Below are 72,089 nucleotides of genomic sequence, written 5' to 3' on the forward strand. Positions count from 1 at the left end.
TCTCTGAGTCACTCAGCATTTCGTCTTCTCTCCACACCGTCACGTGTCTTTCCTTTTCTCCCGTCCGTGGCTCCGAGACGTGCTGACGTTCAGGTCTGGCAGGATGTTCCATGATTGACACCTCCAGGGGAGTCAGGCTGATCGAGTACAAAGTGTTTATATGTGCTAAAGGAAAGAGATCTGGTGGAAAGTCAGAGTTATAGAGTTATAGTGCTGAGAAAAGTTTGTAAAGAAAAAACAAATGTGTTTTTATAAGGTTTTCATTTCTTTGATTCACCCTCGTATATAAATGCACTTGTTCTTATGTGTTATCGTTCCTATAGTAGCTGATAATCAAGGATGGGGTTGTGTGATGCGTTACCATGACCACCTGTTATTGTTATGCGTGTGTTCATAATACGGGAACGCTTTAAATGACCATTCCCATAACTTAACATTTTAAAAAATGGTATTATCTAATAACACCAAACCATAAATCTTAAACTTCCACGTAAATAAGCTATAAAAACTATCAACAAAGTCATTAAAAAGTTAGGACATGTTACACTAAATACAGCTGGGTTTCCTAATGTTTATACAATTCATTACTACAAATACATGACAGGAGCTAAACTGAAAACTGAAACTGGAACACACCTCTGAGCCTCATATATGAGTTTTACTATAAATGAATTAATGTTAGATTTTTTTTTCTTAGATCATATCCATTATTCGTTATGAATTCATTTGAATAACATTTCATTATTTGGATTAATTGGAGAGGGGCGTGATGGGTTAGTGGTTAGCATGTTGACCTCGCTTCTCTGGGGTTGGGGTCTGGGGTTCAAATCGAGATTTAGTGCTTCAGTGCTGTGGTTTGTGATAAAAGCCTAGTTTATGGTTTCTCATTGTGGTTGCATTATTATAATGTATTGCACTGGGGAGCTGTTTACCAAACACTTAGTAAACCCTGCTGGACGGGACCCCCCCCAAATCACTTTCTGTGCGAGGGTGGATTGAGTGTTTTCAGTCCCGTCTCGGGCTAAATCATCACATCTCTATTAAAATTCTGTCATCAAGTCTGAACATTAGAACCCAGCTTCCTTTTTTTCAAGAACACACTATATGGCCAAAAGTTTGTGGACACCTGACCGTCACACCCGTACAGTATACGCTTGTTGAACATCTCATTCCAGATGTATTTCCCCTTTGCTGTTACAATAGAGTCCACTCTTCTGGCCAGTAAAGTTCTTCTCCATCAACCTTAACACACTGTGTCTTCATGGAGCTGGGTTTGTGTACAGGGGCGTTGTGATGCTGGAACTGGTTTGGGTCTATTAGTTCCAGTGAAGGGAAATTGTAACGCTACAGCATACAGAGACGTTCTATACAGCTGTGTGATTTCAGCTGTGTGGCAACAGTTCAGGGAAGAAGCACATGTGGGTGTTATGGTCAGGCGTCCATATACTTTTGGTTACATGGTATATCATGTTTATGCTGTAATGAAGATTCAGTGAACTGCAGGCTGGTGACTGATTTCAGCACCAAGGACAGCACCAGCGGAGCCCTGAGTCACTATGAGAGCCTGAGAGAAACAAGTCTCTCTCTTTCTCTATTTCTTTATCTCTTTCTGTCTGTCTGTCTGACTGTCTTTCCATCTCTCTTGATCGGTCTCTGTCTCACTCTCTCAGTGTATGTGGGTCTCACTGTCATCTTTATCTCTGTCTCTCACTTTCTGTCTGTCTGTCTGTCTGTCATTCTCTCTCACTTTCTGTCTGTCTGTTTTTCTCCCTCTCTCTTTCTGTCTGACTGCCTTTCTGTCTCTATTGATCTGTTTCTGTCTTTCTTTCTTTCTCTCTCTTGCTCACTCTCTCTGTGTAAGTATGTCTGACTGTATTTGTCTGTCTCTTTCTCTCTCTTTCTGTCTGTCATCTGTCTTTCTGTCTCTCTCTCACTTGCTGTCTGTCTGTCTGACTCTCTTTCTGTCTCTCTTCATACGCCTCTCTCTCTCTCTGTGTATGTGTCTCACTGTCTTTGTCTCTATCTTTGTCTCTCACTTTCTGTGTCTGTCTGTCTGTCTCTCTCTCTTTCTCTCTGTCACTCTCACCTTTACTCTGTCAGTCTGTCTCTATCTCTGTCTCTCGCTCTCTGTATCTCTATTTATCTCTGTCCATATCTCTGCCCATCTCTGTCTCTGTCTGTCTCTCCTCTATTTCTGCATCACCCTCTCTTCCATTTTCTGTCTGTGTGTGTGTGTATGTGTGTGTGTGTGTGTGTGTGTGTGTGTGTGTGTGTGTGTGTGTGTGTGTGTGTGTGTGTGCGCTCACTCTGTGTGCCAGATTTCCACTGTAACTCAATCAGCAGCTCCACTGCCGTCTCTCAGATCCAGTTACTGCACCCCATGTCCAGGTCCAGAAACTTCCAGATCCTTGTGTGTTTTTGAGAGAGAGAGAGAGAGAGAGAGTTACTCAGTCATCTCGGTCATATTGAAACGGAGTGTGTGTGTGTGTGTGTGTGTGTGTGTGTGTGTGTATGTGTTTGTAAGAGGAAGGCGAAGCTTATTGCTTATTGTCGGGAGGTGAGAGAGGACTATGAGAGAGCTGACTCTCCAATACTGCTCCATATGTCTGTGGGAGAAGGTAAGAGAGAGATAGATAGGTTTATGGAGAGAGAGAGAGAGAGAGAGAGAGAGAGAGAGAGAGAGAATTGTATATGCATTCTGCATCAAAAAGTATTGAGTGTTTTTTTGCGTATTAGTGTTGAGAGATAGAGAATATAAACACTGCTGAAGGAACAACTGGTTTTTCCATAAGTGATGTTTCACAGCATTAAATGTAATTATAAATGGATAAAGAGTACATTCATTAAAAAAAAAAACTTGCCTGGTGTCACTGATATTTATCCAGATAACAAAATAGTGTTGTTATTTTGTTCTAAACTGTTCAGCATGTATATGAACACATATTTGAGTTAAAAATATGATGGATAAATATGTGAAAAAGCGATTTGTGAGAGTGTGTGTGTGTGTGTGTGTGTGTGTGTGTGTGTGGACACATAAGTAGTTAATGAAAACGGCATCTTGTAAAACCATTTTGTTTAAACATGTCTGTCTCTCCGGGAAAAATGAGAAGCTTTTATTGTTTTTATTCACTTCCTGCTTCTTATATAGTGTGACTGTTTATTTTTCCAGGGCTGGGCCTCGCTTCATACCTGATACCTGATTACCATCCGGTGCTGTTTTTTCAGAAGCTGCGAGGACGCGCTCACGCACGAGTTCCTCTTTTAGCTAGCACTAAGCTAATGTTTAGTTCATTAACGTTAAAGTCTTTAACATTCATGTCAAATCTGTCAGGGTCTTCTCTCGTTGGTTTCGGTTACTTTGGGCTTGCTCTGTCTCTTCACCATTTTATTACTCGTTTTGTAGGAATGATAGAAAATTACATTTTCATTCCTGGGGTCTCGTCTTTGAACCGTATCCATGTAGAGAACGTGCAGCAGGATTGCTGCATCATTGTCAGTGACGTTCATAGATAGTTCGTAGACCTTTGGACACGCCCCGTGTCGTGTGTAACGAGCAGTACGAAGAGCCCGTTGCTTGGTGTTTTAATGGGAGGTTGTTTGGCGTATACGGTGATTTGGAGGGCGTTTTTTATGCAATTGAGTGTCTCTGTGTACAAGCGCATCAGTTTAATGTGTGGGATTTATCAGTGGGCGTGGTGTTCAGCTCCTCTTACACATGTGTGATAAAATCCATTTGCTTGGAGGGTCTTTTGCATAAATTTACAACTTTGATCGCACGCTTTGATAAACCCGGATTTGTTCTTGGATACAAGAATGAATCCAAACCTCTCGTGTATCATGACAAATGAGTTTTTATGGTTATTTTTTGTCATTTGTACTGATGAAAATGTCATGGACCTATACATACAGAGAAGTTTCAGTGAAGTAGGTGTGGCCTCTCTGTCTCAGTGAAGTGGGTGTGGCCTCTGTCTGTCTCAGTGAAGTGGGTGTGGCCTCTCTGTCTGTCTCAGTGAAGTGGGTGTGGCCTCTGTCTGTCTCAGTGACGTGGGTGTGGCCTCTCTGTCTGTCTCAGTGAAGTAATTGTGGCATCTCTGTCTGTATCAGTACAGTGGGTGTGGCCTTTCTGTCTGATTTAGTGCAGTAGGTGTGGCATCTCGGTCTGTCTCAGTGACATGGGTGTGGCCTTTCTGTCTGTTTTAGTGATGTAGGTGTGGCCTTTCTGTCTGTATCAGTGCAGTGGGTGTGGCCTTTCTGTCTATCAGTGATGTAGGTGTGGCATCTCTGTCTGTCTCAGTGAAGTGGGTGTGGCCTTTCTGTCTGTTTTAGTGAAGTAGGTGTGGCCTTTCTGTCTGTTTTAGTGATGTAGGTGTGGCCTTTCTGTCTGTATCAGTGATGTAGGTGTGGCATCTCTGTCTGTTTCAGTGAAGTGGGTATGGCCTTTCTGTCTGTATCAGTGAAGTGGGTGTGGCATTTCTGTCTGTTTTAGTGAAGTGGGTGTGGCCTTTCTGTCTGTATCAGTCATGTAGGTGTGGCATCTCTGTCTGTCTCAGTGAAGTGGGTGTGGCCTCTCTGTCTATCAGTTACATGGGTGTGGCCTCTCTGTCTGCCTCAGTGAAGTGGGTGTGGCATCTCTGTCTGTCTCAGTGAAGTGGGTGTGGCATTTCTGTCTGTTTTAGTGAAGTAGGTATGGCCTTTCTGTCTGTATCAGTGATGTAGGTGTGGCATCTCTGTCTGTTTTAGAGAAGCAGGTGTGACCTCTCTGTCTGTCTCAGTGAAGTGGGTGTAGCCTCTTTGTCTGTCTGTGAAGTGTGTGTGGCATCTCTGTCTGTCTCAGTGAAGTAGGTGTGGCATCTATGTCTGTATCAGTGAAGTAGGTGTGGCCTCTGTCTGTTTCAGTGAAGTTGGTGTGGTCAGTTGCAGGATTAATAAGACTGTACTGCCACACTCTCTCTCTCTCTCTCTCTCTCTCTCTCTCTCTCTCTCTCTCTCTCTCTCTCTCTCTCTCTCCTTCTCTCTGTCTCTGATTGATAGTATTGATTGTATAGTTACATCAGGCGATGCTCTCTTTAAATGAACTGGATGAAATAGTGGAAGTCGTGTATTCAAATGTATAATGAATGAAAAATTGCAGCCACACCAGTGTCTCTTACTATATATACACTGTATGAGAGATGTAGCACGTTCATGTGAATCCGGCATCATACTACTATATGAATGTAATTCGGAGTGATTTATTGGTGTGACACAGCACAGTGTGCATTTGGTAAAACTTGAGTAAGTAAGTGATAATAACAGTAAAAAGAGACAGACAGACAGACCTATTGGTTTGTGCTCTTTTATTAATAAATTAGCATAACCCAATTTTTTATTGTTATTCCACTGAATTTCACTTCACACACACACACAGTGTGAGTGTGTGAGAGTGTATGTGTGAGTGTGTGAGTGAGTGTGTGTGTGTGTGAGTGTATGTGTGAGTGTATGTGTGTGAGTGAGTGTGTGTGTGAGAGTGTGTGTATGTGTGTGTGTGTGTGTATGTGTATGATTTAATTCTTGACCATCTCTTGCAGTGTTGTCATTTAATGATTTTCCCTTTTAAATAGCAATTATCAGTCCGTACACGATTTTGCAGAGTTCTTTATTTTTTTATTTTTTATTTTTTTATTTTTTTATTTATTTATTTATTTGCGTCTTTTTACAGAATTTGAGTTTTTTGTGCTTTTCTTTGCAGAAATCTACTTGCATTGGTGAAATTGCAATTGCACGAAATTGTTTTGTATGGTCTTTCGTAGTCATCTTTGTTTGTAAATGAGTCCCCTACAATTCCACTGTGTGTGTGTGTGTGTTTTTTTCAGGAGAACGAGAAACTCGGACACAAGAGTACATCCTGACCATTGGTACTGTGTACACATCAACATACACACACGTCTCCATGCTGGACATCTCAGGAGCTTTCACACACAGTGCTAGGAATATCCCGGGACAGAGAAACGCACCTTCTAAGTGAGCGAGTTTAGCGTCAACTGGTGAAATTTGCTGTAGCGTGAACACTTCGCCTCTGTGAGCTTCAATCTCTGTCAGGTTCACTGTAATTAGACATAAAATGTACATAATGTTTATTTTTCATACATTTAGGATTTAATGGGTTTTTTTTTTTACTCTTTGAGGAACAGAAATTATCTTTTGAGGCAGCTTCTTCATCACTACCTGCTCCGTTTGATTAAAACATAACGACCGGTTTCAAAAAGTCACGATGTCTTCAGTTCATGTGATTTTACTGTTGAATTTAAACAGGAAATGTGAAATATTTTTGTTCCTTTGTTTCCTCTACTGTCTTTTTGCTGTGATCTTGAACACAGTTGTAATTTTATTTTATTTTTTTAAAATAAATAAATGATTATTCTATTCTTTCTCACGTTCCTTGTCCTAATTGTCCTGTATCTGTTAAATCCGTTTCATCTTTTGTCTTTCTGTCTGTATGAACACTTGTAGAAATGACATGTAGTCCATATTTTTAAATATTTTTATTCATGATTTTGTCCTTATTTATTTAAATTCATTCTTTAATTCTTTATTTTGTTATTTAATTCTCATTAGAAATCAGAAGATCAGATTAAATCCACGGCTTCTTTACCTGCCGAAGCTGTAAAACTTTCAATAAACCAGTCAATAGATCAACTGAATAAATGTAGATTTTTAATTTACTGATTAGATGTATTGATGGTGTTGATAGATTATTTGAAGATTTTTATTGATCTGGGACAGAATCATTCAGTTAAATATTTTTTAAAACAACTTGATAAATAGTTGATTAAATAAATGTGGTGTAATGTACTGAGTCAAATATGAAAACTACAAATAAATAAAATATATTTATATCTGTGTATAGTTAAAAACCTCACTTAATACCAGAAATTGAATGCATGAATGCCTTTTATTGTCACTATACATATGTACAATGAAATTAAGAGCCACTCCTTTTTTGTTCCGTACAAACATGTACATTCAATAAACAAGAAGAATAAACAGATAAATACACAGATAAATAAACAAGATATGCAAGATAGATATGCAAGATAGATATTGGGGTGGATGGGGGAGGTACTATGAAATGCACAGTTTTGAGACACTATATACATAGGCTGTGGACTCAGTACATGTATTTGTTTATAATGGTAATAGCTTTCGGGAAGAAACTATTCTTAAATCTACTAGTACTTGTTTTGATGCACCTGTAACATTTCCCTGAGGGCAACAGATTGAACAGATCAAAGCCAGGGTGAGAACTGTCCTTAATGATGGTTTTTCCTCTGCTGAGGCAACGGGAAGTGTAAATATCCATCAGGGAGGGGAGAGGGCAGCCAATGATCTTCTGTGCTGCTCTTACTACTCTCTGAAGCCTCTCCCTGTCTGCTGCGGTGCAGCTACCATACCACATCGTGATACAGTATGTCAGCAGGCTCTCAACGGACGAGCGGTAGAAGATCAGCAGCAGATTGGAGTCCAGATTGTACTTCCTGAGAACCCTCAGGAAGTGTAACCGCGTTTGAGCCTTCTTGATAACCGCTGTGATGTTGTCCGTCCAGGAGATGTTTGCAGAGATAAGGACGCCAAGAAACCGGATGGTGTGGACCTTCTCCACACACTCACCATTAATGAAGAGGGGGGCCAGCTCAGTGTTGTGTTTTCTGAAGTCTACAATAATTTCCTTGGTTTTCTTGGTGTTTAGAGTCAGACTGTTCTTTGAACACCAGGCTGCCAAGTTTAGGACTTCCTCTTTGTAGGCTGCCTCCTCTCCTTTTGAGATAAGTCCAACCACTGTGGTGTCGTCAGCAAACTTGATGATAAGATTATTGTTGTAAACTGGTCTACAGTCGTATGTGTAGAGACAGTACAGGAGGGGGTTCAACACACAGCCCTGTGGAGAACCTGTGCTCAACGTGCGAGTGGAGGAGAGGTGGGGTCTGAGTCTCACTGTCTGGGACCGGTTTCGTGAGAAAGTCCTTTATCCAGGCACACGTGAGGCGGGGGAGGCCAAGGGTGACCAATTTGGTGACGAGAATGTCCGTAATTATTGTATTAAAAGCCGAACTGTAATCCACAAAAAGCATCCGGACGTAGCTCTGTTGCTACTCTAGATGTCTCAACACGTAGTGGACAACTACGGCTATAGCATCCTCTGTGGATCTGATTGCACCATAAGCAAATTGAAAAGGATCGAAATCTGGGGGGAGGTAGTCCTTGATGTGCTGAAGAACCAATCTCTCAAAGCACTTCATGATAACTGGAGTGAGGGCCACAGGACGATAATCATTCAGGCTAGTGGTGGGCGACTTCTTTGGCACTGGGATGATTATGGCTGATTTTAGGCAGGCCGGGATGACTGCTTGGGCCAGGGAGAGATTGAAAATTCTGGTAAAGATGTGGGCAAGCTGGTGGGCACATGATCTGAGCACCTTACCAGGTACACCGTCTGGGCCAGCAGCCTTCCTGGGGTTCACTGCCAGAAACATCCGTCTAACATCGTGTTCCCTCACAGTAAGTAGAGTGGTGCAGGAACCAGAAGGGGATGGAGGCAGGGCTGGACTGGTACGGGGGCCAGATGAGGGTGGAGGTGGGGCTGGAGCAGATGAGTGCTGTTGTTGTGATGTTTCAAAGCGAGCAAAGAAGCAATTTAGCTCTTCTGCCAGAATCGCACTCAGGTCTCCTGTTTCATAATTCATATTCTAAATGTTGCAAGTGATTAATCTGATCATTTTATTCACCAGTTTAATTATTACTTTCTAAATAATAAACAAATGAATGTTCTGGATTCATGAGGAATGTTTACATTTTGTGTCCAAACTCAAAAGTTTAAACAAAGTGTATATTTATGATAAAGCACAAAGAACGTGAAACCTCAACTCGTCTAGAATTATCGATGAATTAAATATTAATTTAAAAAAAAATTAACAAGTAAGATAAAGTATATTTTTAATTAAAATTTAATTAGAAAGGAGCACTTTTAAAGTGGATTTGATTTAAAATAATGATAAAGCTGTTTTTTTATGTATTTGTATATCTTATCCTCTATCGTGTTTAAGAAGAAGAGAATAATGAAGCTTTTTATAAAATAATATTTGGGTTTATTTTATTTTATTTTCTCCTCAGATTCAAATTTACGTCAACGTCCGTTACGTTGGTGTTGTCACCGCGAGAAGTCGAAATGAGGAGCAGAAAGCGTTGTTAGTGTTAGTTCTGGCCCATTTGGACCCAAACTAAAGTGAGTTTATTCGGTTCTGTTCTGTGCTGTATTGTGTGTATGTGTGTAGTTAACGGTGTTAACACCTGTGTTTCAGGTGTATCAGTATGAAGCAGGCGGTGAAGCAGCAGTGGTTCACTCATGACCGAATTGCAGAGGAACCAACCAAACATAACTCTCACCCGCACGGAGAAGAACAACAAGAGGAGAAGAAGTGAGAAATAACATTTTATAACTTTTTTTATTCAGTCCTCTGGTTCAATATTAATGTTAATATTATACAAATATGCTAGCGATGCTAGCTTTTGAAGAGGCAGTCCAGTCCAGGCATGCGCAGTGTAATTAATGAGCAAGCTAATCGAAATGAGATTAGCAAATAGGTCGATGTTATTTTTGATTCTATTTAAAACGATGAATTCACCCTGTCAATAACTGCCCAGTCTGAGAATATTACATGATTTACTTTTATAAGTGGACGTGGCTGAATGACATGTAGCTTCACTGGCTAATTAGAGCTCTTTTACTAGTTTAATGGCTGAGTCATCCGGCTTTGCGCATGCGCAGTGTGGGTTAAGGCGCTATAGTTCTCTTCTTTTTTTGTTTTAATGCTAAAGATGCAATACCGCCACCTACTGGACTGGAGTGTGGACAGTCGATTGGCAGAAAAAAATCAAATAAAATGGAAAAAAAAAAAATAATAATACCAAAACAATACTACGTAAATAAAGAGATAAATAACTATATACTAGATATTCAGCCACAGTTCTTGTATATTTACTTACAACCACTGCATATAGACACGTGTATAACCTAATAGAACTATATAAGATATAACCCAGCACACCTATACTATAGCACTTGCATTGGAAACATACACTACCGTCAAACGTTTAGACACATTCATTCTTTATTCACCCCCCCGAAAAAAATACATCCAAAATAGATCAAAATAATTTAGGATATAAATTTTAAATTTTTAGGATCTTCAAAGTAGACGCCCTTTTTCCAGAAATGTATTCTTGGCATTTCTCACTTGATATCTTGAGGAATTTCCCTGAGATGCTTTTTAAACAGTATTAAAGGAGCCTCATTTCACTGCTGACTTTGTTCCCGTCTTAATTTCTTTGTGGGATATAATATATATTTTTTAGGAATACGATCTGCAGACCACTGATAGGAACCAGGTTCTGCTGGTCAGTCACGTTAGGAGGTTGGGTCCTGCAGGAGCTCCTCCACCAGGACCTGTCTTACTCATCCCGGAGTTCTGCTACCTCACAGGTCTCCCTCACAGAGCGGGAGAAACACAGCGCTTAATCATTGTCTGCTTCTTATCGCACTAATTGTTGTAACTTACTCAGGTCTGACTGATAAGATGCGCACGACTTTAACATCATGAAGGACCTTTCCACTCACACCAGACTGACCCCAGAACAGTGGGAGAACCGCCTCAACAGATTCATCAACAACATGAGCAGGTACTGGATAAAAGCGACTGCATTATTAATTCAATTCTGCTTTTGTCTGTATAGCACGTTTAACAGCGTACGATGTCACAGAGCAGCTTTACAGAAACTTATACATTCTTTACATTTAGAAATTTATCCTTAACGTGCAAGCCAGAGACAAATTTTACAAAAGAAACATTTGTAGCATGCATATAAGGGATGTGTATTTACTTTACAGAGACTATCCCGGGCAACACGAGGCTGAACATATAGCGTGATGGTTTTTCTGATTATATCATTCTTAAGTTTAATGATAGATATACACTACCGATCAAAAGTTTGTGGACACCTGACTGAAATGTTTTTCATGATCTTAAAAGTCTTTTGATCTGAAGGTGTACGATTAAATGTTTGAAATGAACGTTATACCAATTCACACTGCTGAATTTTTCAGTGAATCTCTTCCAGGAATGCCAGTGTTCAGACTACGCTCAGCACATGGGGTCTAAGCTTTGAGAACAAGCTGCTGAATCTGACTGGAAGAGTTCTTCCTGCTGAGAGGATCCTACAAGGAGCGAGAGCAGTAAGGGGGACCACAGAACACAGAGAACACAACTGTACACGACACGCATCGCACTCTTGCTGAGTAGAGTTTGTGTGTGCGTGTGTGTGTGTGTGTGTGTGTGTGTGTGTGTGCGTGCGCAGTACGAGTACAACCCATGTGACACGGATTGGTCTAAAGAGATGCGAGGTCTTCCTCTGATGACCAGCATGCCTCTGGAGATCTGGCTGTTGTCCCATACGCGCCTTAGCGCTGACGTCGCTCACTCACTGCTGAAGACCCTCAACAAAGTGCCCGTAGGCATCCACCTTCAGAGGCTGGGAATGTGAGCCAACACACTTGACCAGTGTTTAGAAAGAAATTGTAGTCTGTGCCATTACTGTGTCCTGGGCTCCTTTTTAAAATTTACTCCTCGCGAGCTTCATGAAAGGGACGCTAGTGTGTAGCACTGTTAATTTCAAATTATTAAAGCGTTCCTTATCAATTAGGTAGTGCAGAACTTTGCTCTCATATTGACCGTATTCAGCTGCAGTCCATCAGTTAGGCACAAACGTTTCAATGGTCTCGGCAAATAAACGTGTTTCCCGAACTGCACGCGCTAAAATGAAGAGCTTCTCGACAGCTTTTCTTTCATTCAGAGCAGAAGGCAGTGGTTACTGTGCGTAGTGTTTTATTTGAACCAGAGCCATGTTGAGCAAGGATCATGTCTTAATTGCAGCATTAACACTTTTTATCCCCCCCACTTAATTTTAAAGGCACGATGCATAAAAAGAACTTGAGTTAACGTCCACGTCAATGCATAAAAAGTTACCGTTCACGTCAAGCATCACAATGGGTGAAAATTGTGAACTCTGTGACCTTTACCGTGGCATGGTTGGTTATATCAGATGGGCTGGTTTGAGTATTTCAGAAATTGCTGATCTCCTGGGCTTTTCACACAGAACAGTCTGTAGAGTTTACTAAGAATGGTGCAAAAAACATTGAGGGAGCAACAGTTGTGTGTGGATGGAAACGCCTTATTCCTGAAATACTCAAACCAGCCCATTTGGTACCAATAACCATGCCATGGTTGTCTGATGTACACATTAACTGAAGCTCTTGACCTGTACCTGCATGATTTTATGCAATGGGCTGCTGGCACATGCTTGGCTGATTAGATAACTGCTTGAATGTGATATGAAATATGATTGAAAGGACTTTGATTTAAAAATAAATAAAATAAAGGGGGGTAGAAGAAAAAACTCACATTACTATGGGTAAATAATATAGATGGCACTAGTGCTGCACAATTAATCGAATATCGATCGCGATTACGATTTTGACGGCCCACGATTAAATGAACATGATCGACTGCAATATTAACGTTTAAAGTTCGTCCTCCGCTAATAGAAAACTCAGCTGCAGAGCAAATCAAGCGCTTCCTACACTTATAGCCAGTCACCATAGGGCAGCGCAGGGATGATGTTATTTTGTAGTGCCAAAACCCGGAAACGGTGTTAGCATTTTAGCCCTCGAGCTGCCAGGTTCGCTTCGAGCTCCAGTGCTTTGCGTGAGGAGAAATCATGACATTAACAGGCTATAAGGTGGGTTTAATTCAAACTTCTTTATTAAAAAATTCCTCACCAATCATAATCAAGAGTAACAACTGTTCCATCTGTAAACATACAGTACACTGCCGCTCTCCTTCACTAACTCTAATTCACTTCATTTAAACTCACGGCTGCCAGATATCACTAGAAAAGTCAACATCAGTTTCCATGTTTTGATTTAATCCCCCCAAAACACAATATTATCAGCAGACATGGACACTGTACTGGGGAAACGATCTAAAACTGATAAACAAAAATAAAACTACTAAAATGTAAAGACAGAAAATGTGCTTAGTTATAAATAAATCATACATACATATATATATATATATATATATATATATATATATATATATATATATATATATATATATATATATATATATATATATAATAACTTCATTAAATATAAATGAAATGAGAAATTAAATAAAGTTTAATTACTCTGGGTTGCATTTAATATCAATTTGACACTAAGCATAGTTCGCTATTTCATTGAAAGCTATTAGCCTTATTTCTTAATGTGGATCACTTTTGTGTTAGTCTACTTTTAATTAGGACTCTTTATTGTTTTTAAGATATCTAAAAATAAATAATTTGTTTGTTTATTTATCAATTAAGCAACAGTATCATTGCTATTATTTTAATTCAGTTAACAGTGACCATGAGCATAGAGCTTACATTTAACTGTTTATGACAGACTTCCTGAATAAAGCTTAAATAAAAAAAGACTGGTATCTAGGTCAGTTTCAGCTGTAAAAATCCTGATCGGAGCATCCCTAATGAACACCATTAAACTAAAGCGCTTTGACGGGTAAATGAACTCACCCAATCACATGCTATATGAGATTATTCAGACATATACACAATACACACAGAGCGGTTCGAGAACTGACTCCAGCCCAGAACCATGACAGTGGAAATGTCTAATAGTGCAGCTTTAAATATATTTAAGAGGAGCAGACTTCAAACACTAAACATTGAGGTTTATTGTATTTGTTTACAAGGTGGAACAGGTTAACGGTTGTTTTGTGCATACAGTCTGTAAAATGAACTGAAAATATTATGTTTAGTTTATCAGAAGGTAAATTAATGTGTCATGGCTCATACTATGTTCCTAAATTCTGTCATAATTGACCAGTTCAAGTTTTCTCATGCCTACTTGTGTGTTGTATTGTGGCATGAGAAAGCTTAATAAATGTGAAAGTGCAATAAAAAATGTTATCACTAAAATCAATGAATAATCGTGATAATCGAGATCTCAGTATTAATCAAAATAATCGGGATTATCATTTTGGCCATAATCGTGCATCCCTAGATGGCACTGATCCAGGACCTGATAGCAGCAAAAAAAACGGTGGATCAGCTATCAGAGATAACAGAAATCAAATCATATAACTGATGCATGTAAAAGAGATGTGACTGTTCTTTCGCTAGGATTGAATTCATTATATTCATACTTTATGTATGGGTTTCTGTATGAAAGTGTAATGGTAAACCAAGTGCTTCAGTTAAAATAATGAGCGTTGTAGATCTTAAAGAAAACAATATCGGATGGGTATCGGCTGATACTCAGGCTTTCGATTAAGGAAAATAAAAGCTAGTATCATGACACTTCTAGTAAATAAGTCAAATGAAACTGTGGTTAGTTTATTTTTTTTAATTGAAAGTTTAATGATATTGCTGTTTGATTTTCTTTGTTAAAGTCGTTTCACCTTTTGTGATGTGACACACGCAGTGCAGTGCAACTGCTTCCATGTGATTTTTGTCACAGTACATCCTTTTACGGGTCTAAGCATACGGCATAAGAGAATTTCAGATTAACAGCCTCAGTCTACAGATTACCATTACTTCTTGTTCTGAAGCACTCACTTTAAATCATGTGTGTAAGGTGGTTGTGATCCTGTCAACCAACCGTAAGGATAAATACGATTGCGTGAAGAAGTACCTGTGTGTGGACTGTCCCACTCCAAGCCAGTGTGTGGTGGCTCGCACCCTCAGCAGACCTCAGACCCTCATGACCATAGCCACAAAGATCTCCTTGCAGATGAACTGCAAGATGGAAGGAGAGCCGTGGAGCGCCGAGATCCCGGTACGGTTCTGTTCTTCAAGCACTGGGAGTTTTTCAAGTAACTGAAATATATCCGGCATTGGGATTTCAACTACAACCAAAATCATCCTTTAAAAGCATATCTGACCTTGTAACTGATCAACAGTGGCACCTCCTAACCCTGATGTTATTCTATTAAAACATTGTTTTAGTGACTTCTCCTGCTCTTTCAGTTGAAGCACCTGATGATGTTGGTATCGACTGATAACACGACAGTGCCGCAGAAAAGAGATCCATCCGTGCACTGGTGGCCAGCCTCAACCCGGGCATGTCCAGGTACTTAAAGCATGACTTGTGTGGACTCTGTAAACAGCTTTAAGAAGGGTTGTGTTTAATGAACTAGATTTTAGATTTGAACTTTTCCACCAGTCTTCAGAAGAGAGGGCATTACCCTTTCTGGTTTATCGTAACTTTAAGAGAGAGAAAAAGTACAGTATCGTTCTTTTAATGAATAAAATGTTAAATTGTCAAATTGCTGAGGTATAAGGAATAAAAAGCATCAGAAAGACCTGTTTAGCTTCGTGGTGCGTCACATTACACCATCCTGTCGTTGATTGATAATCTTTCTGCATATAGCAGCATGCTCATGGTTTCTTTATTTGTTGATATTTTTTAATCCCTCGTATATCTGCATATTGTTACCACTACAAACGATCAGTAAAGATTATGAATCCAACAAGAGTTTTTCAGCTCGGTGGTGGGAAATTTCAGAGACTTTTAACACTACTTCCTGCATCTCAGGATTCTTTACTCAGGCCTGAGCTGGTTCTCTTAATCTCACACACTGTTCTCTGTATTTCCATTTCCTTCCAGTTGAAGGACAGAATCATAATTTTTTAGTCTCGAATCCTCTGAACGTTGTTTTCCTCGCTGCTACCCCACCTTCATCTTCCTCATAAAGGGGCTGCTCTGTATGCTATGTGCTCTGTATGCTATGTGCCACTGCTCTGTAACCATGAGAGCACCGTCCTTCTCTCAGGTGGTTTTCAAAGTGTGCAGGGTATGAAATGCACTCTGGGAGGAACATCATGCTCATAAATGACCTCGTTACACTGCAGTCTCTTTGAATTCCGACTTTACACTCAGGATGAAATACTCACACTGCAGTCTGACGGAACGTAGGAGAAAAAGCGAGCAATTTTAGAATTGTCGCTTCAGTTAAGAAGCGCATTAAGACATCGCTTTTTGTTTTGATTTCTTTTCCTCAGCTGCGCTAAAGGCCTACTTCAAATACAACGAATGTTTGCCGTCACGCATCGTGGTGTACCGAGACGGCGTGGGCGACTACGAAGTGCCTCAGTTCACGCAGTCCATCAAGGCCATGGGTGACGATTACACATGAGACTCGACACATCTTGATAAAAGAGATTTGACGCACGCTTTTTGGGTTTTCTCTCAGCTGTCAGTGTTTGTGTTTACAGGCCCAAACTGACCGTGTTGGTGGTGAAGAAACGCATCTCTTCCAGATTCTTTGCTGTCCTCGACGCCAGACTGAGCAACCCTCATCGACGGTCATCGACGCCGAAGTCATGTGACCCGAGTGGCGTGTTCAGGCATAGTTCATCCATCTTTTTCTCTTTCTCTTGCAGTCTTTCTGATCGCAGCTTCAGGTTGTGTTCGGTGTGTTTTAAACGCTGACGGCTTGATTTGTCAGGTACGACTTCTTCATCGTGAGTCACAAAGTGCGCTTCAGCAGTGTGGCCCCCCCTCACTACAACGTGGTGTACAACAGCAGTGGCCTCAAACCAGACCACATGCAGAGACTCACCTACAAACTCTGCCACCTGTATTACAACTGGCAGGTAAAAGCCACACATGTGTTCATACAAGCCCGCTTTCTACACAACCCCAGATCATGCTGACTGATGATGTAAGGATTGAGGATGTGGTCATTTTCTTTAATCGCACGTCTATCATTAGAGAATCTGCATCGTGTGATCAAAAACGGAGAACGTGTGTTAATTTGTTACAGAATTTGTCCAAGATTTTATTGGGAATGTTTCATACAGTGTTGACGATCTAAATAGCTTAATTTAGCTTAAAACTGTGTAATTGCAGGGTTAAAGATACGAGCTATACGAGATCAAGCCTGCGATCGGAGCGTCCATATGCTCTATGTTTACAAAACCGCAAGAACGGAAGCGAAATGCTATCAGTCAAACACGTCAGAGTTAATGTATTGTTCTGATGGCTGAAGGAAAATTTTACTTAACGGGTATATCTTAAGGGTGAGAGTAAGAGAGAGAGTGAGTGATGTAGAAAAAAGGAAATAAAGAATTAACAGGTGCTGTGAATTGAATATGTATAGAAAAAAAAGTATATTTAAAGCAGATGAATGAGTGTATCACAAGCCGGGAAAGGTGAGGTTTCCTTCACGTGTTTCCTGGAGGATGCAGTAGAGGTGTGTGTGTGTGTGTGTGTGATTTCCTGTATACATATATACACTTATAAAATATACATATATACACACGGTTGTGTGTAGTTTTAGAAACATCTGGGACTTGAATTTTCAGTGTGCACGATAGATGTGCTATATAATGTAATTTAGAAACAGGTGGATTACACTAATATTTTACACTAAATATGAAACCTATTCACTTCGACTGAACATTAAATCAATCTCAGAACTGAGACAGTATTAAACAGTCAGTAACAGAGGCCCCTGTGGGAATCAGAACCTCAGGTTTAATCAGTGTTGTGGAATGTGATATGATCAAATCAATTGTTGTAGGGGAAAAAAACTACTTGAGTCAAGCACTTTCCTTTAACTGGAGCTGAAACTTGTTGTTAAAGCGTTTTTGGCCTTTTGTCAACCCTACAGTGCGCGTTCACTGTTCACGTTTTCCTACAAAATGTCACCTCCTATAATAACACAAGCACTGCTTTTTTATTTATTGAAATATTTTACATATACGGATTATATACTTTCTGTACGTTTACAAAAGGCTGGTGTAGATTTAAAACGCTCTGAAAGTTTTCACCAAAGGAACAGAAATCATCATTATTAATTTTTTAAACCGGCACATGCAGGATCTCTCCGTCCAGCTGAACTGCCTCCTGCACACATAACGGTTCACAATAAGCGCTATAACTTGCTGTTAAAAACACAAAACAACTGTTCTCTTACACAGAGAAGCCCTGTTTCTAATAATACACTGTGCAGTGCAGAAATCAGGGAGGAAGAATTAAAACACGTAAAATTGCACCTGAGAAATAAGATTACAAAACAAAACTACAGCTCACACTAAAATACATAAACACACACTCACAATAATATAGAACATTAAACCTTAAAGAAAAAACTAAGCAAAACTGCCTCATGAACACAGCAACACATACACACAAACACAAGATGGCGGTGTTGAGTATCCTCATACAGCAGAGCAGGATGGGGTTTGTAGCTCTGATATATAATTTCTAACAGACCTTATGATCTGTGTGGCGTTACAAAACTAAATTACCGAGTGCGAATGTTTCCTCTACAACTTCAGACTGAACTGAACTACATTCGCTTCAGTCAGATTTCAGTTTTTCAATTTTTCACACCTGCAATCCACGGATACACAACTATAGCCGTTTTAAAAACGTGCATTCAGTCCGGTTTATCGGTTCTACTGTACTTCTATATTCCAATTTATTTAACTAGGCCTGTAAAAAGAAAAAAAAAAACCAAACACTTGGCAAATGGTACTTCTCAGCTTAATTTGATTGGTGAACAAATACAATGGTCTCAGTTGATCCTAAATGTTTCTTTCCCAACAAAATAGAAGGTTTAACTAAGAAAAAATTTAATTTCTCAGGAAGTTATTCAATGAACTAACAATGAACTATTTTGTCCCTTCAAAGCTATTCAGTGATGAATGTAGCCACCCTTCTTTTCAATAACCACCATGAGCCTTCCATCCGTTGAATGTCAGTTTCTTGATCTGTTCATGATCCATTTTAGCTGAATGGAGCATTGCCCTGCATAAAGATCATGGTCTTCTTGAACGTTGCTGACTTCTTCCTGTACCATTGCTTGAAGAAAGGATCTTCTACAAACTGGCAGTAGGTTTGGGAGTTCATTTTCAGTTCATCTTTAACCAGACGGAAAAGGTCCATCTGCTCCATCTATAGTCACTCTTATTTCATCGGTCCATGAAACCTATAAGGAACGGTCTTCAGGTATTTCTTGGCCCAGTCATGATGCTTCAGCTTGTAAGTCTTATGCAGTGGCGGTTGTATTTCAGCCTTCCTTACTGTAGCCATGTCTCTGAGCACTTGCCACCTTGTATTTCTGGACACTCGTGGAAGGTTGCAGTTCTGAAACATGGTGGCGGTGCTGGCTAATGGGTTCTCTCACGTTTTATTCTTCTTAAGTCTTTTGCAGTCAACTAGCGCCTTTTCTTCTCCGCGGTTTTTTGCCCCCTGTCGAGTATTCATAACAAAGTATTTTTGTTGGGAGGTCTCACCTCAATAATTTTGCGATCGTCAGTGTGCTGCAGCCCCCTGATAGGCATTTTACAATTTCTGACCTCTTTTTTTTTGGCCCATTTTCCTGAATTGGAGAAGCTAATAATGATTATACTGTTCTATCTGCTTTTCATGCACAAGTATGTCCCCGTACTATTAAGGGGGAAAAGTGCATGTGCAAGGAGATGTACTACAAATATAATCTATAATATAAACTTACACACACATTTTTAACCAGACAACACCACAGGCTGTCAAAATGGCTGACGTGGCCAGTTTTATCCATGTTGGGCAGAAGGATAGACTGTTATCGTAACCATAATGCAAAGTGTGAATGAGCGAGCAAAAAAACACTGATAAGACCGATTTGAAAACTTTCCAGGCTGATATTCTAACGAGCACGCTTGACCTTTGTTGATGTGAGACTCTCAGCCTGCTATGGTACTATTTGATTATATCTTTTCATGTGACAACACTGAAGAAATGACACTGTGCTACAATGTAAAGTAGTGAGTGTACAGCTTGTGTAACAGAGTAAATTTGCTGTCCCCTCAAAATAACTCAACAAACAGCCATTAATGTCTAAACCGCTGGCAACAAAAGTGAGTACACCCCTAAGTGAAAATGTCATTTTACAGTTCAACAAACTCTCCTCCAGCCCCCCAGTGCTGAGCCGCCCACAGAAGACAACGTGGTGTAACCTGTGATACATCTCCCAGCCTGAAGAGGGAGCACTGCTCAACGCATACATGCTCTCAGTGGGGGGAGGGGAGGGACATCTGCTTTGTGACTAAGTCAAACTTTCTGTGAATATTTAACCGTTTGTCCTCATTCTCACTAATACGACTGTTTACAATATTATTCATATGAAGTTGGAAACTGTGCAGAAGTTTAATGTGTTTCTAATTGAAAGTACAAACTCTGAGACAAACTATTCATGCATTAGTGCTGCTCCAGCTTTTTAGTGTCCATCACACTTTTGTGTGAAAGCATCGCTGTGTGCACCATTAATCCAGAGTCTGTGATTAGATTATCCACATCATGTTCAAATAAATATTTCTATAGGAAACGCTTTAGAGCAGGGAAGCCTTACTGTGGTCCTGTAAGATTACAGTGCAGTACAGTTTGGGAATTTTCCTGAATCACACCCGATTTAAGTCTTCGGGTCATTAGGTAGGAGTGTTAGATGAGAAATCATCACACTGTGCATGATTACAGGAATTCAGGACCAGAGCCAGGCTCCCCTGATTTATAAATTAATTGTTGATGACCTTAAAGTAATTCCCAGTGAAGATTTATCATCTTTTTACAAGCATCCTTTTCACATTTAGGAAAAATAGAAATCACAGTGATTTGTACATTTGTGCTCTGCATTTCTTTCAGAGCCGTGGGACTGAATTGTCGTGTATATAGGCAGTTTTTTTGTGCTCTGAAATTGAACAGGACTTTTGAGAAGACAGCTGCTCATGGTTTAATTCACTTTTAAAAAGGGACTGACAATATGAAGTGAGCGTATGTGTATTAAAAGGTGGTTGTGTTGAAGAAACCTTGTTGACCAATCTTTGCTAACTTGCTCTGTCTATGTGTGTGTGTTTACTGGTACAACAGTGGTAGCAGATTTTCAGAGCCGAGCTTACAGTAACGAAGACGCTCAAGTGTACTTGTTCGGAAGATGTGGAAACTCAAGTCTTACATGTTAGCACAAACATGTCTTTTTCCTTTATTAGGAATTTGTGCTTTTGGACATTTTTGAAAGATATTGTGCTTGTGAAATGTGCTTTGCGTGTTATTCATGTTCAACTGGTTGTATCGGTGTATCTTTATATACACTTGTATCAGTGTAGCTACAGTACAATAGATTTCGTTAGCAGTCATATCAATGGTCATATGAAGTGTTTGGGCTTAGATTTGTGTCTTTTTGAATCATTTACACTCTATGGCACTTTTTTACGGTCTTGCTGTATGGGCTGTGTTCCAATTGATCTGTGTTGATCATTTCCTCCCTTCGCTCAAACATTATGTTTGAGAAGGCCTTCTTAGTTGAACGGTTGTTTTCCTCAGCTTTGGATTTAGCTGTAGGGCCCAGAGGTTTTTGGAGTTTGAAGAGGAGGCAATAAAAGATTTAGAACACAGCCCTGTTTTCCTTTCCAAGGTTCCCCGGCTTTTTTCCGTCACCCGTCACCTCCTAGCCGAGCTCAATTCTGCTGCAGCTTTTTAGCCACAAGCTGCTGGTGCTTGACTTCTGAGGCCTTATCCTGTTAAGCGGCCGCACTATGGCAAAAAGGAGAGTTCAGTATGCTGACTGTATGAGCTTCAGTTGAATGTGTATGTGGTCGAACTTTTGGTAGGACATGGTAGGACAGTCCAGTAGATTACGGACGAACACAGGCGAAAACATCCACAACGCTTCTACTAAATATCGTTGAATGTTCGCTCGTATGCAACTCTCCAACAGTGTCACGTCCTATCGTGAGTTTCAGTCGATGTTTATAATCTAACCCAATGGGATTTTTTTACTCTGGTGTAATTTTCTTGACCACTTTAACGCAGCATCTCTGGTGTTACTTTCGTCAAAAATGTAGAACACCAGAGACGAGGCAATGACGACGTGATCTCGTTCCGAAATTAATTGTAGCGAAATTTCAAATTCACAAATGCCTTGAACAACGTACATTTTCAACAATCCGTTTAAATCGACTGGTCCATTTCCGCTGCACGGTGGATTTGAAGGATGCACTGTGATCAGTGTGGCGACGTCTGGGAATCGAGTTACTGAAAAGGCCACGAGTTGGAGGTTACATTTAGTTTCTAAGGACATCTGGGCTCATGGTGTCTTTTGGATAGGAACTGCTAAACTTTTTCTATAAGGGTGAAAACGGATGCATGCTTAGATTCTTCAGCTGTAGACAGTTTATCTTGCTTACTGCATTGACGTATGAAGTTTGGACGGGTTCTGTAGAAAGAGATTAACATGAAGGGCGAAAAAAAACAATAATAAAAAAAAGACTGAAAGTGAATTTGTCTTGGATTGTTTTATTTTTTTCCATTGGGATGTCAAAAGCTTCAACTTGGCCACAAATCTAACAAAGTCAGGTACATTGTCAAGTATTGCCCCAAAATACCTCTATGGTAGATAGATGTGCTCACTGATCACTTGTACATGTGCTCATTCATACAATTATCCAATCAGCCAATCATATGGCAACACCACAATGTACAAGATCAAGCAGGATCAGATGAAGAGCTTCATTCAATATTCACATCAAACACCAGAATGTAATCCAGTGATTTTATCTGTGGCATGGTTGTAGATTCTAAATGGTCTGGTTTGAGTATCCCAGAAACTGCGGCTCTCCTAGGATTTCCACACACACATACTTGTGTGAAAAACTTCCGGTAAGTGGCAGTTCTCGGGGTGGAAACACCTTGTTGACGAAAGGAGAATGGCCAGACTGGGTCAAGTTAATAGGACGGCCATGGTAAAGTCAAATCACCTCTCTTTACATACATGGTGAGCAGAAAAGCATCTCAGGATACACAGCATGCCAAACCTTGAGAACAGTAGAAAACCTCATTGGATTCCACCCGTGTCACCCAATAACAGGAATGTGAGGCTACACAGACTGGAAAAAGAGCCGGTTATTCGAGTCTTCAATAGTCCCGTTTCGGTGAACCCCGTACGTCGTGCTGATGTTACATGCTTTCAAAAAAAAAGAAATGAAAAGTTTTTCAGTGTTCATTAAATCAGATATTCCATCGATCTTACACAGGGTCACCCTGGAGTCTATCTCAGGGGACTCGGGGCACAAGGCGGGGGCCACCGTGGACGAGGTATAAGCCCATCATACACCTGTTCATACACTACGGACAATTTACAACGCATGTCTTTGGACTAGGGGAGGAAACCAGAGTACAACCTGGGGGTGTGAAGCAAAGAAGCTAACTGCAAAGCCACTGCGCCGACCCTGATACTCCAAAAACTGTATTTTTATTACAGCCTCTCTTTAAACTTGATTTTGCCCATTTTCTAAAACGTAAAAGCGTAAATACAAAAATGTTTGTAGTATTATAAAGGATTATTGACTGGTTTAACTGCAGTTAATATTTTTGCAGTCTTCTTTGAGGGTTACACATTTGGCTCCCTTAAACAGTACGAATCTCCCCATGCTCTTCAGCAAAAAAACGAAACAAATAAACCAAAATAAAAACCCCTTTATCCAGCACAACACGTGAAGAAACCAGTAATTTCTGGGTCATAGTCAATCGAAAAAAATGAATAATATGTTCAAATGAAACCTGGACATTTGACCCATTTTCTAATCGCTTATTTTTAACTTGAGCATGAGATTGAAAGAACGGAAAATGACTTTTTCTCCCTGTTTCGTTTTGGATCTGTAAATGAATAATAAAATAACAAGACATTTTTTCATTTTCGGATAAGTGGATAATTGAATATGAAAAGAACGAATATGATACACGGATTCTATTAATTCAATGGTGTCAAAATTTCATTTCCAAATTCAATGGATTTTCACATTCAGATCTTTGTCTCTGTTTTGCTTCCCTATCAGTACCGACACTTTTCATTACCAGTTTGATTTATTCAAACGATACCAGTGAAAAGTCCACGAGGCAGGAAAGGCCGTACAACTCAACATTTTAACACCTTCATACAAAAACATGACAAATTGACTGTTTATTCAGTGCTTCCATATATTAGCAAGGTGAAAGGCAGGTCTGTGAGAAATGAATAATACTGACATAACTATCACGCTTCAGTGTGATGACAGCGGACATAAAATGGAAAGTAACTAATAAAACACAAAAATAGATGGATGATTCACCTTGGGGGGGGGGGCAAACAAAAACCTTCAAGTAGCTAAAAACTATTGAAATGTTAAAAGATGAAAGGGAGTTGGCACAGAGGAGCAAATGAGGCCACAGGGAAAGATGAACATGACGTGTAAGGACAAATATATTAATACTTCTCTTTTTTACATATTTACAGGTCAAATACTAGATCGTAAATACTATGAATTCATGCTGCAGACATGCTGACTATCATTCCAAGATCCATTTTTAAGTATTAAGAATTTATAAAATGTGACACTAGGTAACTTCTCTATAGTTAAAAAAAATTGCAAACAGGAATGTGTGTGTGTGCCCGCTTCATACTCATCCACTCCCTACTTGTGCCTGAGAGTGTATTCATTGAGTAAAGACAGTGTGTGCTCTTTTTTTGTTTGTGTTTTCTTTTTTGTTTGTGTTTGTGTTTGTGTGTGTGTGTACACCACTATGTGAGGAGGGAGAAGTATGCTCTGAGGATGAGGAGATGGAGCAGGATGACGTGACCTCTCTCTGGAGCTCCTCCACGTTCTTCACGCAAAAACAATAACTCTCAAATTCTGATGGAGCGGCATCTACCTAAGAATCAACAAAGCACACAAACATCAGTTTCGTTTTGGGACACCGATTTCCTAAATAATTCCATTCGCTTTCTATTTATTTATGTATCATTATTAAAAGATCAATCATCAAGCCGGTGTAACCTTAGTCTTTATCGCTAGTGTGACGGAACAGAGGGATAAACAGGAAGTAAGTGCAGGAGCACTGTCTTTATTAATAAATCAATGAAACGAACCAGCAAACACGGTATAACAGGCACCTCAACTACAAATATCACGCGACGTACGCATAGACCCGAGGGGTTTAAATACCCAACATAATTAATCTAAATCAAAGACACCTGGGTTAAATCAAGGACATCCTCAAAGAGAAAGTAGAACTCGGGCAGGAAGCGAATGAAAACAAAACAAAGTCATGTGACCGGTCCGGAGCCGTGCCACAGTGCCATCTGCTGGCCGTGGCGTAACAGCTAGTTGCTCCTGAAGTGTTTTGGAAATCGTTTCACCCACGTCATGTTCACTCACCGTCCACTTTATTAGGAACACCTGTATGTTCATGTAGTTTTCTAACCAGCCAATCATGAAATATACAGGAATATAGAGGGTTCACAAGAAAACTCCATTTCAACACATTAAAAAAAAAACTCTCACAATGTTGGATTTTAGTTTGTAATGCAGTGAGCACAACCAAGGAGTGCATTTTAAAAAGAAAACTACAATGTTGTTGAAGACTGAAACCTGTACCTACAAACTAGAACTGAAAATGGAACCACTGAAGAGTCAACAGTGTCAGAGATCCTCGTGTGTCCAGTTCCACTGTGTACGGCACTTTTTATGCTTACCGACCCATTATTCCAGCTTTTGTGTTTTTAGCTTTGTGCTGATAGAAATGGTTTTGTTTTTTTTAAAGCAAACTTGGTGTTAAAACCCAGAAACATCTAGTAATAAAAAGGGACATTCATCATGTGTTTGAAGTGACACTGTTCAGTTATACAAATAACTAGGTATTTTGGTATATATTGGAAGCACTATTTTTGAGCATTTCCCCATAATTTCACAGAGTGTGGTTTGCAGTATAAGCACCTGTGGTCTCATGCGTGGGTTCCAGCGCACATAATAACCCACCCAGTGCTCCAGATGTGTGAGATTGGCCAGTGGATACAGCACCTGGTTTTTACAGTCCACATAGAACGGGTTAGTGAAGTCCTCCGGCTGACTGTTCATGTAGGACCACAGTGACCGTTTTACCCTGTACTTCCTAAAAACAAAAGAGGAGAGAGAGAGAGGGAGAGACAAGTCATAATACACTTAGACAAATTCATTTCCATTCCAGTAAAATCAAACAGGCTGGAAAGCCTCCCCCCATTAGTGGAGAAATGTGGAGTGTAGCTTTTCCATTCTCTCCTGCTCACTGCTGTAGAGGAATGTACCAAACAGGCAGCTGTAGGGGCGATCCAGGATGGGGATGAGAAAAAGCTCTTTGAACTCAGAAGCAGAAGGAAACTGAAAAAAAGAACACAAACACTGGGTTTAACAGTGTATAGTAAGATGCTTAAATGTGGATCTGAACAATAGTTATCTGAACAGATAATCAGTCTAATAATAAGATAATCAATAAGATAATCAGATAATCAGGGGAATATGTGATCTCTGTGGTTTGGTTTGATGTGTTGTGCATGCTGAGATGCTTTTCTGCTAACCACGGTTATAAAGAGTGATTATATGAGTTATTACAGTATATCCTTCCTGGCAGCTCTGACCAATCTGGTCACTTTCCTCTGATCTCTCTTATCAACAAGATGTTTCCACCCACAAAACTGTCCCTCACTCAGTGTTTTTATGGGTTTTTTCTGACACCATTCTGTGTTAAATTCTAGAGACTATTGTGTGAAATTCCCAGCAGTTTCTGAAATACTTGAACCAGCCTATCTGGCTCCAACAACTATGCTATGGTTAAAGTCACTGAGATCACATTTCTTCCCCATTCTGATGTTTGATGTGAACTTTAACTGAAACTCTTGACCTGTATTTGCATGATTTTATGCATTGTGATGCTGCCCATGATTAGCTGATAACTGAATAAATGAGCAGGTGTTCCTATTTAAGTGCACGGTGAGTGGATGTTGTGACTTATGTGTTTTGTAACTGATTTTTATATTAAATTATGGTGATTGATCTGTATTTTACACTTTATTACCCCATACAGAAGCAAAACAGGTTCTATAAGGCTAATTTCTTATGAGGTTCGTATATATATATATATATATATATATATGGATGTTGGGAATCTCCATGAATTTCAGTTCCACACTAGGATAGATAATTTCGCTCTCACAGCCACCATCTTTAGCCTGGAGGGGAAAAGAGAGGAGAGAAGAGAATGTGATGCTCGAATAAACTCACCACTACAACATGTCACATTGTTATACATAAATCCCGTGCTAACTCTATACATGCACAAACCCCAAAACAGCTGATATTTGTTAATCCCTAATTATTTTATTGCTGGGTTTGTTGGGCTACTCGTTGGTGGTATGAGGCTTGAATCAACTGAGATAACAACATTAGTGTATCATCACCTCATGTTATCATTATAGCCCTTCTTACAGATACAGTCACATGTTTTCAGTATGTCTTTCTTACACTGCAGTGGATAAGGTGCCACTTTTTGTTTTTCAGATGGAGGTTCGGACATCTGTGAGTCATTCTGTGAGGATGGGAGTTCACATGTAGATGGTGAGTAGTGTTTTTATTTTGTGAGTGCTTTTAATGAAGGCTCATTGCATACTGGGGTTTTGGTAGTCAGATTTCACTGTTAGCACTTCAGTACACATCCACTATGTTTACATGGACAGCAGTAATCTAATTATTGACCTTATTCTGAATAAGATAACACTGTGATTAAGGTGTTTACATGAGTCGCTTTTAGAATACTCCTCTCATGTACCCGTTCTACATGTTATAGAACATAGATGGATTAACAGCACACGTCATTACGTCACCGCGCCACGCCGTCCGACATCCCTCCAGAACTTCACGTATCAACATACAGTTGGTCTTCGTTATGGTACCATATACAGTTTGGGGTGTTTTTATCTTAAATTTTTACAAAAGCTTCAAGTGCAGTTAATTATTTGTCATGCTGTACGTGCAAATAGACGACTGCTTGAAGCCACTAGCTAGATAGCTACTAACCCATGTAACCTCGCTTGTCATTTCTTTTCCCACATATAGCCCTCTTTTTTTACTCTTCCCATATTAGTTAAAACAAAGCATTTTTATTGGTCTAGCCTAATGACGAGCACCGAAGTTCCTCAGCTGTAGGTGTTTTAATCAGCGGAAATAGTGACATATCTCTGCTGAAAACCATCACAGAAATTCTAATACATTCCACTACAAATACCATTACAAACCTTAAAAACCATTACCAAATTTCAAAGGTGTTCTATTGGTCATTAATGGTACCCCCTAGAAATAACATGCCACCAATAAACGGCAACAAATTACCATTAGAGGTCCTAAGGGACCATTACAGATTCCATTAAAACCAATGCAATTCCCATTAAAACCATTACCAAATTCTATAAGGGTTTCTGTTGTCAAAACAAAGCATTTTTTATCAGTCTAGCCTACAAGACAAAAAGCTGCCACTTGAGTGCATACAATTTCCTTGTGGATGGTGCTCTAGCATTTAACATGGTCTCTACAATCTCAGTTGTGAGAATAGAATCTATGAGCTGGGGCGCCTCAGGGGCCAGACCCACAGTTTCCATAGTTCTGGCCAAGGGTGATAAATCAGCCCCCCGGCTTGAGACAGTAGATCCACTCTAAGAGCTCAAATGGGGCACCTGACAGACCTTCCAGGACCACAGAAAGGTCCCAGGAAGGTATGCGCGGCCTGCAGATCGGCCTCAGCCGCCTGACACAACGCATGAACCTCGAAGTTAGAGAATGTTGCCCCACAGAGGCTCCATCAACAGGGGCATGACTGGCCAAAATGGTGGCCACATAAACCCTGATTGTAGAAGGAGCCCACCCCGCTGAGAAACATTATTGTAAGAACTCCAGGACTGTAGCTATTGCACATTTCACTGGGTCTAGCTGAAGTTCCTCACACCACAAGACAAAAAGCTGACACTTGAGCATATGGAAAATATCTATGAAGTGCAAACAATATGTGTAACTGACATTTGGATATGTTAATGAAGTGAATTCAATATGTAACCAACATTTAGAATTATTACTTGAGCATTATCGTATAAATCAATATTGGTAAAAAAAAAAAAATCTATATGTATAATCAACAGTTAGAAGCATAATCTAAATCCATAGAACAATGTTTGATCAAGTTATATTCTGAGTGGATTTGAGTTGAATGAACTCTGTGTTTCAGTGCACAACAATTGTTCTGTATTAGCTGTCTCCTGTCTCCACAGCAATAAAAATTGGCAGTAGATATTCGCATGCGTGAGTAAATAACTTTGAGGCAGATACAAATTAGGGAGTTAGGAGAGGGCCTCGGGAAAGGAGGTAGATATCAGCGGGAACAACCGATAGAGACAGACAGATGCTCATTGAGGCCTAAGAAGGGAGTCAAGGTCAAGACACACAAGTCTGTGTGAAACCTTTTTTTGTAAAAGAAACCTTGTCCTCATGAAACCTTTTCAAGAAAAACAACTAACTGCGCATGTTCCACAAATTTAAGATAACGCATAGACATGAATATTTAATTGTGGCAAAAGAAGATTGGTCTATTTTCAGTGAGGAAAAGCAAAACCCCACCTACAAAGACTATGCTGTGGAGATAGGTATATAAAGACATGTTTGTGTATGCATAATTCGGACACTCTGCAGACTGTCACACTTTACTGATTTTCAATAAAGTTTATTTACTTTTTGACATCTACTAAATTCTCTGTCTCCGAAGTTTTGACCTAGGCTAAAAGGGTGATTTTATTCACGACACTCGCAGGCCACAATGGGTTCTAAAATTTGACAGAGGGGCCGGGCCAGGAACAGACGGATGGAGTGTTTGTGTGAACTAATATAAATGACATGTAAAAGCCATTACATGAAAGGATTTGGCCTTTAACAAGTAGCAAAGCATGAATATGCAAGGCTCATTGTATCAATTGTTTTCCAAATGATAACACAGTAGAGAAACTCACGTCCAGTTTCAGTGGGAACAGTGTTGTTGATCTCCCTTTTTTGCCAGTTTTTTGTTTAGTATTGTCCACGGTCTACTCTCTGGGTAAATGAAAATTCTGGTTTCTGATGCCCTAGGTAACTGAAAATTCTGGTTTCTGATCCTCTGAGTAGCTAGAAACTCTGGGTTTTTATTTTCTGGGTTATTAGAAATGCCTGGGTTCTGATTTTATGTGTAAATTAAAACCCCTGGTTTCAATTCTATGTGTAAGTGAAATAGCCCTTTTCTGGAACATAAGAGTAAGGTAAATGAGCTCTTTTTTTAACCCTATTGGTAGTGAGATCATAGTCTTCTTGAAACATATGGGTTATTTAGTGTGTAAATACAGTATAAATACTGGAGCTTAAGCTCAGGGTAGGGGGATCACTTCTGAGAATTCTCATCGGTGTGGATCTTGTGTGGTGGAATGGAACAATAAAGCTGGACCCTTGCTTCTTCTCACTCACGGCTGGTGTATTTTTTCTATCTCCAACTGGGCTCAGAGGTAGATGTGAGTATTGGCTTCTAAGTTGAATTTTAAATGTTTTTGGGTAATAGGCTAAATTTCAGCCAACATCAATCAGTCAGTCAGTCTTTTGATTACACTATTTAAATAGGCCCCATTTGGGGTCAGCTTTCGCTTACGGCCATACCACTCTGAAAAAGCCTGATCTCATCTGACCTCGGAAGCAAAGCAGAGTTGGGCCTGGTTAGTAGTTGGTTGGGAGACTGAATGGGAATACTAGGTGCTGTAAGCTTTTTATTTGGATCAGTGTTTTCATGACCTCTGCACAACATCCTCTTTTGGGATAAAGGTTGGACACAGGTTTGAAGGGGACGCAATCAATCAATCAGTCAGTCAGTCAGTCAGTCTTTTGATTACACTATTTAAATAGGCCCCATTTGGGGTCAGCTTTAGCTTACGGCCACACCACTCTGACGGCGCTAGTGAGTAGCACTTGAGAAGTAGGGAGTTGGCTGCAGTTGGTGAGAGAGGCTCACCAAAATCTTTGTGTTTATTTTTTTGTGGTTAAATATCTAGTTATTCTCATTAGTATTTTTTGTTTGTTTGTTTGTTTGTTCCTCCCGGCAGCGCAGGCTGTTTGGGAGGAGCTTTCTGAGCTTAGTTTGCGTCCTTTCTTTGTTTTTTTTGTGTTTTTTCTTTGTTTGTATAAAAATGGACGGCTTAAGAACGACGGATACGGCAATGGCGGACGAAATACGGCGTGGAAAAGAACTCGGAATGGAACAACGACCAAGAGATGATGACGGAAAAGGGAAGCTGGAAAAAAAGGAAGGCGGGAAGAGAATTTATATGAAGGAGGCAACCGTGACGGTGGATCTGGGGAATGTGGAGGAAGCCAGAGCGGCGGACATCATAAAAGCGGTGGCGGAGAAAATCGGGGAAGGAAGAATCCTGGCTGTGAGACCGAAACAGAGGAAAGAATATGAGGTGACGCTCGAGAAGGAGGAAGACACGGAAAGCCTGTGCGACGGCCTGTCAATCAGAGGTATAAAATGTGAAGTCATGCGGCTACACAATAGAGACTTTGTGGTGTCCTTCATGCACCTACCTGTTTACCTGGACGATGAAGTCATCATCCAAAAGCTGACGGGATGGGGAGTAACACCCATATCAAAAATAAAAAGGAGGCAATATCCCGGTACAAGCATCGAAGACGGGACTAGATATGTAAAAACAAGGTTCCCGAAAGAGGTGACGTCGCTCCCATACAGCACCAAGCTGGAAACCGCAGAAGGACCTCAGTACTTCCGGGTAATGCACAGCCAGCAGGTGAAGACATGTCGGCTGTGTCTGAGCCCGGACCATCTGGTCAAGGACTGCCCCAGCTTCACGTGCTACAAGTGCGAGGAGAGGGGACACTTCGCAAGGGACTGCAAAACGGTGAAGTGCCCGGATTGCGACAGACACCTAAACAAGTGTGAATGCTGGATGGAGAGCGAGGAGCCAAACGAGGAACAGGTGAACGGACAGAAGCAAGGAGGAGACGATGAGAGGGAACAAGAGGAGCAAGCCGGAGAAACGCGGATCGATGATGCAGCTGAAGACACGGAGCACGGTGAGCAGATGGACGAGGCCAACAGACAAAATGTACAACAGGAGCGACAGGCAGCAACCTGGACACCAATCGACATCACTGAAACCCTGGAAAACGCACTGGATGGAACAGAACAAAAAGAGGAAAGCAGGAGCCAGCAAAGTGCTGAAAATGAAAATGAGGAGGGGGAAGAAATGGACGACAAACTACTAAAAACAATAAAGAGGAGGCGATCAATAAAGGTTTTGCCAAGTTTGACAGCTGCTAGGAAAAGAGTGATTAAAAAAGACGTGTTGAAGCATGGAAACAGATATGAGTGTCTGAAGGACTTGGAGGGGATAGACTGAAACGATGGGTATGATGTACATCTTTCTTTGTTGCATGGTCTTAAGACTAGTTACTTTTAATGCGAGAGGGTTGTTAAATGTAAGCAAATTCGAAAAAGTCAAAGAAATGTGTAAACTGGAGGACGTAATTGTTTTACAAGAAACAAACTGGAGAGATGGGTTCATAAGCGAAGTGAGGAAAAGATGGAATGGAGAAATATTTTATAGTAATGGTGACGATAAATTCGGGAGGGGGGTAGCAATATTGATAAAAAATAATAGAGATATAAAATGTAAAATGATATATAAGGACATATTTGGGAAATGCATGGTGGTGGAACTAGAACAAGAAGAGAGAAAAGTGGTGGTGGTTAACGTGCATGCACCAACGGGGGAACAGGAGAAGAGGGAGTATTTTAAGTTCTTAAGAGAGTTCCTAAAAAATCAGACTAGGGTTATTATAATGGGGGATTTTAACACGGTATTTAGCAAATTGGATATGGCAGAAGGGATGGTTTTTAAAACAGACACAGGGAGAAAAGAATTAAAATTATTAATGGACGAAAACAATATGATCGACATTTGGAGGGAAAGAAATGAGAAAAAAAAAGAATACTCAAGGAGGCAGATAGTTGGGAATTTTATGTGTAAGACAAGGATTGATTTTATTTTATGCACGAGAAACACAGAAAGATTTATAGAAGGGATAAAGTACGAAGAAACAAGTTTAAGCGATCATAAGCCCCTGTTCGTACACATAGATTGGAGGGTAGTCAAAAGAGGGCCAGGTTTATGGGTTTTAAATACAGCGATTTTAAAGAATGAAGAGTATATTGAAAAAATAAAAGAGATAATGGAAAACGAAAAAGAAAACGGGATGTTCATAGAAGATAAAAGAATATGGTGGGAAAATGTAAAATATGAAGTAAAGAAATTTACAATAAAATATTGTACGCTTATACAGAAAAGGAAAAAGGATAAGAAAAGAGAAATAAGGGAACGGTGGGAGAAGGAAAAAGATATACAGAAATTGAAAGCAATAGAAGAAGAATTGCAGGAAATAGAAGAAAGTAAATATCAAGGTGCAAGGTTAAGAAGTAAAGCAAAGTATATGGTGGAGGGGGAAAAATGCACAAAATTCTTCTTCGATTTAGAAAGAAGGAAGGGAAAAGCCGAGACAATAAAAGGAATTAAACGGGAGAATGGGAAAGTAGTAGAGGAAAATGAGGAAATTCTAAAAGAAGTTAAAGTATATTACGAGAAACTATTTAGCTCAGAGGGAGTAGGAGAAAAGGAGAAGGGATTTTTATTAAATCAAATAGAAGCAAGGGTAGGAGAGGAAGAAAAAAATGAATGTGACAAAGAAATAAGGGAGGAAGAAATAGAAAAAGCCATAGCACAACTAAATAGAAAGAAAAGCCCGGGAATAGATGGATTGGGGGGTGAGTTTTATATTGTTTTTAAGGATGTTTTAACCAGCACTTTGAAAAATGTATTCGATGAGATATTTAAGAAAGGGAAAATAAACAAAAGAATGGGAATGGGAGTGGTAAAGTTGATATATAAAAGAAAAGGGGAAAGAGAAGATTTAAGAAACTATAGACCGATCACAATGCTTAATACTGACTTAAAGATTTTAGCGAAAATTTTAGCAAATAGACTAAAAGAAGTAATGCCAGCCATAATTAGAACGAATCAGGTATATGGGGTAAAAGGGAAGGATATAGCGGACACAACGCTAAGTATACAAGATAAAATAAGATATATGAAGATGAAAAATAAAGAAGGATATGTAGTTAGCATAGATTTTGAGAAAGCTTTTGACAGGGTCGATCACGATTATTTATTTGGGATTTTAAAAAGTTTTGGCTTCGGGGAAAATTTTATCGAATGGATCAAAATTTTATATAGAGGGGCAACAACAAGAATAAAGTGCAATGGTTTTTTAACACAGTGTTTTAAAATTCAAAGATCGATAAGACAGGGATGCCCACTATCAGCGCTTTTATACTCACTTATCTCAGAGCCACTAGGTCTAGCAATGAAACAAGAATGTATGATAAAAGGAATCGGGGTTGAAGGAGGGAAAGAAAAAGAGACGATATTTCAATACGCGGATGACACAACACTAATAGTGAAAGATAAGGAGAGCGTCAAGAAAGCAATGGAAGTCGTACAAATGTTTTGTAAGGGCTCAGGGGGTAAGATCAATGTAGACAAAACAGTGTACATGAGATTCGGAGGGGCCGTAGATCTAACAGATTACTTTGCTTTCAAAGAAGCAAATGAAATAAAGATCTTGGGCGTTTTAATCGGAAAAGATGAAAGGAAGGCAGGAGAAACCATGTGGGAGGGTATTTTAGGAAATATCGAAAGGAAGCTGGCTTTCTGGAAACTGAGGACTCTCAGTTTGAAAGGGAAGGTTTTAATTCTAAATGTGTTGATGGCGTCGAAATTATGGTACACCCTATATGTGTCATCCTTGCCTTTGTGGGCAGAACAAAGGCTCAAGAAATGTGTTTTAGACTTTTTATGGGATAAAAAACCGTCAAGAATCGCATATAACACCTTGATAGGAGCGGTGGAAAGGGGAGGTCTAGGGTTGGTGGATATCGGGCAAAAGAAAAACAGCTTAAGAGTAAAAATAATTAAAAAATATATGGATGACGAGAACGATACAGCGTGGAAAAAAACAATGGGGTATTTTTTAAATAAATGCGGGAATTTTAACTTGGGGGACGGTATTTTATGCATGAAGACGAAGAACTGGATGGCGGAAGGGCTACCGGACTTTTATAAAGAAATGATGGGCGCATGGGGGAAATTTCTAACCACTGTGCACTTTGAGCCCCGAGGCAGAGAGAACATCCTGAACCAGCCCCTGTTTTTAAACAACAGAGTTTTAAAGCAAGGAAAAGAGATCTTTTTTAGAAAGTGGTGGGAGGTTGGAATTACAAGGGTAAGAGACGTTTTATATGAGTTTAAAGAAGGGTTCCTACCGGTACAATGCATAATAGATGCAATGGAGGAAGCAAAGGAAGACTTCAGCACGCAGGAAATTATCAATAAATATGAGGTAATCAGGAATGCAATACCGAAGGAGTGGATAGAAAGAATAGAAAACATGGAGGAGGGAACGGGAAGGGAGTTTTACGTGAAGGTGGGGGAAAAATGTTTTGATTTTAAACTCTGTACAGTGAAAATGTTTTATAGTTTTTTTAGAGACGGAATTTTTAAAATACCAATAGCAAATGAGTACTGGCTGAAGAAGTTTGACGACCTAGAGGAAAACGACATATGGGGTAACATGAGAGGGACGCTTGTAGAGACAAAGCTGGAAAACCTTGAATATTTTATTAGGCACAGAGTAGTATTCACAGACGCTTTTTTAAATAAATTAGGAATGGAGCAAACGCCAATATGCAAGGTATGTCATGATGATGAGGAAGGTTTCTTACATTTATTTTCACGTTGCAAAGGGCTGGAAGGAGCGAACGCGAAATGTAGACAGATAATTGGGCACCTGAAGGGAGAAAAAAATGTGAGAGATTTTGAATGGAATAAGATTGTCATGTTGGGAGTTGATAAAAAGAGCAAGAACAACAAACTGATTAATGTGCTCGTGATGCTGTTCAAAAGTGCAACATGGGAAAGAAGGGTCGTGGCAAAGAGGGAAGGAATTGTATTGGATGTCGAGCGTGTTTTTAAAAGAAAAGTAGAAAAATACGTTGAATGTCTGTTTCTCTATTTTAAGCAAGAAGACAAAATGGACGAATTTTATAACGTTTTTACGCCTGAGGTATGCAAGATTTTTGATGATTTACAGTGGAAAGTGCCAAGATAACAAGGGTAATTTTAATTATATGAGTGTTATTTATTGTTTTAGAGGTTGACTGTGCTTTAAATTAAACATTATACTGAGTGTAAATACTAAATGTTTTATGTGGAGTTAGCTTCTATGTGTAAAAATAATGTACATTCTAATATTTTAAGATGAAAATGTATTTATATTGTAACATATTTTCTTGAATGGAATTTTTTTGAATACTTTCAATAAAAAAAAAAAAAAAAAAAAAAAAAAGAAAGCCTGATCTCATCTGACCTCGGAAGCAAAGCAGAGTTGGGCCTGGTTAGTACTTGGTTGGGAGACTGAATGGGAATATTAGGTGCTGTAAGCTTTTTATTTGGATCAGTGTTTTCATGGCCTCTGCACAACATCCTGTTTTGGGATAAAGGTTGGACACAGGTTTGAAGGGGACCCAATCAATCAATCAATCAGTCAGTCAGTCAGTCAGTCTTTTGATTACACTATTTAAATAGACCCCATTTGGGGTCAGCTTTCGCTTACGGCCATACCACTCTGAAAAAGCCTGATCTCATCTGACCTCGGAAGCAAAGCAGAGTTGGGCCTGGTTAGTACTCGGTTGGGAGACTGAATGGGAATACTAGGTGCTGAAAGCTTTTTATTTGGATCAGTGTTTTCATGGCCTCTGCACAACATCCTGTTTTGGGATAAAGGTTGGACACAGGTTTGAAGGGGACCCAATCAATCAATCAATCAGTCAGTCAGTCAGTCAGTCTTTTGATTACACTATTTAAATAGGCCCCATTTGGGGTCAGCTTTCGGTTACGGCCATACCACTCTGAAAAAGCCTGATCTCATCTGACCTCGGAAGCAAAGCAGAGTTGGGCCTGGTTAGTACTTGGTTGGGAGATTGAATGGGAATACTAGGTGCTGTAAGCTTTTTATTTGGATCAGTGTTTTCATGGCCTCTGTACAACATCCTGTTTTGGGATAAAGGTTGGACACAGGTTTGAAGGGGACCCAATCAATCAATGAATCAGTCAGTCAGTCAGTCAGTCAGTCAGTCTTTTGATTACAATATTTAAATAGGCCCCATTTGGGGTCAGCTTTCGCTTACGGCCATACCACTCTGAAAAAGCCTGATCTCATCTGACCTCGGAAGCAAAGCAGAGTTGTGCCTGGTTAGTACTTGGTTGGGAGACTGAATGGGATTACTAGGTGCTGTAAGCTTTTTATTTGGATCAGTGTTTTCATGGCCTCTGCACAACATCCTGTTTTGGGATAAAGGTTGGACACAGGTTTGAAGGGGACCCAATCAATCAATCAGTCAGTCAGTCAGTCAGTCAGTCAGTCAGTCTTTTGATTACACTATTTAAATAGGCCCCATTTGGGGTCAGCTTTCGCTTACGGCCATACCACTCTGAAAAAGCCTGATCTCATCTGACCTCGGAAGCAAAGCAGAGTTGGGCCTGGTTAGTACTTGGTTCGGAGACTGAATGGGAATACTAGGTGCTGTAAGCTTTTTATTTGGATCAGTGTTTTCATGGCCTCTGCACAACATCCTGTTTTGGGATATAGGTTGGACACAGGTTTGAAGGGGACCCAATCAATCAATCAATCAGTCAGTCAGTCAGTCAGTCTTTTGATTACACTATTTAAATAGGCCCCATTTGGGGTCAGCTTTCGCTTACGGCCATACCACTCTGAAAAAGCCTGATCTCATCTGACCTCGGAAGCAAAGCAGAGTTGGGCCTGGTTAGTACTTGGTTGGGAGACTGAATGGGAATACTAGGTGCTGTAAGCTTTTTATTTGGATCAGTGTTTTCATGGCCTCTGCACAACATCCTGTTTTGGGATAAAGGTTGGACACAGGTTTGAAGGGGACCCAATCAATCAATCAATCAGTCAGTCAGTCAGTCAGTCACTCAGTCAGTCAGTCAGTCAGTCAGTCACTCAGTCTTTTGATTACACTATTTAAATAGGCCCCATTTGGGGTCAGCTTTCGGTTACGGCCATACCACTCTGAAAAAGCCTGATCTCATCTGACCTCGGAAGCAAAGCAGAGTTGGGCCTGGTTAGTACTTGTTTGGGAGACTGAATGGGAATACTAGGTGCTGTAAGCTTTTTATTTGGATCAGTGTTTTCATGGCCTCTGCACAACATCCTGTTTTAGGATAAAGGTTGGACACAGGTTTGAAGGGGACCCAATCAATCAATCAATCAGTCAGTCAGTCAGTCAGTCAGTCAGTCAGTCTTTTGATTACACTATTTAAATAGGCCCCATTTGGGGTCAGCTTTCGCTTACGGCCATACCACTCTGAAAAAGCCTGATCTCATCTGACCTCGGAAGCAAAGCAGAGTTGGGCCTGGTTAGTACTTGGTTGGGAGACTGAATGGGAATACTAGGTGCTGTAAGCTTTTTATTTGGATCAGTGTTTTCATGGCCTCTGCACAACATCCTGTTTTGGGATAAAGGTTGAACACAGGTTTGAAGGGGACCCAATCAATCAATCAGTCAGTCAGTCAGTCAGTCAGTCAGTCAGGCTTTTGATTACACTATTTAAATAGGCCCCATTTGGGGTCAGCTTTCGCTTACGGCCATACCACTCTGAAAAAGCCTGATCTCATCTGACCTTGGGAGCAAAGCAGAGTTGGGCCTGGTTAGTACTTGGTTGGGAGACTGAATGGGAATACTAGGTGCTGTAAGCTTTTTATTTGGATCAGTGTTTTCATGGCCTCTGCACAACATCCTGTTTTGGGATAAAGGTTGGACACAGGTTTGAAGGGGACCCAATCAATCAATCAATCAATCAGTCAGTCAGTCAGTCTTTTGATTACACTATTTAAATAGGCCCCATTTGGCTCAGCTTTCGCTTACGGCCATACCACTCTGAAAAAGCCTGATCTCATCTGATCTCGGAAGCAAAGCAGAGTTGGGCCTGGTTAGTACTTGGTTGGGAGAATGAATGGGAATACTAGGTGCTGTAAGCTTTTTATTTGGATCAGTGTTTTCATGGCCTCTGCACAACATCCTGTTTTGGGATAAAGGTTGGACACAGGTTTGAAGGGGACCCAATCAATCAATCAGTCAGTCTGTCAGTCAGTCTTTTGATTACACTATTTAAATAGGCCCCATTTGGGGTGAGCTTTCGCTTACGGCCATACCACTCTGAAAAAGCCTGATCTCATCTGACCTTGGGAGCAAAGCAGAGTTGGGACTGGTTAGTATTTGGTTGGGAGACTGAATGGCTTTTTCAGAGTGGTATGGCCGTGAAAGTGGTATGGCCGTAAGCGAAAGCTGAGCCCAAATGGGGCCTATTTAAATAGTGTAATCAAAAGACTGACTGACTGACTGATTGATTGATTGATTGATTGATTGATTGGGTCCCCTTCAAACCTGTGTCCAACCTTTATCCCAAAACAGGATGTTGTGCAGAGGCCATGAAAACACTGATCCAAATAAAAAGCTTACAGCACCTAGCATTCCCATTCAGTCTCCCAACCAAGTACTAACAGGCCCAGCTCTGCTTTGCTTCCGAGGTCAGATGAGATCAGGCTTTTTCAGAGTGGTATGGCCGTAAGCGAAAGCTGACCCCAAATGGGGCCTATTTAAATAGTGTAATCAAAAGACTGACTGACTGACTGACTGACTGACTGAATGACTGACTGACTGACTGACTGACTGACTGACTGACTGATTGATTGATTGATTGGGTCCCCTTCAAACCTGTGTCCAACCTTTATCCCAAAACAGGATGTTGTGCAGAGGCCATGAAAACACTGATCCAAATAAAAAGCTTACAGCACCTAGTATTCCCATTCAGTCTCCCAACCAAGTACTAACCAGGCCCAGCTCTGCTTTGCTCCCAAGGTCAGATGAGATCAGGCTTTTTCAGAGTGGTATGGCCGTAAGCGAAAGCTGACCCCAAATGGGGCCTATTTAAATAGTGTAATCAAAAGACTGACTGACTGATTGATTGATTGATTGGGTCCCCTTCAAACCTGTGTCCAACCTTTATCCCAAAACAGGATGTTGTGCAGAGGCCATGAAAACACTGATCCAAATAAAAAGCATACAGCACCTAGTATTCCCATTCAGTCTCCCAACCAAGTACTAACCAGGCCCAACTCTGCTTTGCTTCCGAGGTCAGATGAGATCAGGCTTTTTCAGAGTGGTATGGCCGTAAGCGAAAGCTGACCCCAAATGGGGCCTATTTAAATAGTGTAATCAAAAGACTGACTGACTGACTGACTGATTGATTGATTGGGTCCCCTTCAAACCTGTGTCCAACCTTTATCCCAAAACAGGATGTTGTGCAGAGGCCATGAAAACGCTGATCCAAATAAAAAGCTTACAGCACCTAGTATTCCCATTCAGTCTCCCAACCAAGTACTAACCAGGCCCAACTCTGCTTTGCTTCCGAGATCAGATGAGATCAGGCTTTTTCAGAGTGGTATGGCCGTAAGCGAAAGCTGAGCCCAAATGGGGCCTATTTAAATAGTGTAATCAAAAGACTGACCGACTGACTGACTAACTGATTGATTGATTGATTGATTGATTGAGTCCCCTTCAAACCTGTGTCCAACCTTTATCCCAAAACAGGATGTTGTGCAGAGGCCATGAAAACACTGATCCAAATAAAAAGCTTACAGCACCTAGTATTCCCATTCAGTCTCCCAACCAAGTACTAACCAGGCCCAGCTCTGTTTTGCTTCCGAGGTCAGATGAGATCAGGCTTTTTCAGAGTGGTATGGCCGTAAGCGAAAGCTGACCCCAAATGGGGCCTATTTAAATAGTGTAATCAAAAGACTGACTGACTGATTGATTGATTGATTGGGTCCCCTTCAAACCTGTGTCCAACCTTTATCCCAAAACAGGATGTTGTGCAGAGGCCATGAAAACACTGATCCAAATAAAAAGCTTACAGCACCTAGTATTCCCATTCAGTCTCCCAACCAAGTACTAACCAGGCCCAACTCTGCTTTGCTTCCGAGGTCAGATGAGATCAGGCTTTTTCAGAGTGGTATGGCCGTAAGCGAAAGCTGACCCCAAATGGGGCCTATTTAAATAGTGTAATCAAAAGACTGACTGACTGACTGACTGACTGACTGACTGATTGCTTGATTGATTGGGTCCCCTTCAAACCTGTGTCCAACCTTTATCCCAAAACAGGATGTTGTGCAGAGGCCATGAAAACACTGATCCAAATAAAAAGCTTACAGCACCTAGTATTCCCATTCAGTCTCCCAAACAAGTACTAACCAGGCCCAACTCTGCTTTGCTTCCGAGGTCAGGTGAGATCAGGCTTTTTCAGAGTGGTATGGCCGTAAGCGAAAGCTGACCCCAAATGGGGCCTATTTAAATAGTGTAATCAAAAGACTGACTGACTGACTGACTGACTGATTGATTGATTGATTGGGTCCCCTTCAAACCTGTGTCCAACCTTTATCCCAAAACAGGATGTTGTGCAGAGGCCATGAAAACACTGATCCAAATAAAAAGCTTACAGCACCTAGTATTCCCATTCAGTCTCCCAACCAAGTACTAACCAGGCCCAGCTCTGCTTTGCTTCCGAGGTCAGATGACCTCGGAAGCAACTTTATTTTCACTTCCTCTCCTTAACGTCAGTCACTTCCTCACTGAAACCGATAATCAGAATAACGCCAAAGCTCAGGTCTAAGCCTAAGTCTCCACTCTAAATCATGTGTCTAGAACACAAGCTCTGAACTCTTATCTAACACATTTGGTGTTTTATCTGCTCTAAAGCACCCACCTCAGCTCGTGCAGGCTGCTTAATTAGCTGATGACTTGAATCAGGTGAGTTTGGTGCAGGTTCTAATTGAACATCCTCAGGAATGTAAAGAAGCCTCTAATATCTTTCTTACCGGTTCAACTCCAACTTCATCACCACCCCAAGAAAGCACTGCATGTTAGTAGTGTTCAGGGTCAGTATCTAAACTGATAGTCTATGCACACACACTAGCACTACTACACTTCACATCCAGTATTTCCTTCTCTAATGTAATGGGTTCACTGGTAACAGGTTTGTCTGATTAGTATTCTGGAGAAGGTTAACAATGTCGGTGTGTTGGTTTGGAGTTGTAGTTTGTGTTTGCCATGTTTGTAGTCTGAGGTGCATTCTGGGAAACAGAGTCGCTGGTTTGCTGTGACATGACAATGACACTTGAGAGTTTACTGTTCAAGACTCAGAATTACTTTACATTACTATAATTAACATCAAGCTGCACATGACATTTTATGAAAGTAGTACTATGTTTTTGCTTATTTACTGGTACCTCATACAGTCAAAAGTATTGAATTAATTTTTTTTCTTAAAAATAAAATAAAATGTAAAAACTGAGTTGTGTCGTGGAAATTAGACAACACTTGCAGACTCGTCCTCTGAGGTGAAAAAGGTTTATTACAGAAAGGTGGTTAATACAGCATAGAAGAAGTACCCCAGAAGACAAAACGATTTACATGAGCATCCTGTTTAAAAAGTTTACAGCCAGGCTCTTAATGCATGCTGTTACCTTCTTGAGCATCAGTGAACATTTGCACCTTTTGTAATAGTCGTGTATGAGTCCCTCAGTTCTCCTCAGTGTGAAAAGATAGCCTCTGTTGGAAAAGGCTCAAATATGCAGAAGATGCTGCAAAAGTAAAGTATGTGAAGGACCTGGAGGATTTTTCTGAAGAACAGTGGGCAGTTTAACTGCTCAGGACAAACAAGGGACTCATGAACAACTATCACAACACAAAGAGTTGTGGGTCATTCAGGTAACACCACACAGTATTAAGAATCAAGCGTGTAAACTTTTGAATGGGGTAATTTTGATTAATTCAGCTATTATCTTGGACTATATGTAAACATCTGTTATGTGAAATAGATTATTCATGGTGGTACTAAATTAAAAAAACATAGGATTTTTATGATCAATCTTATTTTGTTAAGAGTATTAAGATTTTGTAGATTCTGCAAGGGGTATGTAAACTTCTGACCGCAACTGTATACTCACCTACCAATACACACACAAAAAAATTCAACCATTTAAAAACAGCAAGGACTTTTATAAACAATCAAAAATAGACTATAATATGAACAGTTTAACAAATTAACAAAGACACCACAGTTAAAACACTCTAAATACCTTCTTTTTGCAAAAGTTTTCAAAAGTCTTCTCTTGCGCCAGCACTCTCGATCTGATGCCAGCTGGAGCCACCTCTTCATGGTCCCCTCAACCTCCATCTCTGCAGCTTTAGCCGTGAAGAGGTTTTTATGAACATTGGAAGAAAGCAATACATATCGTAAGGTCATTATGAATCTTAAGCATTAATTACGTTTATACCATGGTCACAGTGAATACTGGATTCTGATTGGCTGGAAGGTGTGTGTTATAACCGTTTATTGCACAGGTAGTTCCAGTCAGTTTGATTTAGCATTTCTAAATCAATGCGCAGCCTACATGCACACACAAACACACACACACGCACGCACAGACACTCGAGCATACAGAGACATTAGTGAACACACATTCATACACACAGACACTTCATGCCAGCGTTGTCTGCAACTTTAACAAAAAAATAGCTTTGCTGGTGAAAAGCTACATTATATTTCTCAGCAATGAGGTGGTAGCATCACTGTTTATGAAGTAATTCAACTCTCAGTTTTACTACACTACTTCTGCACAACACTGACTATGTTTATATGGACAGCAGTAATCTAATTATTGACCTTACTCTGAGTAAGATAATAATGTGATTAAGGTGTTTACATGAGTCGCTTTTAGAATACTCCTGTCATGTTCCCATTTTACATGTTATAGAACATAATTAGATTAACAGCCCGCTGCCGTGTGTGTACATGTCCTGTCGCAAAATGCGGTGAAAACTCACGACGTTAATAATGGGATTCAGGTGTTTACATGTCTGTAATACACATTGATAATGCGACTAAAACAGGACTACTCCACATGTCTTAATTCGATTAGTGCTTACTTCGAGTAACTTGGCTTTAATCAGATTAAGGTAATTAAAAATTGTTGTTTACATGGTAATTTCTTAATCAAAGTATCGTCTTAATCGGGTTAACAGTGGATTATTGTTGTCCATGTAAACGCACTGACTGACTGCTGAGAGGCACATGATGCAGGTAATTCATACATGTTTAATCTCTCTCTCTCTCTCTCTCTCTGATAGATATCTGTCAATTCATTCAAATGAATGTAATCTCATCACACTACTTTATCTCTGTGTCTGATTTATATCGGGCAAAATTCCAGATCTAACGACCTAACTAATAGAAATTAACTGTCATTTTAAACTTCTAATCAAAGTTTGAGCTTCTAAAATCAATGACAGCTTTAACGTTATTAATTGTGGAAAGACCATGGTATAAGCGGGGTAATCCATGGCTAAGTGTGCATTAAACGATTTGAACGAGTGGTTCTTTTCCTCCACATCATGCACTAAAATCGTTTAATGCACATCTAGACGTGGATTACCCCCTACATATCATCTGAGAGAGACAGCTAATTCTGTATGTAAACAGATATACTTACCAATCATGACCTCTCCAAGTTGGAGAGCGGCCAGTGAAGTCTTTCCATTGACTCCCCTCCAATTGAGGTTCTTTGCCAGGGAGTTAGCAATCACCCTCTTCAATATGCGCCAGGTGCAATCGAGCACATCCGCCCTGTCAATAAGCACCAACCAGTTTACCTGAAACCGATGATTTTTAAAACAATAATATAATATAAAATAATAAAATATAAATAATGAATAAGCATGTATTGCCTCATCAACTGTGTCAGTGCTTCTCACTACTCCTGCAGTTACCCTGCCCTGTGTGTTTTACATGTTTTCCTCCTCTACTAAAGATTAGGTCATAACTGTTCCGTCATATCAAAGTGATGTTGAATGTTGTGCTTTGAGTACGAGTGTGTCACCTTGAGAAAACAAACACTCTCAGTAGCTGTGTAATTGTGCAAGCAATTGTTAACAAAAAAAGAAAAAAAATTCTCACCAGTTTTTGCTTGCAATCCGAGCTCTGTTGCATCCTTTTCTCCAGACTACGCAGATGGCTTGCAGGGGCAGTAAATCTTCATCAATATCCAAAGACTGCACCTGGACCACCTGTAGTTGAAGCAATCTCATTGGTTTGTTGGTCCAGCACCATCTCTAATTTAGTCAACACCGTTGTCAGCATGGCTATGGTAAAGAAGTTAACAATATTTACAAATGATACACAGTACAAAACTATACAACTCCATCCTCAGTCTTATTCCTAACCTACACAAATTCCAGTAAGGTAGCTGAGTGGAAATCATGGTTAATTAATACCTACAAAAGAAAGTCAATCAGAAAGCAGAAGAATACTTGGTACTGCCGGTACTGAAAAAAAAAAAACTTATTGTATCATTCTTTTTAAAATTTTAGTATCAACTTGGTACAAATACTTTTGACTTCACAACTTACCAATTACAACATCCTTGAATTGCAGGGATGCCAAGGATATTTTCCCACTCATTTGTAACAGATAGCTGCACAGTCACGCAGAAGTGCAGTCCGTTCCATTCCGTGGTGTTTTAATTAACGGAAGTAAAAAAAAGAGATGAAGAGAAGGGTGTGGTCTTAGGAAGCAATAAAAAGAACATGTGATTAGGTGAGAGAAAGCGAGGCGGAAATGAGCGGGAGGCGGAAATGAGCGGAAATGAGCGGGAGGCGGAAATGAGCGGGAGGCGGAAATGAGCGGGAGGCGGAAATGAGCGGGAGGCGGAAATGAGCGGGAGGCGGAAATGAGCGGGAGGCGGAAATGAGCGGGAGGCGGAAATGGTGGAACTGATGGTGTGCGTTTGCCAAGGAACATGCTACTGCTCTTACTGTGGATTATAACCTTGTGGATATTGATTCAGGAGGCTGGCAAACACTTCGGGAATATTCTGCCAAGGTGAATCAACGAGCGAGCGGAGTTTTGAGGGTTCGGAGGCACATCACGGGTTTGAGATCCTTTCTTTAATACTTTTGTGGAGAACCAGTATGCTTAAATCGTTGGATGTTACTGTCTGTAAAGAACTCCGAGTGTTAAGCGGAATCTGACTGCTCTTTCCCATGCTTTCGGGTTCACGAACTCCCGTACGCCTAAATCACCGCCATTGAAGTGCTGCTTTTAAAGTGAAAAACTTTTTTGTTTTGGTTAAGAATTATTTTGCGGTTAAATGTTTTTTTTTCTACCTTTTGTGTGTGAAAATTTTCTTTTATGAATAGAGCCTTGTTTCCTTATGTGTGCGTTTATTAATCCCACGTAGGGGAACATTTTGGTTTTCATTATTTCGGTTTCTATGACTGAAACGATCTGTATTTTCTTATGTTTATTGCATAAATAATAATAATCTTATTTTGTAAGAACTGAGTAGCCTACTGATTTATTCTTCTGAGTGATGTCCAAATTATAAGTTATAAGTGACGGTTAATTTGAACTGTCTGGTGCCCAAATGTCGGCTCTTCCTTTCATTGTGAAGCAGAATTCACCAAGCGTTGGATTGTTCACCCACTAACAGGGAACTGAGTTGGGATTAGACCGTTGTGAGACAGGTTAGTTTTACCCTACTGATGATGTATTGTTGCAATAGTAATTCTATTGTTGCAATAGTAATTAAGGTACCACGATACAGAGTGGCACCCAAACGGGGACCGAACCGTAAAATTTAGAAAGTTTAGTTGGGATACTGAACTTAACAGACTTGGACATTTGCGTTATTGATGGACTTGACCATTGTTAATTATTGTGAAATACAGTGTGTACTTTTTCAGTTTTTCTGGTTGATGTTTACATGAAATGTATGGTTATTGAGAACATTCAGGAGTCTGTGTAACTACTTGCTGCTCTGTATAGTTTCTCTTATTCCCTGGCCATGTCTACCCCTACACGTCCTGTTTCCCTTTTGCCCTCAGTAGATTTGGAATTGTTTCCACCTGACCTTTCTACACCTATACATGCGATACCTATGCTTTGCCAACCGTAAGTACCCCAAGGCCTGGTCCTAGTCCACTTAACCCAACACAAAGCGTATCTCATTCACAGTCTTTGGACATGGAGATTGCATCATCTGCAACAGCATCCTCAGTTGGGGAAAATACAAAGAATCCCCTTGAAGTGATGTCTACACATGAAGGTGCTTCTGCTGACTCTGTTCAATGTGAACTTCCTTTTGTGCTCCCTACCCCTGGAAGGGAATTTGGTCAGCTTACAGATCAGGCCCATGTCCATTTGGATATCCTGCAACAAGGACAGGATAAAGTGTTCAATGAGTTGGCCAAACAGGTACAATGTAGTAGATTCCATCTGGAATCAAAATTATACAACTTCACTGAACAAACGGAGCAAAGTTTTTGCAACCTGCATACCGTTGTAACTTCCAATAAGTACAAGCAAGTCCAGGAAATGGATACTATAATGAGAGCAATTAAAACACTGTTGTCAGAAGAAACAGATAACATTTAAGTCTCCCTTATGTCTGAGCTGGGATTTATGTTTGAGCAGATGCAAAATGAGTTGCAAGGCGAGTTATAAAGTACATAGAAATTTTTGGAAGGGAAAAATCTTGAAATTGTTAAAAGCCTTGTTGAATGCTCATCAATTTTAAAGATGCTGTCTGCAAAGGTGGATGATGTGAGTGGAAAGATTGATGTACTTTCTGCAACTCACCAGAGTGAAATGGAGGAAATACACAAAAAATTAAAGCAACTGACTCTTCCACCCTCACCAGTGTTAAAAAAAAAAAAAAAACCCTTCAGGAGTAGAGCTCCCTGTATCCAGTCTTACTTCAATTCCCAAAAGTGATCACATCAAACTTACTTTTCCTACATATGGAAGGCCTGGAGATGATCACTTCTGAAGAGCACATAGGTGGGGGAGTGGAGCTGAAGAGCCCAAGTTGATGTTTCTGTTCCTAGCTTCCTATGCTTTTCTTGGTTTCTGGACCTTTCCATCCAGACATGCAAGCATTGCCAGGTTGGAAGGAATATACAACAGAAGGTATAAGTTTAAACCCATATACCCGATCTGCTACATTTATTTGTAGTTGGCTGCGGGAAATGAAGTCAAGGCCAAGGACAATTCCATATGCAAGGGCTTTGGCTGGAAGCACCACTGCAGGGGTGTTAATGACCTTTCCATGAAAATCAATGTCCAAAACAACCCAACCCAAAGGTGACTCTGCTTCCCCATTGGCTAAATACAAAGGACCATGGGTCCACGGTCTTAGGTTTTCATTTGAACTATTCAGTTCAACCCAGAGATGTTCATGTAGGAGAGTATAGTAAGGGTAAGCTTAACATAGTCCCGGATGCTCTTTCTCGTTTTTCTACCACTGCTGGGTGTGTTCTAGTTTCTTCACACAAGGAAATTGATGACCTCCCGTTCACTGCCGATCTCATTTGGGAAGAACAACACGAAGACCCTGAGATTGAAAAAGTGATTAAAGCAATAGCAGAAGCAGATAAAGGGGCTATGGAGAAATACATGGTTCTGGAAGATAAGTTATACCTAACAACCCAGCTGACTGATCAACAAACTCACTATCATATTTACATTCCAGCTTCACTTACTTTGCAGATGTTCCAGGCTTATCACCAGAATCCTCTCAGTGGCTATCTAGGAATTTTCAAGACCTTTAAAAGGCTTCATGATGTTGCATTCTGGCCTGGGATGTTTTCAGATGTCAAAAAGCTCATCAAAGGTTGTGAGAAATGCCAAGTATTGAAGGCCGACAACAAGAAAACAGCTGGGAAAATGCAGCAAACCATTGTTAACAGTCCTAATGAGATGTTAGGAGTTGACATCATGGGCCCCTTTCCTATTAGCTCTCAACAACATGAGATTGTGATTGTGGACTACCACACCTGATGGGTAGAGATTTTATCCAAGCGAAACACAACTGCTCTAACTATTGCACGTCTACTCAGATCAGAAATCTTTACAAGATGGGGAGTTCCAACATACATCCTTTCAGATAGAGGTTCTCAGTTCTACCTGTGTACTATCAAGTTGTCTTGGAAAGAACTGGGGAAGATGTTTGGGATGTTAATGTGTGCAATTTAAAACCTTGCTTGCCTACAGCGGAAGAAATGGACAGAAAAAAAAAAAAAAACTTCTGGAAATCTTTTTAGACTCTTTAGATGATGACGATTTCCTTGGCTACCAAGGGGATGTCAACCAAGGGTTGACTTCCCGGGGTGGGGGTGGGGGTGTAACTGGATAGTTGCACAGTGACGCAGAGGCGGAGTCCATTCCATTCCGCTACACATTCCTTTCCAGTTTATGTTTCTTGCAAGTTCATTTGAAAGTGTTCGCCTCATTATTCTCCACACAGTGTCCTTAAGGTCACACCCTCCAACCAGGCCTAGGTGATTAATTTAAGGGAAACACATGCTTTTTTTTATCAGTTATCTTCATGCAACATATCAATCAATAATACATCAACACACATTAAAGTCATACTCCACCCCAAAATGAAAATTCAGTCATCATTTACCCACCCTTGTGTACTTTTTCATAGCACCGTATCTACATTTGTGTTATGAAGATTAACAAAAGTCATACCGGTTGTGAACGAAGAGGGTGAGCAATGACAAAATATAAAATTTTTTTGGTGAATCTTCAAATGATATGTTCCCATTGTGGCAAATATACATTAGAAACCACATACACAATGCAACAGTCTGATTTTGAATTTTTCACAAGATAATTAAAAAAAAAACTTTCTCCCCTTAATTTTAATCCCAGCAAACTCACCAATTTTTCCTTGAAATCACTTTCTTGGAATTTCTGCTCCAGTCTCTGGAGGCCCTGTGGGCCTTTCATTGGCAAAAGTCCATCGTCAATGTCAGAAGTTGGAGTTGCTTCGCATAGAGGATGCGCAGAATGGACTGTTGCTGGTCAAGAATCATTTCTTGCTTTGTTAGCATCTCACGGATTATTGCAAGGAAATATAATAAGGGTAATTTCATGAGAATATAACATGGACAATGGTAAAACATTTGAAGGGCTACAGCAAGGGGTAAACTTGTTGCCCTGTGAATTACTAAGCTATAGGGCTAGTTCACACTACCCCAACAAATGCCAACAAATGCAGACATGCAATTGGCTGTTGCTTCAGTGCAGTGGATGGGCAGCGTTCCATACCATTAAGGACGCATTCAGGACAGATATCGTTTCCACTAAAAATGTGATGTGGTCACGAGTTTTTGACTACCTCTGTATGTGGTTTCAGTGATCTGCACCCAAAAGTTTTGGATCCTGTTTACAACTGTACTTTGCTAATCACAAAAACACACATCTTTATACCAGGTGGGAATGGGATGTATGCAGTGGTTGACCAACACAAAATTGGCTGATATTTGGAATATAAAACTTTAAGATAAGTTTTCCCTCAAGGCCGTTTGTTTCCCATGCCAAAATCGTTGCCAGTATACATGTGCTCACATCCTTACTGTGGTTTAAAAAACCCACTGAGATGTGAGATATTAAGTGCTGTTTCACTTACCCAATTTGCAAATATTTTTGCAGATAAAACAAGCGAATAAATTAATATTGCAAGATTAATAAAACAAGAAGGAATAAAGTAAAAGTATTCATTATTATTGTTATTATTATTATTATTATTATTATTATTGTTATTATTTATATATAATTTCATTTTTTGTTATTTCTTGGGTTCTTGTATGAATATTCTAGATTTTGAGAATATATAACTAGATAGGTAAATTTCATCATGACAAACTTTGATGTTGACTTGAGAAACCGTCTGCTAGGGTGTTTGTTAGGCGGTTGCTAGGGTGTTATGGGTGGTTGCTAGGGTATTCTGGGTGGTGCAAGACAGTGTTCCAATACTTTTGGAGCTAGACCGCACACCAATACTTTTAGGCTTCAGACCGTGTGCACTCAGGTGTGTGTAAGTTGACAGTTGGAGCCAGGTTCTGAACATTCCCTTAATGTAAGTCAATGGGAATTTTGGGGAAATTTCATCATCTGCAATGGGAATACTGATGGTCCAACCAGTTTGGGAAAAATAGAGCCTGACCAGTCTGATCAACCTAAAGGACTGTTCAGTTTCTTGGAAGTAGCTTGATTATAAGCTGAAGAAGTTATAACAGTCAGACATTTTTAATGCAAGTAAATGGAAAGTTTGGCCACTTTGAGCTTCCATACCCAAAATTCTGATCACTTCGAAAAGATATAGTAACTTGAGTCAGAACTATCACGATATCCGATACTTCGGTACCAAGTCGGTACCAACATTCTTAAAACGTGACGGTACTTGTTTTTCTGCAGTAGCATAGGTATAGTTCATTAATGAAGGTACCAAGGTTGCAATTCTTCCGGAACTGAAGATGGCAGCAAATACGCGCAAGTGTTTTAGTCTGTCCACAAGTGGTAAACATGAAGAAAAACGTCAACAAGCACACGGGAAAAACTACAGAAGTTTAGCTCTGCCAGCAACTCGTTGAGCAGCAAAAAGAGGAAAGCTCGTTGAGAGGAAAGCTAGTATCGGTTGCCGGTGTGCATCCGTTGCAATCGTTCATTTCAAACAAAGCTAGGACACACCTGGAATTTGGCGATGCACCTGAAAGACAGTTCCCTATATTATGTTTGTTTGAGACAGCTGGCATTGTAGCCGCGAAACCAGCTAACGTTATGCTCCATGTAATGTTTGCGATAGCCAATTATTTGTTAACAACGCTAACGTGTTGCAATTTTATAAACTACCTCATAATGGGCCACCCGGCATCACCATTCAGCTCGTGTCCTGTCAGCTAAATGTAGCCTAATGTCACTAGTAATTATTCAAATGTTAATGCTTTTAATAAATCTTTTTGGGCTGCCACCATATCAGTAAATTTAAACTAATGCTTGCATTCAGAGTATAAGGTCGGTGTGTGTGTGTGTGTGTGCGTGCGGGCACATGTTTAGGAGTGCACCTTAGCACTTGTTATTAGCACTTAGCACTGTTTTATTAGTCATTGTCAGACAATGTTTGATAACTAAAATATCTCACTCTCTCGCTTTGCCAGTATTAGCCAGAGGAAGATGTCCTCCAGGAGTTTATAATTTTATTTTTAATAAAATATAGTGGTTGTAGCTTGAAAGCCCTAGGAGAAGATATTGTTTAAATTTCTGCTAATAATAATAATAATAATAATAATAATAATAATAATAATAATAAAAACAATAATAATAATAACAGTAATAACAAATATAATGTGTAATAAATGTTTGTTATATTTCTATATTTCATAGGCAACCTTGCCTATGTCTTGTTTACCATGTTTTAATTCGTTATATTTCTTTATCATCTTCATTATATCTGCATCGGCCACTGAAAAACTCATATTGGTCAACCAGAAAGTATATGGTTATACCTTACTCTTATGCTAACCTCATCATCATGGTGAAGGTTCTTGATCATGTCTGATTACATCAGGGTGTCAAAATTATATCAGACTTTCCAAACCTGACAAACACTGACGCCAAAAAAAAACCCCCCAATATCCAAAAACACTGATAGGATTACTACGTTGATCAAACAAACTCCAGCAATTATTTGTTGCCATTCTTTGGGGCAGTTTGAACTAGCTATTATATGCTCAACTACATTCTGCCAATAAGCTGAAACATAACTTGATAAACTTACAGACAATAACTTCAGAGGTAGTGGTCTGATGCATGGTCCTTTGGCGTCCATGTAATGGAGTCTGTTGAGGCCGTGGTGGGTTTGGACCTTAAGGAAAATAAACTACTGTTATTCTTATCTATATTTCCTCCTTATTACTACAACAAGGGGTTAATGTAAACAATTAATTAAAAAAAAACCCATACATACATACATACATGCATGCATGCATATATACACATAGTTAGGTCCATATATATTTGGAAACTGACAAGTTGTGTTATTTTGGCTGCTTATCAAAACATTCAAGTTACAGTTAAATAATGAATATGGGCTTAAAGTGTAGTCTCTCATCTTTAATTTAAATGTATTCACATCCACATTGGAGGAAGGGTTTAGGAATTACAGCTCTTTAATATGTAGCCCCCTCTTTTTCAATACTGAAAGCCCTTATGGGTCTCAATTCAAGGGAAATCACCCTGGCAGACAAATAACTATTGCGTGAAACCTCCATGATTACACCAGAGTTGGCATATATATCAAAAACTCAACTACATCTTAAAGATGCACCTTTAAAGAAAATTGTTTAATTTAAATGTTCTCCATTTTACCCCAAAATAGTTCACTTCACCCGGGGTAGCCCAATACTGAAAGCCCCAATGAATCTATGTTCAGGGGAAATTGCTATGGAAATTCAAAGATTTACCCAGAATTAGTGCATTTCACCTAGGGAAGCTCAATACTGAAAGGCCCCATGGTTCTATGTTCAAGGGAAAAGTCTATGAAAGTATGCCATTTTCTCAGAAAATCATTCACTTCACCTGGGGAAGCCCAATTCTGAAAGCCCTGATGGATCTCAGTTCAAGGGAAATCTTTTTGTCCATATACTTTTGGACACTTCAAAAATATTGGATCAAGGGAAACAGGGGATTTTCATTCAAACATGAGGATTTTTATTTAATTATACACAGACATGACTTATATAGACAGACATGACTTTTGTGAGAAAATTCAAGTGCCTATCATGTAAATTCCCTGTCCTTTAAAAGAGTGACTGACCATTAGTTTTGCTGTAGTGTTGAGACCAGAACTTGTACAACATGACATTTTTATTTACCATCAGTGCTTGGACCCCTGCTACTCTCTCCCAAAATTTATTCACATGAAATGATAATTTGCAAAAACCTATCAGTGGTAGACAACTTCAAGTGTCACATTGATGGATAATAAGCGAAAGATAATTCAGAGAGTCAAATTGAATGTCACACTAACAATAAAATGTAATAGAACCTGATATTTGAACTAATCCCTGGGGAATGACCGGTTCTACCAATTAACCAGGACAGACAGACAGACAAAAAATAAAAAGCATGGAATTAAACTACAGTTATAAATGAATAATATATATTCTGGTCTGTGTATTAGGTTCTTTTCAGACTTGTATAATTGTACAAATAATTGTGTAAAGTTTTAGTCTCAAGTTAATATTTGCAACACTTAAATGAAAAAAAAGGGTACTGGAAGTTTGCCCCGCCCCATCCGATTAATCGAAGGAAAAAAATAAATTTAAAAAATAATTAAAAAAATCAGCCAACTAATCGATTATGAAAATAATGGTTAGTTGCAGCCCCAGTGTACATCTATGTGTATATGCCTGCTCTTTATGAACTAACTCACAGTTTAGGGTGTCTGATGTCCCCTCTTCTGTTCCCAGGCACCCCACCCTTCCTTTCTCCTAAGTTCTGCTCTGGACAGTCTCTTGCAAAATGTCCAAATGTCCGTGACTTCAGCTGCATATCTATCTGCCAGTGCTACTGGCCTTAATTTGCAGCATGGACTTAAGTGAGATGAGAGATACTGGGACACAGCCTCTGAATCTTGCTACTTGCACATTGCTATTTATTAATTTTTTTCTGTGTCCATTTGCACAGGAAATGCTTCAATTAGTCGTCGTTGGAGAGCTGAAAGAGAGCTGTGTAGGCTGCATTGCAATCCTGGGTTCAGTCAGCCATTGCTCAGGGCCGGTGGACGAGCATTGCCCCATCAGGCCCTACAATGTCCACCATAGGGACTGTTATCATCTCATGTACAGATCCCTGTGCCTTTAGGGAGGTGTGGTCATGTGCTTCAGACAGTTGTTTTGTCCCCCTGAACTTAAGTCCTAAGTGGTGAGAAGTTCTACGTTGCATTTTCTGAGGAATCGGGTAGAGCTTTACATATGTGTATATATGTATATGTAATAAGTAATTTTAAGTAAAAACAATAAGTAATTTTATGTTAAATTCAATAGTAAGGTTTCATTTCAACAAGTTTTCATTCAATATTTGTTTTTGTCAAGAAAAATAAAGGACTTTTTATCTACGGCATCCGAGAGAGTGCGTTAATCCAACCCTGGTTCCCCTGTTTCCCCCCCTGTATATGTACATATGTATGTATGTATTTATGTGTGTGTGTGTGTGTGTGTGTGTGTGTATGTATATATATATATATATATATATATATATATATATATATATATATATATATATATATATATATATATATATACACACACACACACAGTATCTCACAAAAGTGAGTACACCCCTGAGTGAAAATATCCAAATTGGGCCCAAATTGTCAATATTTTGTGTGGCCACCATACCGTGAGATACTGTATATACAGTAAGTGGAAAAAAGTATTTGGTCCCCTGATGATTTTGTATGTTTGCCCACTGACAAAGAAATGATCAGTCTACAATTTTAATGGTAGATTTATTTGAACAGTGAGAGACAGAATAACAAAAAAAAAAAAATCCAGAAATGTCAAAAATGTTATAAATTGATTTGCATTTTAATGAGGGAAATATGTGTTTGACCCCTCTTCAAAACATGACTTAGTACTTGGTGGCAAAACCCTTGTTGACAATCACAAAGGTCAGACGTTGTTGTAGTTGGCCACTAGGTTTGCACACATCTCAGGAGGGATTTTGTCCCACTCCTTTTTGCAGATCTTCTCCAAGTCAGTAAGGTTTTGAGGCTGATGTTTGGCAACTCAAACCTTCAGCTCCCTCCACAGATTTTCTATGGGATTAAGGTCTGGAGACTGGCTAGGCCACTCCAGGACCTTAATGTACTTCTTCTTGAGCCACTCCTTTGTTGCCTTGGCCGTGTGTTTTGGGTCATTGTCATGCTGGAATACCCATCCACGACCCAGTTTCAATGCCCTGGCTGAGGGAAGGAGGTTCTCACCCAAGATTTGACGGTACATGGCCCCGTCCATCGTCCCTTTGATTCGGGGAAGTTGTCCTGTCCCCTCAGCAGAAAAAAACCCCCAAAGCATAATGTTTCCACCTCCATGTTTGACAGTGGGGATGGTGTTCTTGGGGTCATAGGCAGCATTCCTCCTCCTCCAAACATGGCGAGTTGAGTTGATGCCAAAGATCTCCATTTTGGTCTCATCTGACCACAACACTTTCACCCAGTTGTCCTCTGAATCATTCAGATGTTCATTGGCAAACTTCAGACGGGCATGTATATGTGCTTTCTTGAGCAGGGGGACCTTGCGGGTGCTGCAGGATTTCAGTCCTTCACGGCATAGTGTGTTACCAATTGTTTTCTTGGTGACTATGGTCCCAGCTGCCTTGAGATCATTGACAAGATCCTCCCGTGTAGTTCTGGGCTGATTCCTCACTGTTCTCATGATCATTGCAACTCCACGAGGTGAGATCTTGCATGGAGCCCCAGGCCGAAGGAGATTGACAGTTCTTTTATGTTTCTTCCATTTGCGAATAATCGCACCAACTGTTGTCACCTTCTCACCAAGCTGCTTGGCAATGGTCTTGTAGCCCATTCCAGACTTGTGTAGGTCTACAATCTTGTCCCTGACGTCCTTGGAGAGCTCTTTGGTCTTGGCCATGGTGGAGAGTTTAGAATCTGATTGATTGATTGCTTCTGTGGACAGGTGTCTTCTATACAGGTAACAAGCTGAGATTAGGAGAACTCCCTTTAAGAGTGTGCTCCTAATCTCAGCTCACTGTTTTGCGCAACCCAGACCTGGGCCCAGGATTTGTACCCCTCTCTATCCAGACCTGGACTCAATCCAGTGGTATTAGGGGTCCCCCACCAATGCAGCCGCCACCTCGTGGCCGGTATCTGGGGTTTGAGGCCTCATATCCACCTGCTTCCTATCCAGCCCTGGACTTTTTTAACCAGCAGTATTGCAGGACTTTCACTCACACAACACACACAATTTCATTAAACAGTCTTATGAACCTCATTCATAGCCCTTATACAATTACAAAATTACAATCGGTTCACACTTCTCTTACCTCTTCTCACTCACTCAAGGTTCTTTTGGAGACCAACTTAGTCTTTCTTCCCACCCCGGGGGATTCCCAATTGTAACAACAGACCACTAAAACAGAGCTTTGAAATAACAGGCGTCTGCAATGCCTTCTTCCTACATGGCCTATCTGTTGCTTAGAGAGCGAAGTCCCACGGGAGAGATTACAGACATATAGATCTTAGCCCAGTCCCATCTGGGTCGCCAAATGCTGGCCCAAATTTAGCCTATTACCCAAAAACACTTAAAATGCAACATAGAAGCAAATGCATCTGTAAACCCAGTTGGAGATAGAAAAAAAGACACCAGCCGTGAGTGAAAAGAAGCAAGGGTCCAGATTTATTGGTTCCGTTCCACCACACGAGATCCACACCGATGAGTATTCTCAGAAGTGATCTGACACCCGGAGCTCAAGCTCCAGTATTTATACTGTATTTACACAGTAGATAACCAATATATTTCAGAAAGACTATATCAAAGAGCTCATCTACATTACCATTATGTTTTGAAAAAGGCCTTTCCAATTTACCATTAGGTTCGAAAGTGGAGAGAGACAAAACAATTTAGAAAGACCTTGATCTCAGTTTTATCTCGCGGGGGGCAGCTTGACTCAGCTACCCTTATAAATGGCTCCTCATGGTTTTCTCTTAAAATTAAGGCCTTCCTCATGAGACAAGAATCTTCACCATCTGAATTATGAGTAAGTTACATTTTTCTGTATTTCTGGTTTATATTTTATTTTCATATTTGCTCTATATCTCTATTTTATATATAGTTATTCTGCTTGATTTACTGTACTTCCTACTTCATAATATCATTATATTACCCTTCTACTATCCTACATATCCTGCTACTTTTTATAAAGAGTATTTTATAAAGAGTATATATTTTATTATTGTAAGATATTACCCTTATAATAGCCCGTCCTTGACTGTACGAGAGTGTGTGTGTGTGTGTGTGTGTGTGTGTGTGTGTGTGTGTGTTTGCACTCCTCAGCTCTTATACTTCTTTTTGACTTTTTGACTAATAAACCATAGTGTGTTACTCTTAAAAGATCTTAAAGTGTGAATCCAATTCGTCAATATCCGCCTAATACCGCTTCTGTGTGTCTAGGTGCCCGTCTGGATCTGGATCTGGACACTCTCTATCAGCTCGCGCATCTCACTGCTGACATCATGGTGCTACTTAACGTTCTTCGCAGCACCCCCTCTGGAAATGGAAATGCGGGACCCCCCAATACAGAATCCACCCCGTGAATGTGTGTATTGATGCCTCTACACAGACAGAACCTCCCTCCAGCTTTCAGTCTGAGGAAGATGTCACCTTCTCTGATCTGGGCTCTGACCATTCTTCCCTCTTCTCACCTGTCAGTCCGCCCTACTCTCAGTGGTCTTCTTATTTCACCTTTGCTGACTATCCCATGTCCCCAGGACGCACCCCATTTTCTTCCCCCTACCGCTCTCCTCAAGATTACGCACCCACCAGCCCTGTGAATTATCAATAAAATTACATATTACTCATACTAGGTCTCCCTCATGTTTATTTCATGTCATTTTTATCTACAACAGGAGCCAGAAATCTTTCTGATTGAGAGGGGGTCAAATACTTATTTCCCTCATTAAAATGCAAATCAATTTATAACATTTTTGACATGCGTTTTTCTGAATTTTCTTGTTGTTATTCTGTCTCTCACTGTTCAAATAAACCTACCCTTAAAATTATAGACTGATCATTTCTTTGTCAGTCGGCAAACGTACAAAATCAGCAGGGGATCAAATACTTCTTTCCCTCACTGTATATATACATACATGGAAAGGAAATTCTCTTATATCATGTACTCTCTTACATTATGAACTGCTATCAAATACCTATGATGAATGTATTCATTTAATTACCTCTTTAAATAAGCTGATCAACTGCTATCCTTGATTATATTATGTATTTCCGTGTCAACATGTCACATGACTTATTTTGTATTATGACTATGTGCTGTGTGTTTTGTTTCATTCTGTCTGACACCTGGACCAATAGAAACCATCCAGACACTGCTGTTATCAGTGTATATATATACTTTTGGCTTGCATGAATAAAGTGGGATGTCTTTATGAGCATACAAGAAGTCAGTGTGTATTCATTTTAGACCCCCCCAGGCCTGAACGCTCCATGGTAAACCACACTTTCTGAATGTTAATAGAAGTTATTGGTAAAGCAGGCTGGAAGGCATGACGGGCGATCTGACAGGCATAAGGCATAATCTGAGATTCCTGAGATACGTGAAATCTAATATATATACACACATACATACATGTATATACACACACACACACACATATATGTATATTCATTCATATATATATATATATATATATATATATATATATATATATATATATGAATAGACGGTAGTGTAAGTGCATAGTGCAAGTGTACAGTACTTAATTTGGGAAACAACTTTAGTATTTACTCTCCGAAGCTTGTTTTGGGAACAGAAGTAATGTAATGAGTAAATGTATCATGTGTAGACCAACCAACTAATCCATAATGAGATTCGTTGACAATGATTTACGGATTGGTTGTTGCAGCTCTAAATATAATATAGTATATAATGTAATACGATAACATTTGCAATCACTATGAAGGAGAAAATACGGAATGCAAAGTGCAGTCTTTATCTATTTATCTTATCTTATTTATCTATATCCCTATTCCATTCATTTCTACTGTTTAATCATCTGGTGGCCGTGGTTTCGGGGCACGCAGGCACGTCATTCAAACAGAGTGAGACCGACTGTTGAGAATCAGACAGTGCCAGACAGCTCCTTTCAGGTAAATTGAGGTACTTCTGTTGGTTGTGTGAATAAAACACTTTTATTATCACAATTCTGATTAGTGTAGATTTACAACAGGTGCTTATTATTATTAGTAATTATTATTCCTCTAGTTCACTCTTTCAGTGTAGCAACACATACCTTTTACATGTTAAACAAGCTCCATTATTGTATTTTAAACATGGATATGACAGGATAGATCCCTGGGGATAGATCCCCAGCTTGTCTTAAATTGACTCTTTATGACAATGGGAAACGATTCTTTTACAGTTCCTGTGAATAAAAACTAAAGAGTCTCAAACTCTTATTTATGAGGCTCATACACGGAGCTTTTAGTCATTTAAAGTACTGGAAAACCTTGAAAATAAACTTTAAAATGTTTATTGACATTATGGTGAAAATGAAGCAACGCATGGGAAATGCAAATGTAGTACATCACGGCTGGGGAAAGGTGCTATATAAAAATTGGTTGTGTTTATTATTATTAATAATAATAATAATAATAATAATAATAATAATAACAATAAGAATGTGTGTATGTAATTATAATTATATATATATATATATATATATATATATATATATATATATATATATATATATATATAAAAAGCATTTTAATTGAGAAAACATGGAAGATAAGAAATTATCCGAAGAAAATACATTTTAACTACCTTCCCACCCTCAGCATCCAGAATATCAATGATACAGGTCAAGAAGCTATTGTACAAAGGCTAAGACAGATATATCCACATATTTTCAAATACAAGGGTACAATAAGAAACTTTATTGGGCCCACACTGGGGAAATTCCATAAATATTAGAGATGCACCGTTACTAAATTTCTCAGTCATAACCAATAACCGATTATTCAGTTAAGTAAATAAGTAAAGCTTATTCTGATAGCTCAGTTTTGGTTATGCCATGGAAAATAGACCACATTTGGGTAGCTCTGAAAACCTTCTGTCAAACTGTTTGGCTCCTCAGGAGGGGGAGACAAGTCATTACACAAGCTCAGCTAAGTGAGTGTGGGGGAGTGTTGACCGTGTTGATATTGATGAGCAATGGAATTAGCAGTTTTAGAAACTCCTTAACCCATGGTATTGATGCATCCCTAATGATAATAATACATAGTAAAATTAAACAGTGCTTCATGGAGCATTGGGATAATGTTGCTTGTTATTGATTTTTCATCTTTTCCTCCCTAGAGATGCAGAACATGGTGCCGACAAGAGACTCCAGTAGGAGGAAGAGATTTACTCACCAAGATTAGTCTCCAGCTACACCAGCGTATTCACAAAGGAGAGAAGCTGTATTACTGCTCACAGTGTGGAACGGGTTTTAATCGAAAGAGTACTCTCCAATGACACCAGTGTATTCACACACCTAAACCCAATTGAGCAGCAATTGTGCCAATTGAGCAGTAAATAAAAGTTGAAATCCTAATCTGGACTGGGGCAGTGGTGACTTAGCCGTTAAGGCTCTGGGGTTACTGATTGGAAGGTCGGGGGTTCAAGTCCCAGCACTGCCAAGCTGCCACTGTTGGGCCCTTAACACTCTGCTCCTGACCGTTCCTCTAATTACTCTGTGATAGGTCTGAGTTTGGTTAAGCCAGGTTTATGCACACTGTAAAAAAGTTTCTTTGGTCATGAGCTGAGAGAGCTGACTGAGTATGAATGGAAATGTCTAGCTTTCTCACGCAGTTGATCGTAAATGTTATACGACAGGTCAGAAATGCGCTCTGCCACTGTGTTGGCTGAAAGGCTGATGTTGCTAAACTGACCTTTCTTTTCCAGACAGACTATACTTGCAGCCTGTAACATGCACTATTTGATGAGGTGAGGAGTTGGGCAAAATGTTACTTCTAGACAGCCATTCTATTTAATCCCAAATAAAAAGTTTTGCTTCTTTCAAATGTTTGTCGATGTAGGCAATAGAATCAGCAGCTAACAGTAAATAGTTTGTCTAGAAAATAATATGACCTTTATATGAGCAATCACAATAAATCAGCTAATATTAATCAATCAGTCTGGATGTTTTGTGACTGAAAAGTCAAAAATCTAATCTGTGATGTACAGGAAAGTCTTCATGGATGTGTGGCGATCGATAAGATGTAGATCAAAATTGGATGTGTTTGGCTTAAATATGCGATCTGCAGATATTTTTTTTTTGTCCCAATACAGTGAGCTGATCATCGACACAAAGCATGAAACAAAGCTTGCTATGTGCACTTGACTATTTTTCACTGTCTTAGATCAAGCCAGTGTTACTTTCAAAGTCTGTAAACTTACTGTGCCTCATGGCGAAGCAAAGAACGTTAACCTGATCTGACCTTAGGAGTAAGTGCAGTGAGTATCAAAAGCTAAAGAAATCAGGTGATGGAACTTGTTACGCTTGGTAATCAGCAATGCTCAGTTGTTGAGGACGTCAGATTCCGCCGTGTGCTGTGCGCTTCCCAATCAAAAATACTTTTCATATGTTCCCATTCTTCAATGGAGGGGAGCGCTGTCCAACAGTTTATACTCATGAAGAATAAGGTCTCTTAATCTTCGAGTTATTTTCTCTTACAGATACTTTGAGACACTCCTGAGTCAGGATGCGCAGTGGCTGCATGAGCAAACCAGTTACGATGTAGAGAATGGGGAGTACTTGTGTCCACTCTGTAAGTGTCACAGTAACACCGTCATTCCTCTCCTGCCCCTCACTGAGACCACCTGCAGGTACTCGCATACAAACTTGTGGTTGTGATTATTCTAAGTGGAGTTGCTCTGAATCCGGACCGCTTAATATTTTAACCATTGCATTGGCGAATTAGTTGTAGTGGCTCTGTAACCAATGAAACTTGCCTATGAAATGCCATGGAAGGGTACAGAATGACATTGTAACAGTGCATACCCCATTCCAATTATTCCACTTATTTATTTATATATTTTATAGCAAGGGAATTGATGATATCTTTAGCTGAATTGCATGTCTTGCCATGTTGAGATCAGAGTATAGAGTTTCTGCTTATGTAAGATGGCTAATCCACTGCTGTTGCAAGATATTTAGTCACACTGACTCAGTTTATTACAGTAAATTTGCCAGTTGTCCCATTGAGTTTTACATTTTCTCTGGTTAAATAGTAAAATGCATGCATGTTTGTAGTTACAGCAATAGTGAGCAGCCAGGTCTGGCTCATTGGCTGAATACAACGTGCCAGCAGATCAGAGCCTTGCACTCTGCTCATAAGAGAGCCAAGCCAACAAGTGAGTCTCATCATATATAGTGCGTGTGCTCCTTATTTGTGTGTTCGTCAGCATTTGGGTGACAGTGACTGTTACAGTAGTTGTTCAGCAGAGACGGTTCCATTTTGGTGAGTTTGCACTTCCATGTGTTGAGCAGTTAGCTTAAGACCCTGGTGGAAGTAACTCTCACTTGAGAGGCTAAGACTGCAGCGTTGATCAAACCAGGTCCACATCGCTCGACCACATGTCCAAGCGTGACAATCCCAGCTGAACAGAACAACTGCATCACAAACGGTCCTGCTACGCGCTCCACGTTGAAACGAGTCCCATACACCACTGGTTCCTTCAGCAGCCACGATAGGGTCTCACAGCCTGGTCTTCTCTGTTTGTAGAGCATCCCCCACGCAGTAAACAGTCCTTGGTAGAACTTTGGGAGATTGTGAAGTTTGTGAGAACTCAAGTCCATCAGCCACAAAGACTCAGCAAGACCCAAATTCCGGCCTCGGGTCAATATGGTTCTGGCCAAGGGTCTCCAGACAAGGTCTCTGGGCCCAACAAGGAACCTCTGAATAAACTGGAGTCAGGAAGGCAGTGGCCCTACTGGCGAGATGAAGGAGTCCTTGCCCTCCTTCCTCTTTGGGTAGAAAAAGTACACTCTGCAGGACCCAATGCAAACGGTCCCAGAAAAAGTCCACCAATACTGCTTGTATTTTAGCCAGCAGTTGTGCTGGAGGGTCTACACATGCTAAACGGTGCCACAGCATAGATGACACCAAATTGTTAATCACAAGTGTGCGACCCCTGAAAGACATGTGTGGTAAGATCCATTTCCATTTATTTAGACGCCCTTCAACCTTCTCTAAAACATTGTCCCAATTTTTTCTCACAAAAGTATCATCACCAAGATAAACACCAAGATATTTAAAACCACATTTGTTCCAACTCAGCAAAGGAGGTAAAACCAGTTTCTTGCTCAACTCATCGCCGAATGTTATGGCTTCACTTTTTCCCTAGTTAATTTTTGCAGAGGACACGACACCAAAATCTTCAATGTTTTCTACAAGGGTGTCAATATCTTCTTGTTTCTTGCTGATGACAACAACATCATTGGCATAAGCAGATAATATAAAAACCGTTTCACATCCAGGAAGGTTTACACCAGACGCATTAAAATGCCAGTAGGCGCCACTGCATTTCACATCCTTGACAAAGATGGAAACTTGTATAAGGGAATGGTCTGAAATACCAACTGGGTGTATTAAACAGCTTCTCAGTATGTTGCTTTGATGTGCGAAGTTTTCAAGCCTTGCCAAAGACAAAGAATTATCCTTTACATGAGCCCAAGTATACTGACGCTGAGTGGTGTGGAAGAGCCTCCAAACATCACATAGATCATTCGCATCGATTAATTTAACCAGACATCCCTTACTGGCTCCATGTGGCTCTGGGTAGTTTCTATCCAGCACTGCGTTTGCAGTGCAGTTAAAATCACCACCCAGGAACATGTATCCGTCATCGCCACAATTACTAATTAAAACACTCTTTCTGTGCCTACAGTTGGAGCATATACGTTGATAACATTCAATTTGACATTTTCAAATACAGCTTATATTCTTAACAAACGACCCTCAATGATTTCTTCAGTTACACAAGAGATGGGTAAAAATCTCTAGAAAACAAGATGCCAACTCCACCGCTGTTACTGCTCTTATGACTGAGAAATATTTCCCCATCCCATTCCTTCTTCCGTGCAGTTTCATTATCCGCTGTGCTATGTGTTTCTTGTAAGAATATGACATTTAGCTTCTTGGCCTTAAACAATCTGAAAGGGACGCTCTCTTCACATCCTCTCTAGCACCATTAATATTCAAGGATCCCAGCTTTATGTCACACATAGCAAATGATAAGCTGCATTCAAACAGAAACGTGAGATTGATACAAAATAGGGAAAAACAAAATGCGAGACACTTAACCATCATTCACTATTTTCTCTCTAACTTTCGTCATCAGTTTTTTGAGATGATAACCGTCTTGTTCTCTAAAAGTTGGTTGGTCGGTGCTTTCCGTGTTTTTCATAAACATTTTAACAGAATCAAGGAACAATTTTAAATCTGGGAAAAAATCCTCAACTTTAACGAAACGCCTGAATTTCAGTGGAAGGGTAAGCACCCTCCACCTCCATCTGTGAGTCTCCACCTACATCACTTTCTACACTTTCACCCTCTTGTGTGTTTATAAAACCGTCCTCTGACTGAGATGAACAGCCCATTGGATTAATCTTTGACACTTTTGCAATTTTTTCAGTGTTTGATTTATTTTCTGGGTTCCTCTTGGTGGATAACTTAGGGAGGTCAGCATCCATGAAAACATCTTCATTAGCCAACACTGACTTCTGCTACTCTAGTCGCGGTGTGACCAACGTTCACCTTCACTTCTAAACCACCCTGTTCTTTCTGTTCTCCCTCTAAGTTCCCCGTCACCTCATTCTCCTGATCGCTATCGTCTCGGGTTTCCTCCTCCGCGGCCTGCACGCTTCCCTGCGGTTCGTCCGGTACCGAGGCCCTGCTTTCGGCTCTAACAGGCGGCGGTTCCTCTGTGTGAGCAGCTGGCCGGCTCTCACCTGCTCTCTCCTGGGCACGAGCGGATCACGTGTCCTACAGCGCCACACCCAAAACACTTAATGGTTTCTGATGTTACATGCACGGTAGTCAAGTCATCGATTTTAAACTTAAACACCAATTTCAATTCTTCATCGCTCTTTTTAAGAATCATATGAACCTGTCTCCTGAAAGACACGACGTGTTTGAGGTGAGGAGATTTACAGCTGATGGGATTCATCTTTATCAGAGACACTAGTTTACCATATCGCTCCAGCTCTTTTTCCAAAAGCTCTTTTTTTTTTTTTTTTTTTAGAAACGGGGGTACGTTCGAGATAATGACCTTTTTAGCGGGACTTACGAGGGACAAAACTGATACGTAGGAACCTTTAATCACTATTCCGTTCACAAGTACAGGCCATGTATCATCTTATTCTGATCATTCTTTTTTCCAAATTAAAAAAGAATTTTGACAGTGCATCCATACACTCTACAGTCTGAAATCGTGACCTGACCAGAGCTCCTTGTGCGGTAACGTCTAGCAATTTAGTCAATAAATTCTTTTTTTGTTCTTAAATTTTCTATGCATACCTGCCGTCCTGTGTTTTTCATTAACTCTTGAAGCGCCGTTATTTCATCCTCCATGGATTTCATGCAGTGAGTTGTGTCTCTCGTGACATTGGAGGTATACTGTTGACACAGCTGTTTAATTTGCGTTTTGGCAAAATGCCACCACTGTTGCACCGATTTAAAAGAAACCCTTGTGGTTCTAAAATCACTCCAAAAATATTTAAACACATCCTTAAAATGACCGTCTTGCAATAAACTGGTGTTAAAATGCCAATACGCACTCTTATGTTTGAGTTTACTTAAATACACAGTAGAGAGAACCATACAATGGTCCGTAAATCCTACTGGTATAATTACACAACTTATAAAAGCACTTAACTGCTGTTTAAAACCATAAAATTTATTCAATCTGGCCATAGATAGCATATTATTGTGTGCACCCAGGTATACTGCTTTTGCATATGGTGAAAATTTCTCCAAATGTCCACAAGATCATAGGAATTCATTAACTCGACTAACCTTCTACGTGATGGCATATGTGGCTCTACATGATTCCTGTTTATATCCAGCTCTGTACAATTAAAATCCCCCCTAGAATAAAAAAATCTTCAGAGTCACAATTTTTTAGGACATTATCTAAGCTTCGTAAAAATAACATTCTTTCAATGGCTGCGGTCGGGGCATAAACACAAACAAAAACAACACACCTATTCTCATATTGAGCTCTAACCTTTAACAGTCGACCATTTATGATTTCATCAACTTGATAAGAACAGAGAATAAAATTATGGGAAAATAAAATAGCTACTCCCTCACTGGTAGATGTCTTATGACTTAAAAAGGATAACCCTTTAAACTCCCTGGCCCAGTCAGCAGCATTACTGGCGTCTGTGTGGGTTTCCTGAGCAAAGATCACATCAATTTCTTTTGCTTCACCGTTTCAAATAACAAAAATTTTTTATTTCTTTCCCTTGCCCCATTTAAATTCAACGAAGCGATTCAAAACTCACTCATAAATAAGAGGAAAAATAATAGATTTAGGTACATAATGTCAAGGATTGTCTATCACTATCATTATAGACTAACATTACATTGACTTTTGTAAGGATTTTCTTTAGACGGTATCCCTCCTGATCAGTGAAACCCCCTTCTGCCATAAACCCATGTGTTTTTTTAATGAACTGTTCCACATCCGGAAAAACTCGTCTATCCTCACATTCCTAGCATGTTTAGTCTTTTTCAGAAAAGCTTTGATGTTGTCCACGCTATATTCATGGCTCGAAAAGCCACTTAAATTTACACTACATGTAATACTACAGTCGGAGGCTTCACTCTCACTCTCTACCTCCACAGAATTCAGCTCCTCTGCAACATCTTTCCTCTTAGCCTGTGCATGAGGATGGTTTCTCCGTCTCTTTCTCTGGGGCACCTTGAACACATTCTCTTCTGTATCCATATGAGAGCTATCATCCGCAACTTCATCAACAAGGGACAGATCCACACTATCTAGTGACACCGTACTGTCCCGTGTACCCTTATCACCTAAATCCTGCTCAGTCTCAGCTTTCTCTTCTTCACCTGGTTGAACACCGACCCCCTGGTGAGAGGGGCCAGCTTCAGGTGTCTCCACCTGAGAAGGTACTGCTGCTCCCTCTCCTGGTGTGTGGGCCCCATCCACCCCAACACCCTCTCCAGCAGTAACTTCGTTACCAGCGGCCTCGTTAGTATCATTACGATTTGTGGGATTTACCCGTTTTTCCGGACAGGCCCGCAGCAGATGACCAGATAAACCACACCCACAACACTTCATCGTTGTAGTTGTAGCGTAAATAACATAATTAAAATCTTCCACCTTTACATTGAGTGTCAGATCCAGATCATCATTATCCTTCAGAACCATGTACTCAAACCGTCTGAAAGACACGATATGTTTTACACGAGGGGATTACTTGTAGTCGCGATCTTCTTGATCTGAGAGACAGGTTTACCATAGCGGGATAAAGTTTGTGACAGAACCTCGTCCTTAATAAAAGGAGGAACATTCGACAGGATGACTTTTTTACACGGGGTTGATAAAGGAAGCACTAAGTGGAACACATCATCAATCACAACTCCACTGTCCACCGTTTCGTTTGCCAACTCCACCGTTTTCAGAAACAGCACGACGGCACTATTCATCCGGGCTGCAGACAGAATGTTGCACTCTCCCCCACAGCCAGACTAACCTCCTCAACGCTGGCGGTAGTGGCTACTTTAATAGCATGCCGCCGCGTGAGGGAATCATGCTTCCCAAAACAACACGGAAACAGCCGCCCAGGCCAGTGAGAAACACATACACAAACACACACACAAACAAACACAAGCGTTCACACACGCACAACAAACAACAGTAGATTTAAACTCTCTCAGAAACCAAAGACCTAAAGGAAATCGTATTTCTTAAGAAAAAATAGATAGAAAAATGAACAAGCGAACTTTGGAGCAGCGGCCTCGGCCACGCTCCGCACACACTCACTCACTTCCGCTCCGACTCCGCCCACTCACTCAGTCCATGTGCACGAGAGAGAGAGAGAAAGAGAGAGAGAGAGAGAGAGAGAGAGAGAGAGAGAGAGTGTGTGAGAGATAGAGAGAGAGAGTGTGTGAAAGATAGAGAGAGAGAGAGAGCGTCTGAGAGATAGAGAGAGAGTGTGAGAGATAGAGAGAGTGTGAGAGATAGAGAGAGTGTGAGAGATAGAGAGTGTCAGAGAGAGAGAGTCTGATAGATAGAGACTTTGACTTTTACAATCTTTTATTTTTAACAAAAGGTCACATTATGCACATTAAAGTCAAATGTGACTCAATATAAAAATAAATAAATATTTAGAGAGCATTAAAAAAACATAAATATACAGGTAATAAATTAGGTAAATAAAACATATCAGCACAACAAAAGGCTAGTCGTTAAGAACATTATCAGCCTAATGCTGGTGTAAAACAAAGTTCTCCCTCCACTACAGAACACAGAGCCTCCTCGCAACACCACACTGCCTTGAACATCTCAAGTCTCCCATACTATTGCAAAAGTTAAAATCGATCAGAATCCGTGATTTGATCAATCTAGAGAGAATTTTTCTGGCATCGCAGTCTGTGTTCTGTGCCACTTTGTTTTTCCTGCTTAGGTATATCGACATTTTTGCTTGACCAAAGATAAAATTGATCAGCTGACACTTAAACCTGTTCTTTCTGACGTATTTAAAACCAAGGATAAAAATCTGAAAAGTAAAATCCACATAAAATAACCTCAGGTTGTTTTTTAAAAATACCAACAATGGCTGCAACCTGGAGCACTGTATAAAAGCATGAAAAACAGTCTCTCTCTGTGAACAGAATGGACATTCCTGTGTGACCTCAGGGTTTAAAATGGAGATAAAAGAATTCACAGAAACAATTCCATACAAAACCTCCATTGGAGGTCAGCAAATTTTTTAGTTAAGGGTGGTTTGTAAAATGCCCTCCACTCCGGTTTAACATCATTAAAACCCAGTACAGCTCGCCATGGGGTGTCCACTCTCCCATTCAGCTTTTTCTTATTTAAAACTTTCACGCAGGCTTTGTACAGGAGCTTGCCGGTCACTGTCTCAATGTTCATGTCACTGTTGAACTCCAGCAGGGGGCCACCACACCCATCTAGATCTGGAGCGATGCCCAGCTGGGGAAAAGGTTCCTCTTCTGTAGGTCCAGTCTTGCTTGTTTCATTGTTCATCAGCTGAGCACGCTCCTCTGACGTTAGGGTGGACCTCCAGCAATGTAGGAGCTTGTTCACAACACGTAGCGACCGTAGTCCCAGGCTCGCTGCTAAGTCCTCAGGCCCGTGACAGGTCCGTTCCTGTGATGTTCACCAGCTGCCGGAGTGTCACAATCCCCGATGAGACCAGAACTCTGGATAATGATGGGGTAGTAACACCAGAGATATCTAATCTCCCACCATTCACCAGGGGTTCCTCCAGAAGCCAGTGTGGTGTTCTGCACCCTTTGATTTGTTTTTTTTAAAAAAGTCCATGTTTTAAAAAGCCCACGATAAAAAACTGGTAATCCAGCAAGGTCTAACGTTTTTGTGTCATTAAAAACAAAGTTCTGTCTAATCCCAGTCCTCCTACTGTGTGTAACAGCCTATAAGCTGCTGCTCTCCATACCAATCTCTCAGGTCCAGTGAGGAGTCTCTGGATGAACTGGAGTCAGAAAGTCGCAGTTCTGCTGGCTATATGGACCAGCCCCTGCCCCCCCTCCTCCTTGGGCAGGTGAAGGACACTTTGAGGGATCCAGTGTAGTTTGTCCCAGAAGAAGTCCACTAGCAGGGCCTGGATGTTTGAGAGCAGGTTTGGTGGCGGATCCACACATGCCAGCTTGTGCCACAGGGTTGATGCTGCCAGGTTGTTGATGACCAGCGTGCGTCCCCTGTAAGACACTTTTGGGACCAACCACTTCCACCTGCTCAACCTGCCCTTTACCTTCTCAAAGACACCTTCCCAATTTTTATTTAAAAACTCAGTGCTGCCTAGATAAACACCCAAGTACTTAAAACCACCCTTTTTCCACGCCAAACCAGCTGGTAATGTGGGCTGCCCACCACCCCACTCTTCACTTTTGGCCCAGTTGACCTTGGCAGAAGATAAAATCTCAAAATCTTTTAAAACATCAATTAAAATATTCACATCAGTTTGTGTTCCCAGCATTACGACTAAGTCATCTGCATATGCTGAGAGACACAGAAGCGCTGGATTGAGATATCTTAAAACCAGAAAGTTGATTTCTCAGTTTACATAAAAGAGGTTCAAACACTAGGGTATACAGCATGCCTGACAGAGAACAGCCTTGTCTAATACCTCTGTAGACTCTAAAAGGGGCACACAAACCACCATTAACCTTCAGTACACTCTCAATTTGACTGTACAAAGTCTTGATCATGGCTATGAAACCTGGGTTGAAACCAAAGGTTTCCAGCACCTTCCACAAGTAATCATGTTCAACCCGGTCAAAAGCCTTTTCCTGATCTAGAAAAATAAGGCCAGTCTTTAATCCCAATAGCCTGGAAACGTCCAAAATGTCACGAATTAAATGTATATTATCAAGTATAGACCTGCCGGGTACACAGTACGTCTGGTCAAGGTGAGTGATTTGCTCCATTACCTTAGTCAGTCTTGAAGCTAGCGCTTTTGAGAGCAGTTTGTAGTCAGTGCACAACAGTGAGACCGGGCGCCAGTTCTTCAAATGCGTCAGGTCTCCCTTTTTGGGCAGGAGGGTCAGGACGGCTCTCCTGCAGCTCAATGGGAGTTCACCTCCCTTCACACTGCCTAGCAACACTTCTAGCACATCCTGCCCTACAACTGTCCAGAAGGCTTTGTAGAACTCTACAGGGAGACCGTCTATGCCTAGCGCCCTTCCATTCTCCATCCCTTGGAGAACTTCATAGAGCTCTGCTCGAGTTAACTCTATGTCCAGATCTCTGGCCACATGCTCTGGGAGTTTTGGCAGGTCTTTAAGGAAGCTCTCTTCTACTGTCTGTGCCCCTGACTGCTCACTGCTGTACAGCTTCGAGTAGAAGCTAACTGTCTGCTTGCGAATTTCAGCGGGATCTGACAGAAGATCTCCTGATTCTGTTCGCACAGCATGTATGGATCTTTTCTGTCCATTCTTCTGCTCTAGACCAAAAAAG

At 40.3% G+C, this 72,089-nt stretch overlaps 1 long non-coding RNA gene, 4 other non-coding genes and 14 pseudogenes across 8 annotated transcripts; 11 read left to right on the forward strand and 8 right to left on the reverse strand.

Annotated features, from left to right (window-relative positions):
- Positions 1 to 9,462: 9,462 nt before the first annotated feature.
- On the forward strand, positions 9,463 to 17,008 carry LOC128630367 (piwi-like protein 1; annotated as a pseudogene).
- Positions 17,009 to 22,400: 5,392 nt separating this feature from the next.
- LOC128630424 (uncharacterized) lies at positions 22,401 to 25,226 on the reverse strand. 4 transcript variants are annotated; one of them, XR_008394724.1, is made up of 3 exons: positions 25,143 to 25,226; positions 24,688 to 24,820; positions 22,401 to 23,096 (listed from the first exon to the last, which is right to left on the reverse strand). It is a non-coding gene; the product is annotated as an uncharacterized LOC128630424 (long non-coding RNA). The 4 variants fall into 4 exon arrangements; XR_008394723.1 differs by having other exon boundaries at positions 25,038 to 25,208; XR_008394725.1 differs by having other exon boundaries at positions 24,688 to 24,816; positions 24,946 to 25,208.
- A 5,399-nt stretch (positions 25,227 to 30,625) lies between these two features.
- Positions 30,626 to 30,744, forward strand: LOC124627413 (uncharacterized; annotated as a pseudogene).
- Positions 30,745 to 36,714: 5,970 nt separating this feature from the next.
- LOC128630477 (uncharacterized) lies at positions 36,715 to 36,833 on the forward strand (annotated as a pseudogene).
- A 164-nt stretch (positions 36,834 to 36,997) lies between these two features.
- On the forward strand, positions 36,998 to 37,116 carry LOC128630480 (uncharacterized; annotated as a pseudogene).
- Positions 37,117 to 37,288: 172 nt separating this feature from the next.
- Positions 37,289 to 37,407, forward strand: LOC128630484 (uncharacterized; annotated as a pseudogene).
- Positions 37,408 to 37,579: 172 nt separating this feature from the next.
- LOC124627399 (uncharacterized) lies at positions 37,580 to 37,698 on the forward strand (annotated as a pseudogene).
- Positions 37,699 to 37,862: 164 nt separating this feature from the next.
- Positions 37,863 to 37,981, forward strand: LOC124627384 (5S ribosomal RNA). The gene has a single exon (XR_006981827.1). It is a non-coding gene; the product is annotated as a 5S ribosomal RNA (ribosomal RNA).
- A 200-nt stretch (positions 37,982 to 38,181) lies between these two features.
- LOC124627373 (uncharacterized) lies at positions 38,182 to 38,300 on the forward strand (annotated as a pseudogene).
- A 176-nt stretch (positions 38,301 to 38,476) lies between these two features.
- Positions 38,477 to 38,595, forward strand: LOC124627362 (5S ribosomal RNA). The gene has a single exon (XR_006981805.1). It is a non-coding gene; the product is annotated as a 5S ribosomal RNA (ribosomal RNA).
- Positions 38,596 to 38,767: 172 nt separating this feature from the next.
- LOC124627351 (uncharacterized) lies at positions 38,768 to 38,886 on the forward strand (annotated as a pseudogene).
- A 163-nt stretch (positions 38,887 to 39,049) lies between these two features.
- LOC124627402 (uncharacterized) lies at positions 39,050 to 39,168 on the forward strand (annotated as a pseudogene).
- Positions 39,169 to 39,642: 474 nt separating this feature from the next.
- LOC128630482 (uncharacterized) lies at positions 39,643 to 39,760 on the reverse strand (annotated as a pseudogene).
- A 212-nt stretch (positions 39,761 to 39,972) lies between these two features.
- LOC128630481 (uncharacterized) lies at positions 39,973 to 40,091 on the reverse strand (annotated as a pseudogene).
- Positions 40,092 to 40,247: 156 nt separating this feature from the next.
- Positions 40,248 to 40,366, reverse strand: LOC128630476 (uncharacterized; annotated as a pseudogene).
- A 160-nt stretch (positions 40,367 to 40,526) lies between these two features.
- LOC128630475 (5S ribosomal RNA) lies at positions 40,527 to 40,645 on the reverse strand. The gene has a single exon (XR_008394860.1). It is a non-coding gene; the product is annotated as a 5S ribosomal RNA (ribosomal RNA).
- Positions 40,646 to 40,821: 176 nt separating this feature from the next.
- Positions 40,822 to 40,940, reverse strand: LOC128630487 (uncharacterized; annotated as a pseudogene).
- A 156-nt stretch (positions 40,941 to 41,096) lies between these two features.
- LOC128630486 (5S ribosomal RNA) lies at positions 41,097 to 41,215 on the reverse strand. Its single transcript, XR_008394861.1, has one exon. It is a non-coding gene; the product is annotated as a 5S ribosomal RNA (ribosomal RNA).
- A 176-nt stretch (positions 41,216 to 41,391) lies between these two features.
- On the reverse strand, positions 41,392 to 41,510 carry LOC128630479 (uncharacterized; annotated as a pseudogene).
- Between the last annotated feature and the right edge of the window lie 30,579 nt (positions 41,511 to 72,089).

This window comes from Ictalurus punctatus, unplaced genomic scaffold, assembly GCF_001660625.3.
Source record: "Ictalurus punctatus breed USDA103 unplaced genomic scaffold, Coco_2.0 Super-Scaffold_100056, whole genome shotgun sequence".
Taxonomy (NCBI): Eukaryota; Metazoa; Chordata; class Actinopteri; order Siluriformes; family Ictaluridae; genus Ictalurus; species Ictalurus punctatus.